At 36.1% G+C, this 60,948-nt stretch overlaps 2 protein-coding genes across 2 annotated transcripts; both read right to left on the minus strand.

The window, feature by feature from the left end:
* Positions 1–1,325: 1,325 nt before the first annotated feature.
* Positions 1,326–44,879, minus strand: LOC138326461 (glycine dehydrogenase (decarboxylating), mitochondrial-like). The gene is made up of 24 exons (XM_069272563.1): positions 44,542–44,879; positions 40,636–40,714; positions 37,343–37,478; positions 36,642–36,806; positions 36,042–36,119; positions 33,235–33,382; positions 31,971–32,167; positions 31,364–31,460; positions 28,264–28,369; positions 27,525–27,664; positions 26,945–27,025; positions 26,515–26,615; positions 26,167–26,293; positions 25,460–25,602; positions 23,692–23,767; positions 23,009–23,168; positions 21,581–21,606; positions 20,166–20,278; positions 10,106–10,365; positions 9,692–9,787; positions 8,871–8,978; positions 8,445–8,509; positions 8,064–8,144; positions 1,326–5,267 (listed from the first exon to the last, which is right to left on the minus strand). Exons 1-24 carry the CDS (start codon positions 44,764–44,766, stop codon positions 5,112–5,114), a joined length of 2,964 nt encoding a protein of 987 aa, XP_069128664.1. The 5' UTR covers positions 44,767–44,879; the 3' UTR covers positions 1,326–5,111.
* Positions 44,880–47,243: 2,364 nt separating this feature from the next.
* On the minus strand, positions 47,244–52,124 carry LOC138326337 (superoxide dismutase [Cu-Zn]-like). The gene is made up of 5 exons (XM_069272457.1): positions 51,877–52,124; positions 51,248–51,417; positions 50,265–50,449; positions 49,086–49,212; positions 47,244–48,347 (listed from the first exon to the last, which is right to left on the minus strand). Exons 1-5 carry the CDS (start codon positions 51,995–51,997, stop codon positions 48,090–48,092), a joined length of 861 nt encoding a protein of 286 aa, XP_069128558.1. The 5' UTR covers positions 51,998–52,124; the 3' UTR covers positions 47,244–48,089.
* Positions 52,125–60,948: the final 8,824 nt, after the last annotated feature.

Here is a 60,948-nt window from a genome sequence, read left to right on the forward strand (position 1 = left end):
TGTATGTTATATTTGTTTATGTTAATTTGAATTCTATAACGTTGTTTTAGAAACACCATCCATTGCCATTGTACACAGGATCAGCTTTCTGATATTTATTTCGTTTCTTTTCAAACTCCATTATCTGTTTGCGTTGCAAAATCGTTTGCAATAAGACTCCTTTATTGAATCATTCAAAAAAGTGTATGCAACTTTACGTAATATTCACTTTGAAATTACTAACTGTACATGTCTCATCTTTCTTTTACTTGCTATTAGACAATACATGTATGATGGCTGACATATATTTGAACGTTAACTAGCTTTGTGTGCTTCTCTCAGAATCTCTTGGATATTAAAAAGATGGAATTTGTAAGATTTTAGCATATCTGGCCATTATGGATGAAAATCGTGGTAGATTATTTTATATTTTGACATTGATAGTCTTTTAGCCATATATAAATGTAGGCCTCCTTATATTAGTGAAGACAAGCTGCGTGATTAATGATATCGTACAAGTTAAATTTCAGACCGACTTCAAGTAGGAAAATGTGCTGCAAATACCGTTTTTAGTGACTGGACCGATTGGGTTTGTAGGTTCGTGCAGCGTACCCGTAACAGCTTCCTATATATTCTTATAAAACGATTTTTCAAGAAACTGAATTTTCTGGTTAACTTTGATAACTGGATCAAAGATGTAGACATTTATCCAAGTAACGCATTATTTTTTCAAAGTAAATTATCTTGTCAAAGTAAAATTGCTGAGTGAATTTGCGACCCGAATTTTGGTTCTTTTCTTGCTGCAAATTTGCTGAATATCTTATATCATAATGCAATTTTTCTTTGCGCCCTCGGAAACCAGTGTCTAAACTCCACTACACTCCGTTATATCATACCACAACCTAGCGTATGCCGATTACGTAGAATACCGGATGGTTTTGGAGAGGTTGTTAAAATATTCTAGCTTATGATATAGTGCTGTTATTTAAATAAATGTCATGGTTTTTTATTAGCATTGTTGCCCTCCATCTTGCATGCACCTGTGTTCAGGTGTGAATATTATGACAGGGATAGTAGCCTCTGGAACACTTGAGGATGGGTTGACCTCAAAATATGAGTATTTCATTATATTACCCTTCATTGTTGCTGAAAGTGAATCATAAAAATCAGAGGGATGAAAATCAGTCACAAATTGTCCTACATTCAGTTATAACCAGAACAGGACCCACATAGGTCAATCAAAGATGGGTAACACTACACCCTCCTCCATTTAATGGCTGTCCACATCGCATGACATTTTCAAAAATTGAATGAAGTATAACATAGAAAACAATACAATATAAAAATGAAATGTCGGGCATTTATTGTCAGGGTAAACAATGAGGTTTATTGTCTCATCAAAAACAACAATTATAATAAAATCTATTGTGTTACAGTAACGAGGTCACCTACCTGAGCACAACAGGTATACCGTACACATATCATAGTTCATATTTCACCTGTAATATGAAAGCTACAATAACCAATGCTTACTATAAGCTCAACATTCACTCAAAGTCAATGATAATACTGCAGCTTATATAAATCATGCTCATAAGTATATTGCATTGTTTTAAACAAAAGTCTGTCCGATCCACAAGTTTTGATGAGGATATTTCAAGCAATCTTCAACCCAACCCTACGATTCAAGGTTATTTTATGTTTGGGGATATTCCCATATATACATTTAGCCCCACCCCAGGGGCACAGAGAGTGACATATTGTACATTCACATAAAACAATAAAGGAATATTTACAAACAACTCCCAGGGGCCTGATTAGGTGCTCAGAAAAATGTGGAGATAATAAAAATGAAAGTTAAACTATAGCATCACATACTGTCCTTGGTGATATCAAAAGGAAACACGAAAAATAAATATAAATCACATTACCAGATCAATGAAAAGAAGAATGATACGCAAACAAAATGAATAAAATTCAGATCAGATGAGAAAATAATCTTAAAAGCACTGATTAAAATCAGCTGTTGCATAAACGAAACATTTTTGCATTCACTGAATAGATAATATAAAGAAAACATAAAGATGATGTTGATGTACATATTTTAGCGGTTATTTAATTTTAGAGCTTTTCACACCAACAATTTTGCGCTAAAATATGATTGTACAAATCATATTTTCCGAAATCGTTTATACAGTCAGGTATTAAGGTTATTGTGTGAATTCATACTTGTGCTAAAATAAGTATGTTTACAGATCTTCAGTAATATATACATGCATTTAATACACGGGTGCATCAGCTATAAAAAAAAACAACATCAAAAAACAAAAAAAAAAACCACCTAACTAATATATTGGGGAAGGTTACCGGAATGTTAGGTTAATACTATGTGAGATAATGTATGTATGTCATTGTTTGTTAAGACAATGCACTGTAGCATAAATATTGTTTCCTGATGTCGGTACATATACATGCATAATATACCAATACTCTCCTGAAGAAAATATGGTACACAGTAAAAGAAATACTATTGTATCATCTAACAATAATACTGTATAATATAAATTGTTTATTGAAGACAATGAACTACAATAATGTACTATAAACCAACTTATGTTCATGTGTGATTTAAGTTCTCATATATTTCATTGACATAAAGAAATAGTTAAAAAAAAAATGGCATGAATATGTTTCAAATACAAGTAAAGCAGATCCATTACCATGAAAAAGTCCTTAAGTAAAACCGAATCACCATGAAAATAAATCAGTTTAAAGTAAAGTGCAGTGTATAAAAACTATTATTTCCTGAAAATAAAATGTTTAAGTATGTATTTCTAGAAAATGTTAGATCTTCGTATAAATACATTCTTTTTTGACATATGTATAAATTCTGGTTAAATGCTTTAATTTTCCTGAGAAAAATTCATTTTAGGTTAATTTCTAGTTTTTCTGTGAAAATAATGCACTTTCTGATAATCTCATTTGCTTCTTGGATATTTGAAATAATCATATGATTTCCAGAAAACAATGCATTATGTGGTTCATATTAAATACTGCTTTAAACTACTGTTTACTGAAAATAATACACAGCAATATTATAAATAATATTGTTTCCTGAAAATTCAAATGAACATTCATCTCAAAATATCAGTCATTTTACACATGCATTTAGTGCATGAAAATTGTATGGTAATCACTTACAATTTTTTAACATCACATACAAATCTATGATATGTTTTCTCTAATCTTCAATCTTAATTGTTACTTTTCATACCTCAGACAACTACAGTAGCACAGGTGATATATACACTATCGTTATCATAATTGTTAGTGTATATATCACCTTGGTTACCAAAGATTACTCAGGAACAATGACAAAAATATTAATAGATCAACACAAAAAACAAAAATTAAAAAATGACTTGTGTTGGCTATATCAGAACAATCTATACAAGGCCGTTTTCGGTTATTCGGTGTGACTGGTTGGACCTAGTATTCGTTTATTAATTAAAGACAGACCTGGTGATTTTATACTGTTTTCAGACGAGCCTTGGCAAAGCCCTCACAGGCCTGTATAAAAAACTGCAGGTCCGTCAGGATTTATACTTCAAATAATGACTTTAACCAACGGTCGAACCGATTGTTCCGAATAAACAAAAACGGCCCTAGTCTTTAAATGAAAGACATATATATTTAAGTGTTTTGTATTTCCTGCTTACAAAATTCCTCTGAAACATTAATTTTCTTCTTTTATAGCTACTTCACTAATACAATTGTATCATCTCTATCATTTTTTCTATTGTGTTATTGTGGGCATGCTTATGTGTCATTATTCTAACAAATCTTTCAATATATTAAAATAAAGTGATATATATATGATGTTCAGCAGCAGGCTAATTTCATCCTATTTAATAACACTATGTGAAAACTTACAATTCATTATGAGTTACATATAATCTATGTTTCCAATAGTAATACCTTCATTTCCTTCAGAACTTTATTAGATTTACTTCCACATAGCAGAACTAGCAGACAGTTCTGGAGTTTGCATAAAAGCTGCTCATGAACAACAAGAGTAAAGCTTAAGACTCCCTAAATAGCTGGCAGCTAAAATCCCAACATTCTACATGAAATCACATATGTAACAAATTACCTTTGGAAATATTAAATGTAAAGAGCTATAAATATTTTAGAGATCTCTAGACCACATGTAATGCCAGTAGTTTCTACAAAAGGTCTTATCCTTACTACATTACACATACTAGTTGAGTTTTGACAAGTGTTTTAGAAGTGTTACATATCTTATTAACAGCTTGCTAGGGTCTTTCCAGGAAGTACCAGGCCCCAATTTCTCAAAAGAAACATGCAGATTTAAGTTAAACTGAAGTTTTTCTCCTTTATAACTTGATATGTGAAATTTTTTTATGTAAGTTTCTATCTAGAAATCAGGGCCTGGTTAGGTCGGTAAAAAAATCAGGGCCTGGTTAGGTCGGTAAAAAAAATCAGGGCCTGGTTAGGTCGGTAAAAAAAAATCAGGAAAATCAACAGGATATCACAGTTTGTTCATTAATACCTATTTAATCAGGATTGAGTTATATATCGGTAAATTCCCAAGAATTGGTCTTTCTTTCATTAAATTTTTTTACTATGATGGTTTTGGTTAAAAAAATCAATAGGAACGAGTTCTATTAAGATTTTAAAAAGTTTTTACAATATTTGTTCAACTGTTTTTCACAGCATTTGTTTAATGTACATCGTCCAGACTTATCATATAGACGCATATTTTCGCAGGATACTTTCATGATATCGCAGAACATTACCATGATCATGAAAATAGATCACGAAATTTTAAGAAACAGTTGAATCATGTAAAAGCTTAAAGCCATATCGTGAAAATATGAAACCGCTAAATTTTGGTTTTCTCTTTTATAGATCAAATTGCAAAAAATTTGACCCACAAAAACAATGGGTTACACACATGTAAGACATTTTAAATAGGTGGATTTGTTTCCTCTTTAATATTTAATTCTCAGAGAGAAAACTGTCTAGGAAGGTCAATCTGTGTCTAACACACACCCCATATCATTACCAAGTTTCTTCAGTAGAGTTTCACAGTCGATAGTCTAACACATTCATGCCACAGACACTTTTTCTTTCTTTAGTTTGTCAACGTACGGAGATTCATAGCTAGACATAGGTGGACACGTACACACAAGGTTCTGATCACCAAATATATCGTCAATACGGCTTACTGTCGGCCAGAACTTGCTTTCTGGACGAATATATGGCTGGAAGAAAAAGAAAAAGATTCAATATTTAATATGATAATATGTATAAATATTTGTATAAAATGGATGATCCAATATCAAATCCTAACCTTTTCCAATAAATCATGCAATTTCAGAACAGCAATATTTACCGAAAATAGCAATTGAAATCTTAAGATCCTTATATATGCACAAATCTCTCCAACTGAATCTTTGCTTTTCCTGTTGGTTGTTTTACATCTGAAACCTAATAATGCCAAACTGGCTTGTTTGTTTTTGAATAAAAAGACAGAATTTACTTTTCATTTAAATTTTCTGACAAATGTTTCATTTCGGGTTTACTTCATCTTATTTTACATAGAATGAGAAGTCATTTATTTTTCTGTTATGTTGACTGAGTTACTAAACAAGAGGCCCATGGGCCTTAGTGGTCACCTGAGTTTGGATACAGAATGAAACAAAGACATATAGACACTATACATTGGCCCATCATACTTAGTCCTTAGGCCACACCAATTTGAAAAATAGTTCTTCTGGAATTTGGGGGAAAAAAAGTGGTGCGAGAGGGTGTTTGTTTGGTTTTTTTTTTTTTTTTTTAAATTTTCTTTTTCCAAAAAAAAATGGGGCAAGCAGTATCAAAAATGAGAATATGATGTATAAAAACATAAACACAAGGCCAAATCCATTATATTTGTGTTTTGTGTACATGCAGGTTGTAGCATTATAGATTTAAGAGTCAAAAGAAAATGTATAAATCACATTTTTGCCCTCTGTGCTATTGAATTGTCTGAAAGACTAAATTGGGGTCTGAAGAATGTTGTACAAGTTCATGTTCGAAGATCTAAAGATTTACAAATATTGAGAACCTGTAAAATTTTGCCACACCAAGTAGAACAAAAGCTGTGCATTTGTGTACATGAAAATAATTTTTTTAAATGTAAATTTTCAAGTATGCAAATGTAATAAGAATATTTAAGAGTTACACAAAATCAAATGTAAATATATTAAATATAAAAAATCACAGTGTAGATATAATCCTGACTAGTTATTTACAGACTTATCACACGCAAAACTGTTCATAAGGGCAAAGAACTTTCGATGCGCTTTGCCCGCCAAATATCGAAACTCTGTTCTGGTGACATGTACATAAGCGAAAGTAATCTACATATTGAGATCAATGACCTGCATGCATGAATGACTAAAAAAGTTTCGTACTTTCAGTTTAACCTGTTCTGGTTGTGCATTGCTCCAGTACTGCTATTCCCAGTAAATATATATTTAACTAATGCAAATGCATAACAGGAGTAATTAAAAAACTTTTTAAAATTATTTTTCAAATAATAACACTTTGAAAATTAAAAGCTATGGAATGCTGTCAAAATATCTACCAAGCGAAGATGAGCACAAGGAATCATGATATCACATCACATCAACAAATGGCACAAAATCATAGGATTAGCGTACGCGGCACTCCAGGCCTTGCATGGACACAGAGAAATCCGAATCTTAATCTTTGAGTTCATTTCTTTGAGTTAAAGCTAGACAAATATTTCATCATATACTGATATAGTTTAAAGTATGTCCTTTTATTTCTAAATTATGTCTTCTAGCTACATGAAATAAAATAAACAAGCAGAGCTGAGCGCTCTTCCCTTGCCATGCATGATTCATATCATTATGCATCATATTGATTTAATTACATTAATTCTTATTTTAGTTTCTGTGACCTTCCTTTCATCTTTGAAAACAAAACAATCAATACAACAGCATTCTAAAGTTGGAAGGAGATGAATTCTATGTATTGATGTTGTTGGCATGATATGAAGTCGAACTAAAAAAAATAAACATTGAATGTGATGTCAATAATCAGAAAAGAATATAGGTTCGTGATTTTAAGTATTGGATTATCTATGACGCATGTAATTTTACGTCGACTACATCAATCATTTTCGTCATTTGCGTTAATAGAATCTAACAAATCTTTAAACGTCCATTCACTCGGGCATTCTGTTACAGTACAGGTAATAACAACATCTCTGTCAAAAGTTCTCACAGTTGCAACCTTTAACTCCCGCCATATTTTCATTTGTTTTCTTTCTTAATCTGGTTCCCTTTTGCGCTTATACTTTCGTTTTCCAACCGGTTCAAGCGCTCTAGTGTTTAGGATTTCGGCGTATCTAAAGCACAAACCAGAAACGGGAGGGGAGAATTGGACTCTCGTTCTTCGGATTTTCGGCGACTGAAATAGGGGCAGTATTTTTTTTTTTTTTTTTTTTTTCTCTAACTTTTCCATTTTAGGGGCGGGAAATCCCGAAGAACTAGGTTTCAAATTGGTGTTGCCTTAAGCAAATAATGGTCATAAATGTGTTATATCAATATCAACTATAATAGATTGGACATCCTACTCAGGGAAAAATCCGAAATCCCAGGGCCATGAAATTCATAGTTTTTGTAAAGGGCCTTCAAAAAGACCTTTTAATCCATGAAGAGTATTTAGTTCCACCAAATCTGTGAATTCAGAAGGAGATTTTTGAAGTTCTAGCCTATTTGACCTCTTTTGGCCCCACCCCTCAGGCCCCTTGGGGCTAGGACCATATAATTCACACTTTTGGTTGACCTTTGGCTATGGAAGGTTTCTGCAAAATTTCAATAAATTTGCTTCAGTAGTTTGGGAGAGGAAGTTGAAAAAGTAAATTGTTTAATGCCATACGATGGACGATGCACGACGACGGATGAACGGCCATTAGAAAAGGTATCTTGAGACTTTGTCTCAGGTGACCTAAAAAAAGAGAGAAAAAATCCCACAGCTGAACCTACCAATGGGAAAGCAGCTACCTCCCTGGGATAGGGGAAGTCCCACTGGGTTGCCATGACAACTGCTTGGCTGTGTGGTGCATTCTGAATCAAAACAAGAAGCGATTAGAAATTTGAAAAAATCATTTTTTTTAATGAACCATACAGCACACCAAAATCAACTCTTTCAAATTCTGACAAAAAAATCAATTTCTGTAGACCCACACTCTTCAGAGCCAGTTTTATATTCTTGTATCTTAAATACACAAATGTCCTTTTTTGAAAATTGAAGATATTACCTAGAAATCTAAATCCATACTATCTGAGAACCTGGATGCATAACCATTAGACATACCATCAATACATTTCACCCGAATAAAATTATCATAAAACCGATTTTCTTACCTTTAATGGGTTATTTCGAGAATCGATCTTTCCTTCTTCAATCATCTGGATTTCTTTTCTGATTGCTATAAAATAAAGAAAAGGATTAGTTATAAGATAATGACTCAAAGTAGAAAGCAACTGTTTGATATAACATCAGATTTACTTGTATTTCACATATATTGTAAAGTCATTAAGTAAAAAGTCATCATTTCATTCAATTTGCACAGTGTACCTTGTCTATACTAATTGTCACCAGGACCAAAATATTTGGCCGGTATAAAAGGTTTCCGGATTATACTGGTTTAAATTACTATAAATTAAGAAGCAATATGTCATACAAGAATGTCAGAAAAATGGGGGATTCAAATTAGTAGAAAATGACCAGTTTTGAAAAGTAATGCTGTATGTTTATTTCATCAAATTGGTTATAAATTAATGAGTTACCAATTAAAGCATCACAGAATCTGTCTAGTTCTTCCTTGTCTTCAGACTCGGTCGGCTCTATCATGAGTGTACCGACAACAGGCCAGGACGTCGTGGGGGAGTGGAAACCTAAAAACAGAAATTATAGTTTACACAACAGAACAGATATTCATTCTTAACAGAATACAAGCAATCAAATCAACAATGAGAGAGCTTGACTACAGTAATAGCAGTAACAAGTCAGAATAACTGGAAAAACATCCTCTATACTCCATCGGGTACTATCACTGATGCTATATCCACCAGTGAACTTTCTCAAAGCAAAACTGAAGGCAACTGAAAACACAAATCTTTTTGTGTACATCAAAGGTATTGAATAATGGTACACTGTAGTTGACTGTATTGCTTAATAATCAGGCATCACTCTCTCTGCAATCTTAAAACAAAGTCTCTGCAGGCCTGCGATTGATCAGTTTTTTCTTTTATCCTGAACTGTCTCCAGTTTTACTATAGGCCAGGGGTGAATATAACTTCAGTGATAATAACCCCTGGAGTATTGCGGATGCATGAAAAGATAAGCCTTGTTATTTTTTAGGTCAAAAGGACTGAGGTAAAATAAACTTTATAGTTTTGGGGTTTTCATACTTCTGGCAGTGAACTCCATACATTATAAGATTGAATGGAACATAAACTTTTCCTATAGCTCAGTGACCAAACTTTGAAAAGACCAAGATGGAAATTTGCTTAAATTTTATCATCTTCTTGAATTGGAAACTACCAGTATCTTATAATCAATGATATCTTTATATTGTGAACCAATTGATGTAATTTTGGAAGCTTACCATAATCCTGTAGTCGTTTTGCTATGTCCATTACTTCAATATTAGCAGTCTTTTTGAACTCTCGACAATCCAGGATAAATTCGTGGGCAACAAGACCTGTCACACAAGACATATAAAGCATTACGAAGCATTTTTAAATCCCTGGCACATGGCAAAGTTAAATTAATTTATTAATGCAGGTGAAATAACTCCTTGTAATGTTACAAAAGAACCATGTAATTTGTACTACTTCTGTATCTGCTGTGTTTAACAGAAAATCATTAAAGATACAACAGATTCCAATGGCATTTGTTTTTAAATATTTCCATGCTATTATGTAGCCAACTCTTAGCTCTATAAATAAAGTTAATCAAATCATAAAGAAAAAAAAAATCATTATCTATAACTATACGGAAAAATTAAGCTGTCACTCACCATTTTCATTTTTATACAGCGTCTTGTAGTAGCCTTCCAGTCTGTTGCTCATGTAGTTAGCGTTAAGTATAGCTATCTCGGAGGCATGCCGCAGACCCTTTGCTCCCATCATCTTAATATAGGCCCAGGAGATTGGAAGGATGGCACTGGACCCAAATGGGGCAGCCGATACGACTCCAAATGACTTGGCTTCAGGACCCGTAGTACCGTACGGAGGAATCACAGGATGTGTAGGTAGGTAGGGTGCCAGGTGTTGCTTACTGCAGAAAAAAATAACAATTGTTTCATTTTGCATTACAGAAAAACAATAACCTATGCGTTGCCAACTATAGCATATATATGTAAACACTGAGGCTGGTTGTTGAATGGTTTCACAACATGACATGCTGGCTATTGCGTTTGCGGCGAAATAACACCTGTGGCAATACTGCTAAAGATTTCTTTGTTATAGAGACAAAATAAAAAATTTGTATATATGCATGTTGTAATTAATATACATCAAGCAGTGACTTGGTAACAGACCCCTTAACATCATCAGATATAACTTACACTCCGATGGGTTCCTCACATCATCAGGTATAACTTACACTCCGATGGGACCCTAACATCATCAGGTATAACTTACACTCCGATGGGACCCTAACATCATCAGGTATAACTTACACTCCGATGGGACCCTAACATCATCAGGTATAACTTACACTCCGATGGGACCCTAACATCATCAGGTATAACTTACACTCCGATGGGTTCCTAACATCATCAGGTATAACTTACACTCCGATGGGGACATCGATGGACAACCTAACATCATCATGATATAACTTACACTCCGATGGGACCCTAACATCATCAGATATAACTTACACTCCGATGGGACCCTAACATCATCAGATATAACTTACACTCCGATGGGACCCTAACATCATCAGATATAACTTACACTCCGATGGGACCCTAACATCATCATGGTATAACATACACTACACTCCATGGGACCCTAACATCATCAGTATAACTTACACTCCGATGGGACCCTAACATCATCAGATATAATACACTCCGATGGGACACTAACATCCGATGGACCCTAACATCATCAGATATAACTTACACTCCAGATGGGACCCTAACATCATCAGATATAACTTACACTCCGATGGGACCCTAACATCATCAGATATAACTTACACTCCGATGGGACCCTAACATCATCAGATATAACTTACACTCCGATGGGACCCTAACATCATCAGATATAACTTACACTCCGATGGGACCCTAACATCATCAGGTATAACTTACACTCCGATGGGACCCTAACATCATCAGATATAACTTACACTCCGATGGGACCCTAACATCATCAGATATAACTTACACTCCGATGGGACCCTAACATCATCAGATATAACTTACACTCCGATGGGACCCTAACATCATCAGATATAACTTACACTCCGATGGGACCCTAACATCATCAGGTATAACTTACACTCCCATGGGACCCTAACATCATCAGGTATAACTAACACTCCGATGGGACCCTAACATCATCAGATATAACTTACACTCCGATGGGACCCTAACATCATCAGGATATAACTTACACTCCGATGGGACCCTAACATCATCAGATATAACTTACACTCCGATGGGACCCTAACATCATCAGGTATAACTTACACTCCGATGGGACCCTAACATCATCAGATATAACTTACACTCCGATGGGACCCTAACATCATCACATATAACTTACACTCCGATGGGACCCTAACATCATCAGGTATAACTTACACTCCGATGGGACCCTAACATCATCAGATATAACTTACACTCCGATGGGACCCTAACATCATCAGGTATAACTTACACTCCGATGGGACCCTAACATCATCAGATATAACTTACACTCCGATGGGACCCTAACATCATCAGGTATAACTTACACTCCGATGGGACCCTAACATCATCAGATATAACTTACACTCCGATGGGACCCTAACATCATCAGGATATAACTTACACTCCGATGGGACCCTAACATCATCAGATATAACTTACACTCCGATGGGACCCTAACATCATCAGGTATAACTTACACTCCGATGGGACCCTAACATCATCAGATATAACTTACACTCCGATGGGACCCTAACATCATCAGATATAACTTACACTCCGATGGGACCCTAACATCATCAGGTATAACTTACACTCCGATGGGACCCTAACATCATCATATAACTTACACTCCGATGGGACCCTAACATCATCAGGTATAACTTACACTCCCGATGGGACCCTAACATCATCAGGTATAACTTACACTCCGATGGGACCCTAACATCATCAGGTATAACTTACACACTCCGATGGGACCCTAACATCATCAGATATAACTTACACTCCGATGGGACCCTAACATCATCAGGTATAACTTTACACTCCGATGGGACCCTAACATCATCAGATATAACTTACACTCCGATGGGACCCTAACATCATCAGATATAACTTACACTCCGATGGGACCCTAACATCATCAGATATAACTTACACTCCGATGGGACCCTAACATCATCAGATATAACTTACACTCCGATGGACCCTAACATCATCAGGTATAACTTACACTCCGATGGGACCCTAACATCATCAGATATAACTTACACTCCGATGGGACCCTAACATCATCAGATATAACTTACACTCCGATGGGACCCTAACATCATCAGATATAACTTACACTCCGATGGGACCCTAACATCATCAGATATAAACTACACACTCCGATGGGACCCTAACATCATCAGTATATAACTTACACTCCGATGGGACCCTAACATCATCAGATATAACTTACACTCCGATGGGACCCTAACATCATCAGATATAACTTACACTCCGATGGGACCCTAACATCATCAGATATAACTTACACTCCGATGGGACCCTAACATCATCAGGTATAACTTACACTCCGATGGGACCCTAACATCATCAGATATAACTTACACTCCGATGGGACCCTAACATCATCAGATATAACTTACACTCCGATGGGACCCTAACATCATCAGATATAACTTACACTCCGATGGGACCCTAACATCATCAGATATAACTTACACACTCCGATGGGACCCTAACATCATCAGGTATAACTTACACTGATGGGACCCTAACATCATCAGATATAACTACACTCGATGGGACCCTAACATCATCAGATATAAACTTACACTCCGATGGGACCCTAACATCATCAGATATAACTTACACTCCGATGGGACCCTAACATCATCAGATATAACTTACACTCCGATGGGACCCTAACATCATCAGATATAACTTACACTCCGATGGGACCCTAACATCATCAGATATAACTTACACTCCGATGGGACCCTAACATCATCAGATATAACTTACACTCCGATGGGACCCTAACATCATCAGATATAACTTACACTCCGATGGGACCCTAACATCATCAGATATAACTTACACTCCGATGGGACCCTAACATCATCAGATATATAACTTACACTCCGATGGGACCCTAACATCATCAGATATAACTTACACTCCGATGGGACCCTAACATCATCAGATATAACTTACACTCCGATGGGACCCTAACATCATCAGATATAACTTACACTCCGATGGGACCCTAACATCATCAGATATAACTTACACTCCGATGGGACCCTAACATCATCATCATATATAACTTACACTCCGATGGGACCCCTAACATCATCAGGTATAACTTACACTCCGATGGGACCCTAACATCATCAGATATAACTTACACTCCGATGGGACCCTAACATCATCAGATATAACTTACACTCCGATGGGACCCTAACATCATCAGATATAACTTACACTCCGATGGGACCCTAACATCATCAGATATAACTTACACTCCGATGGGACCATAACATCATCAGATATAACTTACACTCCGATGGGACCCTAACATCATCAGATATAACTAACACTCCGATGGGACCCTAACATCATCAGATATAACTTACACTCCGATGGGACCCTAACATCATCAGATATAACTTACACTCCGATGGGACCCTAACATCATCAGATATAACTTACACTCCGATGGGACCCTAACATCATCAGATATAACTTACACTCCGATGGGACCCTAACATCATCAGATATAACTTACACTCCGATGGGACCCTAACATCATCAGATATAACTTACACATCCGATGGGACCCTAACATCATCAGGTATAACTTACACCCGATGGGACCCTAACATAACATCATCAGATATAACTTACACTCCGATGGGACCCTAACATCATCAGGTATAACTTACACTCCTGATGGGACCCTAACATCTCATCAGATATAACTTACACTCGATGGGACCCTAACATCATCAGATATAACTTACACTCGATGGGACCCTAACATCATCAGATATAACTTACACTCCGATGGGACCCTAACATCATCAGATATAACTTACACTCCGATGGGACCCTAACATCATCAGATATAACTTACACTCCGATGGGACCCTAACATCATCAGGTATAACTTACACTCCGATGGGACCCTAACATCATCAGATATAACTTACACTCCGATGGGACCCTAACATCATCAGATATAACTTACACTCCGATGGGACCCTAACATCATCAGGATATAATCAGATATAACTTACACTCCGATGGGACCCTAACATCATCAGATATAACTTACACTCCGATGGGACCCTAACATCATCAGATATAACTTACACTCCGATGGGACCCTAACATCATCAGGTATAACTTACACTCCGATGGGACCCTAACATCATCAGATATAACTTACACTCCGATGGGACCCTAACATCATCAGGTATAACTTACACTCCGATGGGACCCTAACATCATCAGATATAACTTACACTCCGATGGGACCCTAACATCATCAGATATAACTTACACTCCGATGGGACCCATAACATCATCAGATATAACTTACACTCCGATGGGACCCTAACATCATCAGATATAACTTACACTCCGATGGGACCCTAACATCATCACATATAACTTACACTCCGATGGGACCCTAACATCATCAGATATAACTTACACTCCGATGGGACCCTAACATCATCAGATATAACTTACACTCCGATGGGACCCTAACATCATCAGTATAAATACACTCGATGGGAATATAATCTATATAACTTACACCGATGGGACCCTAACATCATCAGATATAACTTTACACTCCGATGGGACCCTAACATCATCAGATATAACTTACACTCCGATGGGACCCTAACATCATCAGATATAACTTACACTCCTGATGGGACCCTAACATCATCAGATTATAACTTACACTCCGATGGGACCCTAACATCATCAGATATAACTTACACTCCGATGGGACCCTAAACATCATCAGATATAACTAACACTCCGATGGGACCCTAACATCATCAGATATAACTTACACTCCGATGGGACATAACATCATCAGATATAACTTACACTCCGATGGGACCCTAACATCATCAGATATAACTTACACTCCGATGGGACCCTAACATCATCAGATATAACTTACACTCCCGATGGGACCCTAACATCATCAGATATAACTTACACTCCGATGGGACCCTAACATCATCAGGTATAACTTACACTCCGATGGGACCCTAACATCATCAGATATAACTTACACTCCGATGGGACCCTAACATCATCAGATATAACTTACACTCCGATGGGACCCTAACATCATCAGATATAACTTAACTTACACTACACCGATGGGACCCTAACATCATCAGATATAACTTACACTCCGATGGGACCCTAACATCATCAGATATAACTTACACTCCGATGGGACCCTAACATCATCAGATATAACTTACACTCCGATGGGACCCAACATCATCAGATATAACTTACACTCCGATGGGACCATAACATCATCAGATATAACTTACACTCCGATGGGACCCTAACATCATCAGGTATAAACTTACACTCCGATGGGACCCTAACATCATCAGGTATAACTTACACTCCGATGGGACCCTAACATCATCAGATATAACTTACACTCCGATGGGACCCTAACATCATCAGATATAACTTACACTCCGATGGGACCCTAACATCATCAGATATAACTTACACTCCGATGGGACCCTAACATCATCAGATATAACTTACACTCCGATGGGACCCTAACATCATCAGATATAACTTACACTCCGATGGGACCCTAACATCATCAGATATATGATAACTTACACTCCGATGGGACCCTAACATCATCAGATATAACTTACACTCCGATGGGACCCTAACATCATCAGATATAACTTACACTCCGATGGGACCCTAACATCATCAGATATAACTTACACTCCGATGGGACCCTAACATCATCAGATATAACTTACACTCCGATGGGACCCTAACATCATCAGATATAACTTACACTCCGATGGGACCCTAACATCATCAGATATAACTTACACTCCGATGGGACCCTAACCTAACATCATCAGATATAACTTACACTCCGATGGGACCCTAACATCATCAGATATAACTTACACTCCGATGGGACCCTAACATCATCAGATATAACTTACACTCTGATGGGACCCTAACATCATCAGATATAACTTACACTCCGATGGGACCCTAACATCATCAGATATAACTTACACTCCGATGGGACCCTAACATCATCAGATATAACTTACACTCCGATGGGACCCTAACATCATCAGATATAACTTACACTCTGATGGGACCCTAACATCATCAGATATAACTTACACTCTGATGGGACCCTAACATCATCAGATATAACTTACACTCCGATGGGACCCTAACATCATCAGGTATAACTTACACTCCGATGGGACCCTAACATCATCAGATATAACTTTACACTCCGATGGGACCCTAACATCATCAGATATAACTTACACTCCGATGGGACCCTAACATCATCAGATATAACTTACACTCCGATGGGACCCTAACATCATCAGATATAACTTACACTCCGATGGGACCCTAACATCATCAGATATAACTTACACTCCGATGGGACCCTAACATCATCAGATATAACTTACACTCCGATGGGACCATAACATCATCAGATATAACTTACACTCCGATGGGACCCTAACATCATCAGATATAACTTACACTCCGATGGGACCCTAACATCATCAGGTATAACTTACACTCCGATGGGACCCTAACATCATCAGATATAACTTACACTCCGATGGGACCCTAACATCATCAGATATAACTTACACTCCGATGGGACCCTAACATCATCAGATATAACTTACACTCCGATGGGACCCTAACATCATCAGATATAACTTACACTCCGATGGGACCCTAACATCATCAGATATAACTTACACTCCGATGGGACCCTAACATCATCAGATATAACTTACACTCCGATGGGACCCTAACATCATCAGATATAACTTACACTCCGATGGGACCCTAACATCATCAGATATAACTTACACTCCGATGGGACCCTAACATCATCAGATATAACTTACACTCCGATGGGACCCTAACATCATCTAGATATAACTTACACTCCGATGGGACCTAACATCATCAGATATAACTTACACTCCGATGGGACCCTAACATCATCAGATATAACTTACACTCCGATGGGACCCTAACATCATCAGATATAACTTACACTCCGATGGGACCCTAACATCATCAGATATAACTTACACTCCGATGGGACCCTAACATCATCAGATATAACTTACACTCCGATGGGACCATAACATCATCAGATATAACTTACACTCCGATGGGACCCTAACATCATCAGATATAACTTACACTCCGATGGGACCCTAACATCATCAGATATAACTTACACTCTGATGGGACCCTAACATCATCAGATATAACTTACACTCCGATGGGACCCTAACATCATCAGATATAACTTACACTCCGATGGGACCCTAACATCATCAGATATAACTTACACTCCGATGGGACCCTAAATCATCATAATTACACTCGATGAACCTAACATCATCAAGATATAACTACACTCGATGGGACCCTAACATCATCAGATATAACTTACACTCCGATGGGACCCTAACATCATCAGATATAACTTACACTCCGATGGACCCTAACATCATCAGATATAACTTACACTCCGATGGGACCCTAACATCATCAGATATAACTTACACTCCTGATGGGACCCTAACATCATCAGATATAACTAACACTCCGATGGGACCCCTAACATCATCAGGTATAACTTACACTCCGATGGGACCTAACCATAACACTTACATCAGACCCTATAACTTACACTCCGATGGACCCTAACATCATCATATATAACTTACACTCTGATGGGACCCTAACATCATCAGATATAACTAACACTCTGATGGGACCCTAACATCATCAGGATATAACTTACACTCCGATGGGACCCTAACATCATCAGATATAACTTACACTCCGATGGGACCCTAACATCATCAGATATAACTTACACGATGGGTGACCCTAACATCATCAGGTATATATATAACTAAGCACTCCGATGGGACCCTAACATCATCAGAGGTATAACTTACACTCCGATGGGACCCTAACATCATCAGGTATAACTTACACTCTGATGGGACCATAACATCATCAGATATAACTAACACTCCGATGGGACCATAACATCATCAGATATAACTAACACTCCGATGGGACCCTAACATCATCAGATATAACTTACACTCCGATGGGACCCTAACATCATCAGATATAACTTACACTCTGATGGGACCCTAACATCATCAGGTATAACTTACAACCTGATGGGACCCTAACATCTATCAGATATAACTAACACTCCGATGGGACCCTAACATCATCAGATATATACTTACAACTCCGAGTGGGACCCTATAACTATCATCAGGTATAACTTACACTCCGATGGGACCCTAACATCATCAGATATAACTTACACTCCGATGGGACACCTAACATCATCAATATATAACTTACACCTCCGATGGGACCCTAACAACATCAGATATAACTAACACTGCCGATGGGACCCTAACATCATCAGATATAACTTACAACTCCGATGCGGGGACCCTAACATCATCAGATATAACTAAATCACTCCGATGGGTTTTCCTAATACATCAGTTTCAGATATAACTTACACTCCGATGGGACCCTAACATCATCAGATATAAATAACTTACACTCCGATGGGACCCTTAACCTAACATCATCAGATTATAACTTACACTCCGATGAGGGACCCTAACATCATCAGATATAACTTACACTTCCGATGGGGACCCTAACATCATCAAATATAACTTACACTCATCCGATTGGGACCCACTAACATCATCAGGTATAATTACACTCCCGATGGGACCCTAACATCATCAGTATATAACTTACACTCCTGATGGGACCCTAAATCATCAGGTATAACTAACACTCCGATGGGACCCTAACATCATCAGAGTATAACATACTCAATCGATGGGGACCATAACATCATCAGGTATAACTTTACACTCCGATGGGACCCCTAACATAACATCAGGTATAACTAACACTCCGATGGGACCATAACATCATCAGGCTATAAACTTACACCTGATAGGACCCTAACATCATTAAATATCACTTCAATCGATGGGACCATAAACATCATCAGCGGTATACACTTACTCTCCTGATGGACCCTAACTTAAACCTCAGGGACCCATTCATCATTAAAACTAACACCCGATGGACCCTAACATCATCAGATATAACTAACACTCCGACGTGGGACCAGTTACCTAAACATCAGGTATAACTTACACTCCGATGGGACCCTAACATCATCATAGTATAACTTACACTCCGATGGGACCATAACATCATCAGGTATAACTTACACCCTGACAGGACCATAACATCATTAAATATAACTTACACCCCAATGGGACCCATGCCAGGTCCTCCCCCTCCGTGTGGTATACAGAACGTCTTGTGGAGATTTAAGTGAGATACATCTGAACCGTAATCTCCTGGACGACAGATTCCAACCTAAGACATAAACAAAGGTATAGATAATCAGTTAATAATATGTTCATAAAGTCATATTTCAATTACTTTACATATACAGTGTAACTTGTTTAAACTGGAGGCCACCATTAACCTGTAACAGCTATTGTTCATACAACAGTTGCTATGGTGACATCAATCTCCATACTGACATCATCAGTTTCTGTGTTCTATGTCAGTGTTTGATTTCTATTTCATCACCGTAAAAACTTGAGTAATAAGGTGCATATTTTTGTGCAAAAAAAAAATTTTTGAATGTTGGGAATGGGCAAAGTTACATTGATAGTAGAGGAGGTTTAAAAATCTTATGGGGAAAAAAAATGAATGTTGAGGTACCACGCTCTGTTTATGGTAGTCTTTTACTAATAAAAGATATTCATGATTGTAAAAAACAAAGCTCTCACCTACTACAGTGGATTATTTAAGGCTAATTAAGTGTTCAGTTATGGCAGTATTATAAGTTTACATGTATCTACAAGGAAGAAATGAAAGCATTTTTACATTATTTAAAAATGTACAAAATCAATGAATGATTTATTCTGCTAATATGATTTTGTTTCAGATATCCGTAATACATATAATTCGACTCATCCAAGGTTGGTCACACGATCGATGGGACATCATCACAAAATACGGTCCTCTAAAATACAGTGTAATAAATGCACGGCTAAAAGACATTTTAATTATAACTTTCAGGATTTTACCTCTTTATGTTCAAATAAAGTTAAACTTAACAATCTTAGTGACAAAGTGACTTTACACTCCGATCATGTAGGTATAATTAAACAATTAAATAACATTAATGGGACCAAAACAATTACTAAACTCCTTGATATACCCTAACATCATATAAACACAAGGTCGATGTGACCTAACATCATATCTTACACATGTCGATAATAACGGAACCAGTAAGGTGTGACACACATGGCATTCAAAAAAAATCTTCAAGGGACCTAAACACACCTGTTATAACTTACACATACATGGTTAAACATACTAATGTATTTGATGAAACATATACATCATCATATTTCTGTCACAAAATGATGATGGGGTATTCGGCGAATACTGTTCAAGCTAACATCATCCGGGGTTTTGTTGTCCTTGTGGGACTAACACGGTCTAACAATCCGATGGGACTGTAGATATAACTTCGATGAATAGGGGGTATTTTGAGATGAACCCGGGTTCGAGAGTTAGAGGGGTTTTCACTGTGGGACATAACATATTTGAAAGGTAAAAGTAACACCTCCGAAACCCTAACATCATGTTGGCACTTACACCGTCAGTCCAATAAACTAATAAACCTGTAACACCGTTAAATGGTGTACTAATATAACACAGATACTAATCTGTAAATAAACTTAAAAACATTCTCGTACACACATAAAACACAAACACATTAACATTGTTATAACTTAACTCCGAAATCTTTTATAAATTTAAAACATCAAAACTTACAACATGGGACCCTAACATCAAACTTACACATGGGACAATAACATCATCAGATACTTTTAACATTACTCAAATGTAACCATTAACACATTACATTAACATATACATGCTCCAAATATATACATCAAGCAAATTTTTGATGTTCCTTCAATTACCAGGAATAACAGAAAATAAAATGTTTCAACATTACATATAATACATGATGAAACAGCTAATTGTTTTATCCATTGCCATAATTTTAATTTTAAATATAATATCAAACATCATTAGTTTTAATGTGATGGGTGAATTACACAGTAATTACAGTTGCCATGGTTAATAGAAACCTGATAAACATTATGTAAAATGGACCTTGTCAAAGTTCCATTTAGTTGACGGGTAACTCTAACCATCAAAATAACTATGGGAACATAACATTGTGTTTTCATCTGAAGACTTCATAACATCATTAATATGAAATTTCAGGACTGAATTCAGGTCCATCCAAGGAATGTTTGGTATACAGAATAAATTGGAAATTTAAGATCCGTATCTGGACACAACATTAAACAAAGGTTAAAATAATTAAACAAATTAACAACATACTACATTGTGTACAAAAATGAATGGCACATTTTATGTAATCAACATTAACCTGTAACACACTAGTGACATCAATGAAATATACTACATCATAACTCTGTCAATGTCAACATTTATTACAGAAAACCAGTAATAAGTAATCATTTTTTTGTGCAAAAAAAAAATTTGAAGTTGGAATACAGGGAACAGAGGTTTTAACAAAGTCATTAAACACTTTTAATGAATAATGAGTAATCTGTTTATTAGTTCAAAATTAAAACATTAAAAACATCAAATAAACACAACATGGAAAACTTTAAATTTATACAAAACACATAGTATGGTAATTTCAAAATTAAATAAATGAAACACAAAACATTTTATATTTATTTAAAGTCAACATTGAATCAAAAACAATTTAATTCTGTAATAATAACAAACCTGAATCAACAAATACATTGTATTCAAATGGTGTCAAACCAACAGAGCCTAATTTAATATCCTTCCCAAATGTGTTTCACAGAACATAACCAGACTTAAGTCAGGAAAGTCTTAAAACTATACTTCAAATTAATCATTCTCTAAGTTTGAAACCTGAGTAGTAAGACATCCAATAGCATACAAATTATTTTTACCTTAAGGAATAAAAGGTGAAGTATCTATTATAACAGTTAAGTGCTCCAAATTTACAGAACCATCCCTGTACCACAGATTGTATATTTACCATAGCTTTGAGGTGCTCCATATTAACAGATCCATCTTTGTCGACATTAATGGGCTGGATCTTCATCCCCGCCATCTGGGCACTGGCCGGGTTAGTACCGTGAGCTGACACCGGAATTAGACAGACCTGGTACACAAAGGAAGTCATACATTGGTATCTCTGTCCAAGTGAAAGATTTTAGCTGATCAGCATGAAGCTTGGCAAGGACTGAACAGTAAAAATATCTCACAAGGACTGATTGCTTTTTGCACATTTGTTAAAGTTCAAATGTTAAAAATTATTTGCGAAGCCATCATTTTTATGGACCAGAATTGATGACATCATTGACAATGTATGCCATATGTATTGATGATGCCATTTAATGGTCTAGAGTATGTGTGTGTGTAAGATGTATATATAGAAAAGGAGATGCCAGTCGAGACAATAATAGCCAAGTACATAATAATTAATATCTTTACTGAAATGTTCATGGTCATAAATAAAAACCAAAATACCACATATCTGGTTATTTTGACAAATATTTTGATCGACATGAATATCCGGCTATACAATATAGTAAGTAAATAAGTGAATTATTACATTAATGTTGTGATTCAACAATCTATAGGAAGTTGCCATTACAATTTTTAGATGAGAAATGTGTACCTACCGTTCTCTGGGGCTCTCCTTTAGACTTGAGGTAGGCCATGATGGCCCTCAGTCCTGTATACTCTCCTTGGGCACCACTGTCAATAGTCAACAAAACACAATAGTCAACAAAACACAATAGTCAACAAAACACAATAGTCAACAAAACACAATAGTCAACAAAACACAAAACAACAAACAACAAAACACAAAAGTCAACAAAACACAAAAGTCAACAAAACACAAAAGTCAACAAAACACAAAAGTCAACAAAACACAAAAGTCAACAAAACACAAAGTCAACAAAACACAATAGTCAACAAAACACAAAAGTCAACAAAACACAAAAGTCAACAAAACACAAAAGTCAACAAAACACAAAAAGTCAACAAAACACAAAAGTCAACAAAACACAAAAGTCAACAAAACACAAAAGTCAACAAAACACACAAAAGTCAACAAAACACAATAGTCAACAAAACACAAAAGTCAACAAAACACAATAGTCAACAAAACACAAAAGTCAACAAAACACAAAAGTCAACAAAACACAAAAGTCAACAAAACACAAAAGTCAACAAAACACAATAGTCAACAAAACACAATAGTCAACAAAACACAAAAGTCAACAAAACACAATAGTCAACAAAACACAATAGTCAACAAAACACAATAGTCAACAAAACACAATAGTCAACAAAACACAAAAGTCAACAAAACACAATAGTCAACAAAACACAATAGTCAACAAAACACAATAGTCAACAAAACACAATAGTCAACAAAACACAATAGTCAACAAAAACACAATAGTCAACAAAACACAATAGTCAACAAAACACAATAGTCAACAAAACACAATAGTCAACAAAACACATAAGTCAACAAAACACAAAAGTCAACAAAACACAATAGTCAACAAAACACAATAGTCAACAAAACACAATAGTCAACAAAACACAATAGTCAACAAAACACAATAGTCAACAAAACACAATAGTCAACAAAACACAATAGTCAACAAAACACAATAGTCAACAAAACACAATAGTCAACAAAACACAAAAGTCAACAAAACACAATAGTCAACAAAACACAATAGTCAACAAAACACAATAGTCAACAAAACACAATAGTCAACAAAACACAATAGTCAACAAAACACAAAAGTCAACAAAACACAATAGTCAACAAAACACAATAGTCAACAAAACACAATAGTCAACAAAACACAATAGTCAACAAAACATATTAGTCAACAAAAAAACATTAGTCAACAAAACATACAATACATACAATTTGTACAATAACATGTTACATAGAATCAGTAAGTTCAGCGACAATCTAAATTGTCAATGACTTGTACATTTTATACCTTGGTAAAATTTGACATACAGAAAATCCATGTTTATTACAAAAAACACTTAGAGCGAATTCATGGTTGAAATTTTCATTCCATGTCAAGGTTCCTATAAGATATCTGTAATATGTATATAACAAACTATGTTTATAAAAAAAGTAATTTTGTTGGTGACCTGAGGTTTATTATAACTGTGTATTACTGTATGTCTACCATAATGTATGAGACAACCAAGGCCAACTCATGATCAATTTGTACTCTTCTAAGAGAATTTTTCATGGAAAAAGATCTTCCATCTTTATTCAACAGATGAAAAATCTTTCAGAAGGAGAAAGGGTACAGATTGGGTTAACAGAATTTATATTTTAGAAGTGAATGGACATCGATATAGGCTCAGCACATTCCATGCTTGTTCTGACATATTCCTTACCTGTTGGGCTGGAATGAAATTTTATCGTAACCAGTAATTTCACACAAGTCTCGCTCTAATTCCTCAAACATTTCCTTGTATCCTTCTGTCTGTGGTAGAGGTACAAACGGGTGGATGTTGGCAAACTCATTCCACGAACATGGCTGCAGGATTGAAAATATACTTTAATATAATGGAACAATTTATAGATATTGAGATCTTAAATGGGAGAATCAACTTGAAATCTATTGAGCTATAAATGTAGTAGTTTGTTGGTATTTTGCTACAAGAGAGTAAAACACAATTGAAACTGGCTTTTATCAAACTTGTTTAACTCAAGGACTCGTTCAATTTAAAGTGTTGTGTTGGTCTAAGCCAAACATTACACTATTATACTGTATAACATAGATAATCATGGGTACTTTCTGTCATGGCTTCAACTTTAAATTCAATCTGTAGGTTGAAATATTTATGGTAAGCTGATGTCACAGTGCTAAGAATAATGTACAAAACAAACTTCCACTTTTTTTATATTGTAGTTTAAAAAGAACCTCCAAAACAACACACATTTCTGTCATTGGTATACAGTATTAACCAATTAACTCAAATACATGTACATATGTACTCAGATTACTTTGATCATTGCCTTGCCAACTTTGAGTTATCAATGATTGGCTGTATGTCTTTTTGAGAGCATCTCCATAGTGACAGATTAAGTAGTTACTTACCATCATTTCTGTGGTGCTGTTGAGCTTCATTGTACAGGAACCAAGCGGGATCATCGAGTGAACTAATGACAGATCCTTGTTTTCTAAGTACTTCATGTATCGTACAATGTTTGTCTCAGACTGGTATCTGTAGGAAGAAACGACGTAAATATTACCCTTGTCTCAATTGACTCTGTTCCTAAGTAAGAAAATAAAACTTTTAAATAAGAAGCTCTATGCCGATTTCATCAGACAATTATCCATACAAGATCATGATGATAATTAACGTTTTAAACAGTAACTTTTTTGCTCAGACATCTTTGTTAATCTCCTCCAGACATCTTTAGACATAACACACAAACGACCTACCTGTTGAATACTGGATGTTGTAGAAAGGTACTGGTTCTCCTATATGGGGAATTCCTTATACTGGTGGCTGGTTCTGGTCCAAGCTCTTCAGCCAGAGATTCCTTTATAAACAGAGGTACATTTATAAATATTCATGTAACATTTATGATGTTAAATAACAAAACAATATCTATTATTGATGTAATAGTAATTATTATTAAGTTTTATCTGAATGTAGATTCTTGGGAGATTAGAGGACAATTCTTAGGAGAAGGGAAAGTGTTTGAATAATTGACGAAATTCAAAATGTGAAAAATTTACGCATGGTGCATGGCAGATGACGACGGATAAAACATAATAACTATGGGTTATCCTGACCTAAATAAGTAATCCTATACAGTAGCCCATTACACAGCTGTTACTTTGTGATTCTACATCACGTGTAACTTACCGCCGACTCCCTACAACCAACTATCTCCAGTAGGTCCTTCAGGTCTGTCCTCTCCACGGTCTCATCTAGGGACACACCGACCTGGGAAGGGAAAAATTATCTAGGATCTTAAATGAGTGTTTATTTCATATGAAAGTTTATAGAACAAGTCTCAGGAGTTTTAAAAGTCTTAGAAAAATTAAAACTTTTAGATGATGAAAGTCACTCTAGATTATATAACACATGTGACATATCCAAAATATTACATGAACAAAATCACTGGAAATCTGGATATACCGGGTTATCAAGCTGTTTGCTTTTCTCTGCAACATCCATATTTTACAGTTTTATAATATCAGGATAATATTTGTTGATGTTATATTCTAAGTAGGATTCTACCACTACTTAGGGAATGAACCCTACAGCGCTTCTTTATATATTGATTCTGCATTGCAGTCACTTCCATCATCATGGCCTTGTACATTTATCTTTTCAAATCTAGCTACATTGTATATGAATGTCTGAAGGATCTGACTGAGAATGCAAATTTAGTCTTCCTTTAATAGTTTACATTATAACATATATACAGACAATGACTTACATGTCCGTCTCCATAATAACGTAGATTTATCTTTTTTACACTAGCTCTATGAAGAATCTCAGCCTGACCATTCTTTGGCATGAATCGTAGCGTATCAAAACACATCTCAGTCCGAAGGTTGTGTCCGGCTTTCTTGATTCCTTAAAAGATACCAAATAAGCCTTGATTTAGTTTCTTTGCTCCATGAGCATGCTGTTTGATATTTCGTTTGAATACAGCTGTTACATATATTAACTGCCTTAACTAATTACTTATCAAACTACTTGTTCTATCAATTATTCCAGAAATACGATCAGTAATGCCTCTAGTAATATCTAACAGTACTTAACTGTATGATTGAGCTAAAAACTTCTCCATTACATATATGACAGGACAAGCTGATGTTATTAATTCATGTCTGGAACACATTTGTTGTAAGAGTGCATTTTCATCTCTTTTCTGATATTACAGAATTATCTGCCCTTACAAGAAGCTAGGGTTACTTCATATTTATGTGAACAAAATGACTTATTTGCAGAGAAAAAAAAATCTGAATATGACAATCAGTGCCAGCTTTCAAGGGCAGATAACTCTGTGATATGTAAAGATGAAATATACTTTTCTCAAGTTTTTCTATGCATAATCATGAAAATTCTATAGAACTTGAAAATTCTATAGAACTTCAATAATTTAAAACCTACATACGGTAATTAGAATGTGTGATATTGTCCACTTTAGCTGTAACATATGATGACCATACCTTCAGCGAGTATTAGTGTAGCGTGATGGACACGTTTACCGATGTGTGTCAGTCCATCAGGGCCATGGTATATAGCATACATGGCAGACATGTTGGCTAGTAGGGCCTGCAAATATCAATAGGACAAAACTGTGGTCAAAATTATGAAAAAAGTTGGAGCTATAATACTAATCTGAATAACTGATGGTCAACGTTAAGGCAAATATAAATTCAAAGAAGACAAATCAGGACAAGATAATTTATGCAAATAAGCAAATTATTGAAATAACCAATATGCAGATAAAAGGTCCATTGAGTCAAATTTGCAAATTCTGCTTTACATCCATAGCTTGTCCTCATGTCATTATATTCACATTTGGACGATAACTATTACTATGCTGTGTATATCAACTTGTCATAGTCATTCTTAAGGTCCTGTGTGTAACAATTTGTCATAGTCATTCTTAAGGTCCTGTGTGTAACAACTTGTCATAGTCATTCTTAAGGTCCTGTGTGTAACAACTTGTCATAGTCATTCTTAAGGTCCTGTGTGTAACAACTTGTCATAGTCATTCTTAAGGTCCTGTGTGTAACAACTTGTCATAGTCATTCTTAAGGTCCTGTGTGTAACAACTTGTCATAGTCATTCTTAAAGTCCTGTGTGCAACAACTTGTCATAGTCATTCTTAAGGTCCTGTGTGTAACAACTTGTCATAGTCATTGTTAAGGTCCTGTGTGTAACAACTTGTCATAGTCATTCTTAAGGTCCTGTGTGTAACAACTTGTCATAGTCATTCTTAAGGTCCTGTGTGTAACAACTTGTCATAGTCATTCTTAAGGTCCTGTGTGTAACAACTTGTCATAGTCATTCTTAAGGTCCTGTGTGTAACAACTTGTTGTCATAGTCATTCTTCATAGGTCCTGTGTGTAACAACTTGTCATAGTCATTCTTAAGGTCCTGTGTGTAACAACTTGTCATAGTCATTCTTAAGGTCCTGTGTGTAACAACTTGTCATAGTCATTCTTAAGGTCCTGTGTGTAACAACTTGTCATAGTCATTCTTAAGGTCCTGTGTGTAACAACTTGTCATAGTCATTCTTAAGGTCCTGTGTGTAACAACTTGTCATAGTCATTCTTAAGGTCCTGTGTGTAACAACTTGTCATAGTCATTCTTAAGGTCCTGTGTGTAACAACTTGTCATAGTCATTCTTAAGGTCCTGTGTGTAACAACTTGTCATAGTCATTCTTAAGGTCCTGTGTGTAACAACTTGTCATAGTCATTCTTAAGGTCCTGTGTGTAACAACTTGTCATAGTCATTCTTAAGGTCCTGTGTGTAACAACTTGTCATAGTCATTCTTAAGGTCCTGTGTGTAACAACTTGTCATAGTCATTCTTAAGGTCCTGTGTGTAACAACTTGTCATAGTCATTCTTAAGGTCCTGTGTGTAACAACTTGTCATAGTCATTCTTAAGGTCCTGTGTGTAACAACTTGTCATAGTCATTCTTAAGGTCCTGTGTGTAACAACTTGTCATAGTCATTCTTAAGGTCCTGTGTGTAACAACTTGTCATAGTCATTCTTAAGGTCCTGTGTGTAACAACTTGTCATAGTCATTCTTAAGGTCCTGTGTGTAACAACTTGTCATAGTCATTCTTAAGGTCCTGTGTGTAACAACTTGTCATAGTCATTCTTAAGGTCCTGTGTGTAACAAACAACTTAAGGTCCTGTGTGAACAATAGTCATTCTTAAGGTCCTGTGTGTAACAACTTGTCATAGTCATTCTTAAGGTCCTGTGTGTAACAACTTGTCATAGTCATTCTTAAGGTCCTGTGTGTAACAACTTGTCATAGTCATTCTTAGGTCCTGTGTGTAACAACTTATTCTTAAGGTCCTGTGTGTAACAACTTGTCATAGTAACAACTTGTCATAGTCATTCTTAAGGTCCTGTGTGTAACAACTTGTCATAGTCATTCTTAAGGTCCTGTGTGTAACAACTTGTCATAGTCATTCTTAAGGTCCTGTGTGTAACAACTTGTCATAGTCATTTCTTAAGGTCCTGTGTGTAACAACTTGTAGTCATTCTTAAGTCATAGTCCTAAGGTGTGTGGTAACAACTGTCATAGTCATTCTTAAGGTCCTTCAATGTGTAACAACTTGTCATAGTCATTCTTAAGGTCCTGTGTGTAACAACTTGTCATAGTCATTCTTAAGGTCCTGTGTGTAACAACTTGTCATAGTCATTCTTAAGGTCCTGTGTGTAACAACTTGTCATAGTCATTCTTAAGGTCCTGTGTGTAACAACTTGTCATAGTCATTCTTAAGGTCCTGTGTGTAACAACTTGTCATAGTCATTCTTAAGGTCCTGTGTGTAACAACTTGTCATAGTCATTCTTAAGGTCCTGTGTGTAACAACTTGTCATAGTCATTCTTAAGGTCCTGTGTGTAACAACTTGTCATAGTCATTCTTAAGGTCCTGTGTGTAACAACTTGTCATAGTCATTCTTAAGGTCCTGTGTGTAACAACTTGTCATTAGTCATTCTTAGGTCCTGTGTGTAACAACTTGTCATAGTCATTCTTAAGGTCCTGTGTGTAACAACTTGTCATAGTCATTCTTAAGGTCCTGTGTGTAACAACTTGTCATAGTCATTCTTAAGGTCCTGTGTGTAACAACTTGTCATAGTCATTCTTAAGGTCCTGTGTGTAACAACTTGTCATAGTCATTCTTAAGGTCCTGTGTGTAACAACTTGTCATAGTCATTCTTAAGGTCCTGTGTGTAACAACTTGTCATAGTCATTCTTAAGGTCCTGTGTGTAACAACTTGTCATAGTCATTCTTAAGGTCCTGTGTGTAACAACTTGTCATAGTCATTCTTAAGGTCCTGTGTGTAACAACTTGTCATAGTCATTCTTAAGGTCCTGTGTGTAACAACTTGTGAACAAGATAAGACAGAGTAGTTTGTTTGGTTCCATGATGTATATCAAAAGAAATTGACTGATTAAATCACAGTTCAATGTATGGACGTGTCGACTAGTTAATAAACTTCCACAGAAGATAGAAAGTATGACAGTGATTTTATACAATAAGTATCAAGGATGCAATAATACATGTAGGTGAATTACCTGAGCTGTACATATATTACTGGTAGCTTTATCTCGTCGAATGTGCTGTTCTCTTGTCTGAAGGGCTAGTCGGTAGGCGTCATTTCCATTGGCATCTCTTTACACACAAAAAGTATGATTCATCAGAAAAAATTTCTTTCAGGGATATACATTATCAACGTGACTTTAAAGCATTTCAAAAATTCAAAGTTGAAACCGAGGGGAAGCCAAATTGAATGTTTATGAAATTTGAAAAAGATCGTGAAAATTGTATTAAAGGTATATTGAAAGCAGGCATTAGCCCTTACCTGACCACATTTATTGCCAATTAGGTAACTACCAAAAACTAACTGCTAAGTATAACACTGTAAAAACTTTTATTTATCTAACAATTAATTTATGAAACCCAATTCTTCAAAGTCATTATCCACTTATGTTGACTTGAATACATGAAAGTATGATAACCATGTAAGTTTCTCTATTTGATTTCTTTTGTTAATTGATTAATGGCTTACTCTATGTAATAATATTGTGAAATGTAAGCCCAAATTTCTGCCTATTTTTTTCAATTTTTAACTTCCCTGGGCACTTATTGGGTCAAATACAGTACCATTATCTATCATCTTACCTGGTAACTCCTATCATCCTACCAGGCATGAGTCTCATGAACCTATTACGTGTGGAGAAGAACCCGGCATGTGGTCCCCCATACCCCATAGGGATACCCATCCTCTGACTGGAGCCGACAGCAATGTCCACACCGAACTCTCCGGGAGGTCTAAGGATTGTCAGGGCGAGCAAGTCTGTAGCACACACGACCAGGGTCTAGAAAAGTTTACAAAATTACCAATTACAATGTAACTCAAATTACCAGGGTCTAAGAAATTTACAAAACAACACAAATCAACTAAAACTTGAGAAAGTTAAAAGTTTACACTATTTTCGTGGCAACTTAACTTCGTGTTTTTATATACGATTTAAGGATTGTTAGATTGCATTTATTGGATATATAAATGCAATCTCGGTGGCAGATAAATAGAATGGCGCCCGTTATGCAGTCTAACAATCCTTTAATTGTTATATTTACATTTTACTTTCTAGTTCAAAGTAAAACATAATTTAAATGCAAGTGAACATTTGAATTTCCCGCTTCAGCCATTTAACTTCAACAGCCAAGTTCAATGTGATAAAATATAGTCTCTATAAAAATTGAAAAGATAACAAAATGTCAATGTTTTCAATAGCTATTTAATTTACTTTCAATTATGCAGACATTTTAAATATTTTTTATAAGTTTCATAACCAAACTGGTTCATTCAACTACAATGTCAATTTTCCTGCACAGACTAACATTGTATCAGCAAACAAGACTCACATCCATTTATGTAGATATTACTACACCAAGTCTAGGCTGCATTTATTGGCTCATAATGCAGATCACGATTATCATTAGAGTAAATTGAGTCGCTGTGGCAAAATGTAAATATATAATTATGTGTTTGCAGAGATTAAATTTTGTGATCTAGACTTTTGGAGTTTTACTTTATCTGTACAATGTATCTCTAAAAGTTTCGAGTCAATTTAGTTTTATGATCTCTTATTGTCCGTAAAATCCGCAAACTTTGAAGGCATGCAAAAGTCAGCTGATTGACAGTATTGACCATGTTTTCTCTTGGTTTTTTCCCCTTAATGCTTTTGTCTTAAATCAAACACTAAACTCTTAAGGCCTTTACCATTTCTTATAGAGATCCAGGGGAATACATGAAGTTTGAGAAATATCCATGCAAGAAATTTTATGAGAAACTATTTTTCCTGTCACATATCACTAAAAAATCAAATTATAAAGCTGAAATAGTCTATGCTAATTAAGACAATGAGACAATGATATTTACCCCATTTGCGTGTGCTTTCACCACTAATTCCGTATGATCAAACACACTGCCGTCAGTATCAGGGTACTGGATTAACACACCACAAACATCACGATTGGATAGGTCCATATCATTCCAGTCGACTCTCTTCACCTCGATACCAAGAGAACTGAAACACGAACATCGACAAAGCATTTATCGCACACTGACATTCACTTATCCAGGTAGAGGATTTACACATACAACCTTTTTCAAAATTTCCTATAAAGAATAATTTTTTCTAACTTAATAGTTTACCCTCACTTTTATTTAGAAACTATTGTTTTTACATATATCATTTGTTAACCAATTCACAAACTCTTTCAATAAAGAAATTAAGAAAATTTAGCTCTTTCTTATACTAACTTATTATATAATTGAATTAATTTTAGAACTTGGCATTAAATCTGAAGGCCAACATGGTCATAACTATTTATGGAACATATATGAGTTGTATAAATTTATAAATTAAGATAAACAAGGACATAGTCATTCAGATCTCCCTCCAATGGAGATATCAAAGCTGAAGTAAGCTTGATTGTGGAGACTTATGTGTATGAAAAACAAGAGGCCCAGAGGGCCTGTATCGCTCACCTGGTTTGTAATGCCAAGTAATGTTCTGAATACAGGTTCATTGTTTCTTTTCTGAAGGAATTTTAATATAAACCTCTAAATCCCCTATTGGGCCCCACCTCTCCTGCCCCCAGGGCGTCAGAGCCAAAATTTATACAAGTTCTGTTCCCCTTCCCCCATGGATGTTTGTGGCCAAATTTGGTTACATTCCATTCAGAACTCTACGACTAGTAGCGATTTAAACAATTTACCTCTATTTCCCCTATTGGGCCCCGCCCCTCTTGTCCCCTGGGGGTCAGAGCCAAAATTTATACAAGTTCTGTTCCCCTTCCCCCAAGAATGTTTGTGGCTAAATTTGGTTACATTCCATTCAGAACTCTATGACTAGTAGCGATTTAAAGGATTTACCTCTATTTCCCCTATTGGGCCCCGCCCCTCCTGCCCCCAGGGGACCAGAGCCAAAATTTATACAAGGTCTGTTCCCCTTTCCCCAAGGATGTTTGTGGCTAAATTTGGTTACATTCCATTCAGAACTCTATGACTAGTAGCGATTTAAAGGATTGATCTCTATTTCCCCTATTGGGCCCCGCCCCTCCTGCCCCTGGGGGATCAGAGCCAAAATTTATACAAGTTCTGTTACCCTTCCCCCAAGGATGTTTGTGGCTAATTTTGAATACAATCCATGCAAAACTCTAAGACAAGTAGTGATTTATAGAATTTACCTCTATTTCCCCTATTGGGCCCTGCCCCTCCTGCCCCCGGGGGGTCAGAGCCAAAATTTATACAAGTTCTGTTCCCCTTCCCCCAAGGATGTTTGTGGCCAAATTTGGTTACAATCCATGTAGAACTGTATGACAAGTAGCGATTTAAAGGATTTACCTCTATTTCCCCTATTGGGCCAGGTGAGCTAAAAACAGGAAAAATGAAGTTGAGCTAAAGAAAGATGGAGTATAATTCAAGTAGAGCGGGGCTGCAATTGTTGAATCAGGTATACAGCCTTGACATTTATATTAGACTATATACACAAAGATGAGTTGAGTTTTGCAAAGTAACATTTACCATTTACCATGATATTTTCAGCAATGTTTCCATGGTAACGGAAAAAGTGCAAAAAATGAAAGCCTAAAAATAGCAAAAGGTACTACTAAACCATAAAAAGAATGTGTCTATGAAGTTTCGTGGAAATATCTCTGCTGGTTTTAGAGTTGTGCTCCGGAAACGATTCTTACACAAAAATCTGCCATTTTCAGCAATTTTTCCATGGTTACAAAAAAAAAGTACAAAAAGTGAAAACCTTAAAATAGCAAAAGGCACTACTAGACCATAAGACTAATGTGCCTATGGAGTTCCGTGCATATATCTCAACCGGTTTTCCAGTTATGCTGCGGAAACGAACCTGGTACAAAAACATAATATTTTCAGCAATGTTTCCATGGTTACGAAAAAAATGCAAAAAATGAAAACCTAAAAATAGCAAAAGGCACTACTAGACCATAAGACCAATGTGTCTATGAAGTTTCATGGAAATATCTCTGCTGGTTTTAGAGTTGTGCTCCGGAAACGATTCTTACACAAAAATCTGCCATTTTCAGCAATGTTTCCATGGTTACAGAAAAAAGTACAAAAAGTGAACACCTTGAAATAGCAAAAGGCACTACTAGACCATAAGACCAATGTGTCTCTGAAGTTTCGTGGAAATATCTCTTCTGATTTTAGAGTTATGCTCCGGAAAGGAACCTGATACAAAAATATGATATTTTCAGCAATGTTTCCATGGTTACGAAAAAAATGCAAAAAATGAAAACCTAAAAATAGCAAAAGGCACTACTAGACCATAAGACCAATGTGTGTATGAAGTTTCGTGGAAATATCTCTACCGGTTTTAGAGCTATGCTCCAGAAACCATTCGTACGGACGGATGGACAGACGGACGGACTGACGCAACCCATTTGTATATCCCCCGCCAACTTCGTTGGGCGGGGGATAAAAAAGATGATCCAGCCTGCTTTTTCAGAATTTCCTAAAACCTAAGCTATAGAATTTCATATAGTATGAAGTATTTCTCTTAATATGTACTTGGTCTTAGCCTTCAGCCAACAATACCCACTTTTGTTCCCCAATCATAACAGGATGTATTTTCAAAGTATACTTTTGATATTACAAATTAAGTAGAAATTCAGCTTTGCATGTGGTCGAAATGATCCATGTTGACTCACCTTGCTCTAGTTTCTACAACTCCTATTGTCTGTGGGTGACATTTTCTGTCTATGTAAAATTTTCGGCGTTTGTTATGTCTACAAAAAGAAAGAAATTATAGCAATTTCATGCATACGATATGTCATTCTATTGGTTTCCTTAGAAATTTTTACCTCTATTACAATTAAATGTAATGTTAATAAATTATCCTGAATTAACTCAACATTTGGTAAAACTATTTAAGATAAAAGGAAATATAATGTCTGTTAACATTAGTAATTTTAAGTTAGAAAGCAGTTGCATCAATTGCTTAACAATTGAGTAATGATTCATAAACTAAATTATCTGTAATTTCATGAGATCATCAAGCAAGGTTGATGGATTTATTGTATCAAGATGCTAGCTATTCCATCTTTGAACATTAGACTTACCTCCCTTGCAAGTAGGTATACATTATGACAGTAATTTTTGAGGTTGTTTTCTCTTTACAAAAAGTATGATGTTACGCTTGCGAACACATGACTAAATAATCAATACCTACCTACAAGGGCAGATAACTTTGTAATATACAAATACAAAATTGTTAACCAATTTTAGAGTTTATTTATACCAAGTAATACCTGTAACAGAGACCCATAGCCTCAGCTGCGGCCGTAGCCTCGTCCAGTAGAGAGGCGTTGGCCACGGGCAGACGGGTCATGTCACAAACCATGGTCTGGTAGTTAAGGAGACATTCCAGTCGGCCCTGGGCCAGCTCCGCCTGGTACGGCGTGTACTGTGTTGTCCTGAGACAAAGTAAACAAACATGTATAGCACTGTCTTACCTGAAATGTACATAAAGTAGGTCACAGTGACTCAGTTGCAACTAAATATCATTCAAAACAGTTTCCAGTAGTGCAGAAAACAGCTTCAAATATACCTAATTAAATTTAAGTTTGGACCTTGACCTTTGTTCTGAAAATTTTCATTTGATTTCTTGAATATTAATTCCACTTTTTTTTCTAATAAATACCACAACAAAATATCCTTTGTTAAAATGCAATATGCTAGATATCTTTAAAATATTCTTCAGACTCTTAACTTTTTTAATTTTTTACTCTTTTACCTGATACCATGACCTTTGAGACAAATTGTTTCAGTAACAAAATATTTGCTTTACAATTCTAGGCTCGTGGTATCTACATCTACCAGGTAGTTACATATTTAATATCAGAGTATTGTTTTCGATTTCTAGATGTAAATTGTATAATATAAATGCTCCACAGGTAGATAAACAGTGACAATTGTAGGGCATCTGTAATTCAATACCCTAATTACATACCATCCTGGGTTCTCAAACATGTTCCTGAGAATGGTGTGAGGTGTGTATGTGTTGTAATATCCAATTCCGATGTAACTTCTCCAGACATCATTTTTACCAGCAATGTGGTACAGCCTCTCAATTAGCTCCAATTCACCTATAAATAGTAACAAACAGAGAAATCAATGATATAACTTTCATTTTCACACACAAACCAATGATGTAACTTTTATTTTCACACACAAACAAATGATGTAACTTTCGTTTTCACACACAAACCAATGATGTGACTTTATTTTCACACACAAACCAATGATGTAGCTTTTATTTTCACACACAAACAAATGATGTAGCTTTCATTTTCACACACACGCCAATGATGTAAAAACTTTTATTTTCACACACACGCCAATGATGTAACTCTTATTTTCACACACAAACCGATAATATAACTCTTATTTTCAAATACAAACCCATGATATAGCTTTCATTTTCACATATAAACCAATGCTGTAACTTTTATTTTTCACACACAAACCGATGATGTAGCTTTCATTTTCACACACAAACAAATGATGTAACTTTTATTTTCACACACAAACCAATGATGTGACTTTATTTTCACACCCAAAAACCTATGATGTAGCTTTCAGTTTCACACACAAACCAATGATGTAGCTTTTATTTTCACACACAAACAAATGATGTAGCTTTCATTTCCACACACAAGCCAAAGATGTAACGTTTATTTTCACACATAAACCGATAATGTAACTCTTATTTTCACACACAAACCGATAATATAACTCTTATTTTCACACACAAACCGATAATATAACTCTTATTTTCACACACAAACCCATGATATAGCTTTCATTTTCACATACAAACCGATGATGTAGCTTTCATTCTCACACACAAACCAATGATGTAACTTTTATTTTCACACACAAACCAATGATGTAGCTTTCATTTTCACATACAAGCCGATGATGTAGCTTTCATTTTCGCATACAAACCGATGATGTAACTTTTATTTTCATGCACAAACCGATGATGTAGCTTTCATTTTCACACACAAACCAATGATGTAACAATCAATTCCTAATCTCTAAGGCAGATTATGGCATAACATGTAAATTAAGATAAAATATGTAAATTATACATTCAATTCAATATTTCCTGTATTTCATCTTAAACTGCAGAACTCTATCTCAAAACTGATTTTATTCTATATTTTTCATAAATTAAACTGAAATATATAATACCATATGGCACAAGTTGAAAATTAAAATATTCTCTCACTTTAAACTTCAGAACCAGATGTAGATATTACATATATTGTATTTCTAATTAAGTTTAAAACCATCGATCAATTTTGTAGATATGATGACTTGCAAACAATCTATACCTGTACATGTACAATGTTAAGAATAAGGGTATGTTTTAAACTGGAAAATTCCCCTTTCTTTGAAGTTTGAAATATGTTGTTTTTAATAAAACAAATTCTTTATTAAAGCAAATATTATTCACATGAAACTGGAAAAAATACAGCAAATTTTCTCGGGTGAAGTGGCCTTATATATATATATATATATTATAAGCACAACGGATGTAGGTACCTCTCCTAAGTTGAGTTTTAAACCTATTCACCCATATAAAGACACATTTGAATGTTAACTCTTCTAAGACTGGAATGTTCCATTATGAAATTTTAGGGGTACTGATTAATTAAAGAGACGTGCATCTTTAACTTATATACAACACTGAGTCATACACATAGGTGTGTTTCATAACCGACTTTTAATGGGTAGATCCACAAAATGACTCATTAAGATCTCCGTCAGGTAACAGAAATATCCAATGTTCTTTAGTAGCCTTGATTATTTTCTGTGCATCTTTTTTTCCTTGATAGTTGATAGAAACATTATGAATTATGCAGTGATTGAAGTTTCCTGACTGATGTTTATATAATGTTTGTACATGTTACACATAAAATCTTTACTGAAGAATTATTTCATTTCAGCTAATTATATGGATTATGAAATCAGTTAAAAGAAGATATTACTTATGACAATAAAATATCAAGAAATATACCATGTAAGCATAAACTTCTAGTTACATGTATCAACAAGAAGAGGCATAAAACACTCATTAATTCTTATTATTTAGACATTTTAAGTGGTTAGATCATCGATAACAAAATGTATGTCGTTTTATTTCCAAAAATAGATTTGACAATAAAAGCAAAATTACAATACAGTGCAATACTAAAACAAATGTCAAGGTAAGCTACATATGAACATGATAAACAGATTATTCTTTACACGCATGTGTTACCAACAAGTATTGTTTATGATTTTATGAATAATTCATGAATAATTTAAAATTTAGTGTACATATTTAAACTGTTAATGATACTCAGCAGTAGTACTTTGGAAGGTTGGGGGGGGGGGGGAGGGGGATAGACAGAATTTTGACATTGGCCTTTTTTCATAGTAGCCCCCTACTCTTCAAAAAATTTCTTAATATTTCTTTGTTAATGGGACCTTGAAATCAGCCCAAATCTTAAAAAAGTGCTCCCTACAATACTTGTGTATTAATTGTAAGATATCCAATATAAACCAAACAACTACAAAATGTTCATGTATGTCTATTGTTTTATATATAGTTTTCATGAATATAACTTTTAATTAAGATGAATTGTTTAACCACTATAGGCAGATTTAGCCTTGAGTACAGGCGGTGAGGTAATACAGATATATGGACATATATTTTAGTACTGTAACAGCCCTATTGGGTACACATGAACAGATTTTATTTGTATAGACAACATGCATATTTGGTCTGTCACCCTTGAAATTTCATAATGCACCATATGCATTATACCCTTATTATAAAGTAGAATCCAAAGGTTTTTTTGGGGGATAGATATCGCCATGATCAAGTTAAAAACTTTTTATAACAATAAACTCAAAAGGTAGTTATATTATTATGAATAATAATATAAAAAAGGTTTAAAGCCTATTATTATTATCCTTGAAAAAATTCAAAACAAAATTTATATTTACATTGTTTATAAATAAAATAACCTGCCAATTCCAGGTTCAGAAATAATTGTGTCTAAAAACAGCCTACTTGATAATTTGCACAAACGTTGGTCACTTTTACCAACTCTTATCACAGACTCAAAACTATATTTTGGGGCCAAACAAAGGTCAAGTTTAAGATAAATGATCCAAGGCCACACACACACATATTTCTGCACTGTGTCTCGAGTGTCCAGTAGGGTGTCCGAGCGGGCAGTGACTGACCTAATTGTGGATCCAGTTGTAACGGCCTGTCCATTAAAATGTTCCCTGGTACCGCCTGGTTAATCAGGTCATTGACGTCCTAAAAAAATTAATGAATTTAACATAAATACAATTGTATGTTTGAACACTTTTTCAAAATCTTACTACCGCATTTTTCCTCAGTGAAATTGATTTTGAATAAATTAGCACTACGATTAATCCCTATATGCAATATTAATCACAATTACCAAGTGAGATGGTTATTTTAAAGACATGCAATATCTAAACATTTATAGTTTACAATATATTTGCAGCATATTTAATATTTAAAAGTCATGTCAGTTAAACTTATTGCTATTTATTTTAGATTATCTGATAATCTTTAAAAGGACTTTGATCATTATAATTTGATTATGTCATAAAAATAACTCATTACAGTCATGATGCACATGATAAACTACAACCTTTGAACCTTTTTTATATATATAGGTAAATATATAGTCAATGTCTATGTGACCTAGTTTTTTTTTTACCTAACAACTTAATATGCATGCCTGTATATATAAATATACTAATTAGACCCAACAATGGCACCTACAAATTCAAGCAAATAAGGGCCGCTTAAAAGATCAGTAAGGAAACCTACATATGTACAGCTAATACATTTAATTTGAACTTTGAAGTAAGTTGAATTGAATCCTAAAAGATAGGGAGGGTGCTTATAGGGATGGAGATTGGGTGGATTACGGTATGTTGATACTACACAGGTTTGTAATGCTCATCTTTCACCTAGACAGCCGAGGTTCGGTTCCTGGCATGGATGTGAAAAGGTCAGAAGTCACCTGTCTGAACACGTGGGTTTTCTCGGGGCACTCTGGTTTCCTCCTACACTAAGATCCCTCGCGCTCTTACATCCGAATCATCAAGAGTGATTTACATAACTTGTGTGACTTGTTTCTCAATCGATGTCAAATCAATTAAGTTTTTGTTATATTGATTAACAGTGAATACTATGTCCGAATCCGCCAGCTTAAAGTCAGTGCAAACATCAGAATATGTCATCTCTTTAATAAGCATATTTCGCCCCAGATGGCTATGAGTACCAATGTCACATTCATATCACAATGATCCTATATTATGTAACAGTGGGGTGAACTTTAGAACTTTGGAATCCATGACTTCCTCGTATAATGATCAATCTAAAATGCTACTCCAAACAATAAACTGTGAATATAAGCCCTAAATGAACTGAATGGAGGCTTAAATTGTACTAATCAGCACCCCACTCATTGAGTAGAACATTTAAAGTATTGTATATATCTGTTCTCATGAAATAAATAGAAATATTCAAACTATATATTGTACAATATATATAATTAACAATTAAAGTGATATTGTTGGTCCATTGAGATTGGTTATAACCACATTTACTGTAATATATGTCACTGTCCATGCACATGAGTAAGAGAGGGTGTTAACTTCAGTAATTATGGTAAATAATTAAATAATTATCTGATCATGAGTGTACATACATGTGTGTATACAGGTTATGTGAATCTTTGTGTTACAGGTTTAGCCAATTCACACCACAATTCACACGCTGCATGGCTTCATCTCCGATGTTTGTCTGATCTAGGGCCTATACCCTGTATGTTGGGGTTGATGATGTTTGTCTGATCTAGGGCCTATACCCTGTATGTTGGGGTTGATACATGGCTCCATCTCCAATGTTTGTCTGATCTAGGGCCTATCCCCTGTATGTTGGGGTTGATGATGTTTGTCTGATCTAGGGCCTATACCCTGTACCTGTATGTTGGGTTGATGTTTGTCTGATCTAGGGCCTATACCCTGTATGTTGGGGTTGATGATGTTTGTCTGATCTAGGGCCTATACCCTGTATGTATGGGTTGATGATGTTTGTCTGATCTAGGGCCTATACCCTGTATGTTGGGGTTGATGATGTTTGTCTGATCTAGGGCCTATACCCTGTATGTTGGGGTTGATGATGGGGCTATCTGTATGTGGGGTGATGATGTTTGTCTGATCTGCCATCCGTAGTTGGGGTTGATGGGCCTATAGGGCCTATACCCTGTATGTTGGGGTTTGACTGATACATGGCTCCATCTCCAATGTTTGTCTGATCTAGGGCCTATACCCTGTATGTTGGGGTTGATGATGTTTGTCTGATCTAGGGCCTATACCCTGTATGTTGGGGTTGATGATGTTTGTCTGATCTAGGGCCTATACCCTGTATGTTGGGGTTGATGTTTGTCTGATCTAGGGCCTATACCCTGTATGTTGGGTTGATGATGTTTGTTGATCTAGGGCCTATACCCTGTATGTTGGTTTTTTGTCTGATCTAGGGCCTATACCCTGTATGTTGGGGTTGAAATAGGGATTAGTGCCCCATATTCCTAATTGAAAATGGTCATATTTTTCCCATACTGATGACTGAATTTCCCAATTAAATCATAGTTCAGATTTATAGTTATGTGTAAATCAATTGTGATAAAATGAACGATTCCAACGTATACACATGACTTCCTTTGAGGAAAATCCGAATAATAGTTTCACACATATATATACATACAAACATATTTATAATTGATGCTCCCAATTTTCATTAACTTAGTATGTCAAATTCCTGATTCAAAAATTAATCAATACTAGAAATATTACAATTCATAGTATGTAGGTTTTTAATTAATGTAATATATATTTGATTGAATTATTTGTTTGTTTGATTAATTAACGTCCTATTAACAGCTATGGTCATGTATTTGTAACACTTTGACTGGGGTTTGAACCTGCAGCTGGCACCTGAGCATCCCTGATAGTCCAGGTGTTACTATTACTGACATTTCATATTCACCCCTGGACTATCTCATTTTAGTTAAGTAAAACTGGACAGAGTCTACACCGGTAACTTAATCCTTTGATGGCATTAAAGAAAATGGGTAATAGTACACATGTGATTTGACTATGTTGTTTTGAAGTTGGGTGTCGCTCTCTCTGGAATCATTAAATGAAGTCTCTGCAGGCCTGTGGTTGGTCAGTTTTACTTATGAGTTAGTCCAGGGGTGGATAGAACAGCAGTGATAGTAACCCCTGGAGTATCGAGGATGGGACTTAAGGTGCAAATTAATCAGTAATAAGACAAAAGTCCTAGATCAAATCCATGTAATGCAAATTTAAGGGTTCTGATATTGATGTTAATTACAGGTACATGCATCTGATATTATTGATTTTATGATTAAAAGATGCAGTCATGAAAGAAAGGGTGGCTATACAGTTTATTAGCCAAGATAGTTGATAATATTCCTCATGAATCATGACGATTAACTACGTGTATATATATTTTAATCATTTCCTTCATACTTGATAATTAGTCAACTGATTTTTGAAAAAAGATATATTCACATATATGACATAATGATGTTGTATACTTCAGTCTTTTATAAAACCAAAAGCATAAGAAAATGCTGACTATATCATATTAGAAGATAATGAGGTCAGATATAATACCCAATGTTCTTGAAGGAGATAAAGATTTGAACTTAATTGTTGCTATATTAGGAGGAAGATAATTCTAGTGGAAGGAATAAAGATTGTTTTCGAGTGAGGCTTTACAGAAGAATTTGGACAGTACATGTGTAAATGCAAGTTTTCAAAATAAACTTTATATAGGTCTATATTCTCGAAATAACAGTAAGTCTTGATTTTTCTTATTTAACCAATCCCTTACTAATTTGCAGACTTTGGTAAATTATATGACTTACATAACTATAAGAGGGGTGGTGGACCAAGTTCATACAACAACAAACTTGGGCGAATTGACCCAGTCCCAAAAGATAGGCAGGCCGATTGTAAATAAACTTGTATCGAGCTAAACTGGGAATAATCGAGATGGTTGGAAGTTATAAAAACCTTAAGTTCGAGGAAATCCAGCATCGCTCTCTTCTCGGCATCGCCAGGACCAATATGTCGCTCTGAGAAATCGTCATGTTTTGGATGAAGTGTGTCGATGGTTGAACTATGGCGTACAACTTGCAGGGATCGGGCAGCACCAGTCAGATTTTCGGTTCCATATCTGGGCCAAACATTTTTGATTACGCTCCTAGACAAGACACAGAACCTCTGTGCCTTATACATTGTCCTATGTGGTAAATTTCACACAGAAATATCCCGAAAAGACACCCTGCGGGTATCACGAACTCGGTGTCCTTGTGAGTTTCCTCAGCTGTGTTGTTTTGAAGAGTTGAGGAGCGCTCAGTGAATGGAAGGTGAAGGTCGTTGCGATCAACCAATCAAAACTCATGTAAGTGGCCAAAGCCCATTTTTGGCTTCATTGAGGTGTATGATATAAATGCATATTCTGATATAAAAAGTTAAGATATATTTATAAAAGATTTGAAAGTTGAAACATACATGCAACAGAAACATATGTTCCTGCATGCAGTAACTACGGAAGCGTATAAGGCTCACGTACGAAAATATTTTTCAGGATAACGAAAATGTTTTCCTATTTGGCGGCCGCCAAATAATTATCTGGCGGCCGCCATTTAGTTATTTGATGGCCGCCACTTAATTTATCTGGCGGCCGCCACTTAATTATCTGGCGGCCGCCCGATAAGTATATGCCAGAATTTTAAGTGGCGATCGCCATATAATTATTTGGCGACCACCAGATACATGTACTTATGGCCGCCAAATAATAAAACATTTTCGCTATCCTTAAAAAATATTGTCGGACGTGAGCCTAATACGCTTCCGTAAGTAACCCTGTAATTAGGTTTGATTTTACATGTAACAAGTTGCATGTATATATAATACTTGCCTATATGTACATGTAAGAATATATATATATATATGTACCCGACATACTTCATGATTTACTTTCCGGCCAAGACAACATAATTACGTGTATCTGTCTAGACGTCTTTTGACCTAGACTATTACTGCTATTGTATAAGCCTATCATAATAATTTGCTGTTTCACAACCAATGTAGACCTATTAAAGACCATACAGACAACAGTACTAGTGTTCCCAGCTGCAGATGCTGGCATTACACACATGCATGTAGATTACATTATTTCAATTCCTTCTGGTTTTATTTGAGGATTTTCTTTTACTGTCTTTAAATTTCAATTTTATGCATACTCTGATCTCAATCTGATTGACTCTGAAATGTCATCGGGTTTACTTTTCTTGGAGGATTGCTTGAAGACAGTAGAATCTACATGTAACAATGCACAGGGACCTGGCATGATTTTTTCCACACCAGTATGTACATATATATTAATTTGGCTTTCGTGAAAAATGGACTTTTTTAAAACCATGATTATTTTTAAATAAAAGGCCTCTTTACACCAGTGACGGATATTTTACCGTAAAGAGAAATGATTTATCTTTCCAGTGAGTGCCGTCTTTGCATATTACAGAGTTAGCTCCCTTGCAGGTAGGAATCGATTGTTACGTAATTATTTTGTGCGTGCAGTTCACGTCATTTTCTCCGAAAAGCATGACGTTACGCTCACAAACACATGACGTCACAATCAATACCTACCCGCAAGTGCAGATAACTCTGTAATATGCAAATTCGGGGCAATTTATTAAAAAATCACGGTTTTAAAAAAGTAGTTCCGATTTTCTCTACCGTCGAGTTCATACTTGATACTATAATAAATATAGAGGTTACACAACGAGTGGTTGTTGAATATTGAATTTATTCCACACGAGAGAATTATTTTTTAAAGTTACAAAAGACACGAGCTTTAGCGAGTATCTTTTGTAACTTTTAAAAAATAGCTTCCGAGTGTGGAATAAATTCAACATTCAACAACCGCGAGTAGTGTGACCTTTTCTACCACTATCATATTCGTTTTCGTCGATAGAAATACGGCGGGGATACGGTAACGCGAATTATCGAAATATGCAAATAAGGTGTAGTAATATTTTCATCAGCAAAAAGACACTAATTAGTATTCAAAAGTCATCGTTTTATAAAGAATCCATCGATTCAGGTATTTTGACACAACGACCTCGACACATACGCTTTCCAACAGCAGCGTTGGACGTCAAGCGGCGATCACAACATAGAATGACGTCATTTGCTTATTGATGACGTCGACAATGATGACGTTGCACTGAGAAACAAGTAGTTCCGTCAAAGTTCACCGTGTCAGCCAATCAGAATACGTACAGAGTTTATACCACGTGTGGTTAATCAACAGCTGCAGTGTTTATTATTAAATGCCCCGAAATAATAACACCGCCTATTGTGGTAGGTCTAATGAAATAAAATTCCCGACTTGAAAGAATTGACATTTTCTTCTATTTGACTCAAATGCTCACTTTTGTTTTCTATAAAAAAAAAAATCATACTCTAGTATGAAAAGATTTATTTTAGTGGCCTATTTGAACATTACGCACGTGTCTGTTACCATAATGTACTGCGTCAATACAGTTACAATACACACTTGTCTTAGTGTCTTATAAAAACATGTCTTACAAATAGGACATAACATACTATGACATTTTGTGCCCAATACTTTATATCGTGACACGCGTCTTGCTGTATACATTTAGGCCCTACATCATGAAATCATTAAAAATGAAACGAAATCCTCTTTTTTATATGTTTTATTATGTTAATGATACAAAACAAGTCTATTCCATTCTGATTATAAATGATAAATATTAACAAAACTATCTCGGTTTCAAAATGGTCAAATGCTACATTTTAACTAAATAAGTAAAAACTTTACCTGGCGATTAAAGCGTCAGTTTATACACGTGCTCCACATATTATGCAACGACACGAGTATTGTTAAAAGGGTGTCCTATGAGGTAATACGTCATGATTCAGGCGAAGAGGAGCATCAGAAGTAACATGAGAAACGCAGTAAACGGGACATGTTTTTGTTCACTACAGAAATATTATAAATACTTAAATACACAACATGACTAAATGAGTCGTCATTGTGACGACTGTTCAGATAATATTGCAGATATACGGATATGAGGACACTGATGTCACAGGCTACCATCTCAGAAACCGTACCCGTGGTTTAGTATTTTGATAATTAATACCACGTGGTACATCACGATTATTCTATACAAAAAATGACGATGCAGCATATGTTCTAGAAACCAATTCACTTTCCGTTCCACTAGCTTCTAATTCTGCGCCCAGGAACACACCGATATGACACGACAATAGATCTGTGTATTGACAGATATCCAGCATCTGTATCATGGCTCCACATTAGCTTTACGTCTATGTAGCTGTATCGCACTATTTTAAAGCTGCATTGTCTACAATGAATTCAGATTTTATCTCAGTAATCTAAAAAATCTGTATATCATATATATTTTTACATGTCAATACAATTATTAGCTACGACGCCATTGTCTCATAGCCATTGTCACGAACCATATCTGTGCCATAAATTGTTAAAAATGGCAACATTTCTATCCAGCGAAATTGGTACTAGAGAATCCGTTCCCTTGGAACTGTCCACCTGGCTGTTGGAAACCGTTGTTTTGGAAATTCTGATTGGCTCCTTGGTTTGGGTTGAAGGTATTTGCATTGCGCGCGATAAAAGGATTGTTCCAATTGGTCGAATCTGACCAAGCGATGACACAACAGGCCAATGGGGCTCCAGAATTTCCGGTCTGCAAGCTCATGGAATTTCCACCTCTTCCGAGATCATCTCTACCTTCGTGCAGCTGAAATACAAAAGTAAGTTTAGCACGTGTGTTTATATACTATACAAAATACGAATAATTTTTTGACCCAAATTCCGTTTATGGTTATGGAATCAATTCATAAAGTTAGATCTGTGGCATGCTAGTCCGCTAAACCTGCCTATATTATTAGGGTTTTTTTATATAAAAATACTAATAATATATAGGCAGGTTTAGCGGCTAGGGCATGCAAATTCGCAATGGCGGAAAGCACGTGTCCTTATATAAACCACGTGGACCTATTTGGCTGACAAACTTAGGATGAGTGAAATACAAGTTGAAAGAAATATATGTAAATTGTGGATATCAATAAAATTCTTTTGGCTTGAATAACTGTTTAATTGTTAAAGGACAAAAACTAGATGACCATGCATTGTCTTATATAGAAAGGCTCAAATGTCCTGAACCAAAACAATGACAAGGTATGTCTTAATTAGAAATTGTCATATAAATCGGAGAATTTTCCTCAAAATTAAATAAACGTTTAATCTTTATCAGCTAGAGGTAAATCAATTAAGTACGGCGCGCTTGACTCAATGAGGTGGGGCCGGTAGGACCGGATTGTTACCGGAAGTAAATTTGTGATATAACGCCTGAAGGAACAACAATTTTATCATCGACGTATCTGTTGATCGATACAAGATGTAATCTATCACCAAGCAAATTTATAACTGTCAAGGTATTTATATTTCATATTGTACCCCCTGCGGTGTAACTTACCACCACAGCCCGCCCGAGCACGCCCGTGTCACCGAGGAGGTTCATCAGAGGGAATACCAGGTCCGAATCGATCACCCCGGCGTTAGACTGACGGAGGTTCCCCATGTCACCCTCGTGAGCGTTTCCTCTGTAAATAAAAACATATTAAAAAATAAGTAACATAGTTAAAAACTTGGTTTGGCAAATGGACCACCTCGCGCTGCCAAATGATTGCAAACGTGGTTGAAATTAGATTAGGAAAGTTTTTGTGCTGTCTAATTCATGCCAATTGGGGCGGCGACACTTTCGTGAAAGGAGAATTATGGTCACTAATTCCGGGTACACAGTTGGTAGGCGCGGTTCCAGAATATCCTAAAAATGTTTTTAAAATGAAAATAATAGGGCTATTATTTCTATAAAGGATTTTGAACTAAGAAAATTGCTTGCAAAACTGCGAAGTAGCAACCACAGTTTAGAAATTGAGGCAGGTACAATGTAGGGCTAAAAATCCCCCGTCCTCTGCGGTTATGCAAATTTTGTCATGACATTGAGGATGAAATCCACTTCATTCCGTTAACTCTGCAGTGAGAACAATTTTCTTTATAGACGTAAAGATGTAATTAACTATTATCTAACAGATCTTGAAAATTTGATACGACACTTGTTTTCTATAATGAAGGCTTCGACATGATTTAGGCCTCTTTGTTAAAAAGTCATTTGAACTGAGGAAAGCTGGCTTGATAAATGTTGAAGTTGTTGTTTTAATCTACTTGTGTTATGTATGTTTTGCTATCGATCCTTTTTATATGGATGTAAGAAAGCAATAAAGTTAAATTGTAAATTGAATTATTTTTATATTAAAACCATCTTTTATGATCTGGGACCACGTCTCCCCACTATGTCCGAGTACAAAGTATATTTGTTTAAGATTTTTATGTGTAAAATTCTACTTCCGGGATTTTTACCCTTCTGCGTAACATTTCGGACAATCTGAACGGAAACATGCTATTGTCTAGGAACAGTGATGGAGACTGTCAACGTATTTATTATATCAATCGAATGTTATGCCTAATCTCTCAGCATTAGGCTCCAAAATCAGACTAGCAAATTAAATGCAAAAAGAGTTGTTTAACAGTCATTTTTTATTTTAGCCATTTTAAATAATATTTATTAGGTTTTTTTTTTTAAATTTTGACTTACGTTCCAAGGTTGTTTGGTGATCCGTGGAAAGAAAACGTATCCGAGTCGAAGTGCGGACCGGTAGCGTAGCAACCGCGTCCGATGTCTCCATACTCGTGGATGTGGATTCCGTGCTCCGTATCGCTCATCAGACTCGGGGGTAAGCCTACAACCTGGACTCGAACTCGGGTAGGACCTCCGGTTCTCTGTCAGAAACAGAGACATACACAGTTAGAACACAATATTTCCTTTACTTATGTGTGTTTTTCTAACCTTAGTAGATATTCTATAACGTATTTCTTATCCGAATAGATTACTTTTATGTCTTTTTTACGCTCTATTAACAGCTAGGGTCATTAATGGACGTGCCAGGTTTGTTGGTGGGGGAAAACCGGAGTATCCGAAGAAACCATACCTCACCATTTTTCTTGGCCCCTTAGGGGGTCCTTTTCGACAGGTTTTACCCTTTCCTTTTTGTGTTTTCACATATACAGATGATTGGAAATGGTTCCTTTACATAACGATAACTGATGCATCGTTGCTTTGCGCATGCGTCATATTATGGAGTAATACCGACTAACCTGTCAGTCACCATGTTCATGATGGAGTGAAAATCCTTGCATATCATCGTCGTGAAAACTTATACACGACGAGCTACCATTTTTATGCCTGGATTTGCTAAAGAAAAGGCTAACCAACAATTTCAGTTTTAATTGAGAACCGTGGGGGTGTCACATGAGTATAAAAAACACAGGGACCTGGCACGAAAATTTTTAACCAATAGTACTATAATATATATATATGTATACTTTTAGTTTAAAAAATCGTGCCAGGTCCCTGTGATAAAAACTGAGAAAAATTGTGAAATTACAAATTACATAAATTAGACATAAATTAGAGATTTATTTTTAATCAAATTAAGATGTATCCGGTATCGAAAGTTAGTAACACCATATATATGTAACACAACAAGACAACTCGGACTAAGATATATATATACTTACCCCTTGTTGAAAGTCAACTCGTCCTCGGATATTTGAGCCCGACTCGTTGAAGTAACATGTTCCATACACAAATAAGTCGGCTCCCGCCACAATTCTGTTTGGTTGAAAACCTGGAGGCTGTCGGCCTTGGACTGCTCCAATTTCCTCCATCGGTCCAACCGGTACTGGTTCTACATAGACATTGCACAATCATTAGAAATTGTTTTCCGTCATTCCGTAATATTAGAAAGTATAGCTTGACTATCCCCCCCCTTTATTTTAACGTGTTTTTTTCATTATTGTGTCTAAGTGCAGATATTCCTCAACTACTGAATACACCTTATACATTGTTGTCGTACATGCCATATGCCCTACCCTGATTCCCTTAGGATGTTTAAGCTCAAACAATAACGATTTCAAAGATTCTTATTATAGGACATCAATATCAAAATCTCCGCACGCACTTCGGTGTTTTTGAAATGTAAGCTTTTTTTTAATCAGCTATCGAAAATCATATGAATTATGATAATGTTTTTTAATTAAAAGATGACATTGAATTATAGATTGTCAAAAAACATATTCCAATAACGGTGAGCATTATGTTTTAGTTACCGATATTAGTTTTTTTGTTTTGTTGTTGGTTTACTTACGGAAACCCCCTTGACCGGGAAGTCGAGGTCCAGGATTTATGTTAGGTCCAACGAAAGGTGGCTGGAACTGACCAACGGTCAGCTGAACCACAGCCAAACACGTACACAGAGTGAACAACATTATTGGATCTCAGAACTTCCAAGAAAGAATTGGTACCACTCTCCAATATTAGAAATGTCTTTGGACGTTTTCGACTGTCGATTACCGTACTGATGTGTGGCTGCCGGAGTTGAGATATAAGTATTGGCGACTTGTTGTGATATAACGGAAGTCATATACGTACGAAACTGACACAGCTTTGACAGCTATGACGGATCGGGTGGTCTACCGACATCTCATGCAGATTCCTGACCAATGATAATACTATATCCTTTCAAATATCGTGACGTCATGCGTTCCCCGAGGCACGACCGGGTAGAAATGTTTATATCGCTACGTCATTTCATTCACATGGTACGGAACTCGTAAATGGGAGTTTTTCTTGTAAATATTACACGTTTACTACAGAACCATCATTTGTTTTCCTGTTTGATATACTTTCTCTGATTTCGGGAATACCCTTTATGGGTCTCAGGTTGTTTTATGACTTACCTGTTTGATGTACTTTCTCTGATTTCGGGAGTACCCTTTATGGGTCTCAGGTTGTTTTATGACTTTCCTGTTTGATATACTTTCTCTGATTTCGGGAGTACCCTTTATGGGTCTCAGGTTGTTTTATGACTTTCCTGTTTGATATACTTTCTCTGATTTCGGGAGTACCCTTTATGGGTCTCAGGTTGTTTTATGACTTTCCTGTTTGATATACTTTCTCTGATTTCGGGAGTACCCTTTATGGGTCTCAGGTTTTTTTAGGACTTTCCTGTTTGATATACTTTCTCTTTATGGGTCTCAGGTTGTTTTATGACTTTCCTGTTTGATGTACTTTCTCTGATTTCGGGAGTACCCTTTATGGGTCTCAGGTTGTTTTATGACTTTCCTGTTTGATATACTTTCTCTAATTTCGGGAGTACCCTTTATGGGTCTCAGGTTGTTTTATGACTTTCCTGTTTGATATACTTTCTCTGATTTCGGGAGTACCCTTTATGGGTCTCAGGTTGTTTTATGACTTTTCTGTTTGATATACTTTCTCTGATTTCGGGAGTACCCTTTATGGGTCTCAGGTTGTTTTATGACTTTCCTGTTTGATATACTTTCTCTTTATGGGTCTCAGGTTGTTTTATGACTTTCCTGTTTGATATACTTTCTCTAATTTCGGGAGTACCCTTTATGGATCTCAGGTTGTTTTATGACTTTGCTGTTTGATATACTTTCTCTGATTTCGGGAGTACCCTTTATGGGTCTCAGGTTGTTTTATGACTTTCCTGTTTGATGTACTTTCTCTGATTTCGGGAGTACCCTTTATTGATCTCAGGTTGTTTTATGACTTTCCTGTTTGATATACTTTCTCTGATTTCGGGAGTACCCTTTATGGATCTCAGGTTGTTTTATGACTTTCCTGTTTGATATACTTTCTCTGATTTCGGGAGTATCCTTAATCGGTCTCAGGTTGTTTTATGACTTTCCTGTTTGATATACTTTCTCTGATTTCGGGAGTCTCAGTATCCTTAATCGGTCTCAGGTTGTTTTATGACTTTCCTGTTTGATATACTTTCTCTGATTTCGGGAGTCTCAGGTTGTTTTATGACTTTCCTCTTTGATATACTTTCTCTGATTTCGGGAGTCTCAGGTTGTTTAATGACTTTCCTGTTTGATATACTTTCTCTGATTTCGGGAGTACCCTTTATGAGTCTCAGGTTGTTTTAGGACTTTCCTGTTTGATATACTTTCTCTGATTTCGGGAGTACCCTTTATGGGTCTCAGGTTGTTTTAGGACTTTCCTGTTTGATATACTTTCTCTGATTTCGGGAGTACCCTTTATGGGTCTCAGGTTGTTTTAGGACTTTCCTGTTTGATATACTTTCTCTGATTTCGGGAGTACCCTTTATGGGTCTCAGGTTGTTTTAGGACTTTCCTGTTTGATATACTTTCTCTGATTTCGGGAGTACCCTTTATGGGTCTCAGGTTGTTTTATGACTTTCCTGTTTGATATACTTTCTCTGATTTCGGGAGTACCCTTTATGGGTCTCAGGTTGTTTTAGGACTTTCCTGTTTGATATACTTTCTCTGATTTCGGGAGTACCCTTTATGGGTCTCAGGTTGTTTTATGACTTTCCTGTTTGATATACTTTCTCTGATTTCGGGAGTACCCTTTATGGGTCTCAGGTTGTTTTATGACTTTCCTGTTTGATATACTTTCTCTGATTTCGGGAGTACCCTTTATGGGTCTCAGGTTGTTTTATGGACTTTCCTGTTTGATGATATACTTTCTCTGATTTCGGGAGTACCCTTTATGGGTCTCAGGTTGTTTTATGACTTTCCTGTTTGATATACTTTCTCTGATTTCGGGAGTACCCTTTATGGGTCTCAGGTTGTTTTATGACTTTCCTGTTTGATATACTTTCTCTGATTTCGGGAGTACCTTATGGTCTCAGGTTGTTTTATGACTTTCCTGTTTGATATACTTTCTCTGATTTCGGGAGTACCCTTTATGGTCTCAGGTTGTTTTATGACTTTCCTGTTTGATATACTTTCTCTGATTTCGGGAGTACCCTTTATGGGTCTCAGGTTGTTTTAGGACTTTCCTGTTTGATATACTTTCTCTGATTTCGGGAGTACCCTTTATGGGTCTCAGGTTGTTTTAGGACTTTCCTGTTTGATATACTTTCTCTGATTTCGGGAGTACCCTTTATGGGTCTCAGGTTGTTTTATGACTTTCCTGTTTGATATACTTTCTCTGATTTCGGGAGTACCCTTTATGGGTCTCAGGTTGTTTTAGGACTTTCCTGTTTGATATACTTTCTCTGATTTCGGGAGTACCCTTTATGGGTCTCAGGTTGTTTTATGACTTTCCTGTTTGATATACTTTCTCTGATTTCGGGAGTACCCTTTATGGGTCTCAGGTTGTTTTAGGACTTTCCTGTTTGATACACTTTCTCTGATTTCGGGAGTACCCTTTATGGGTCTCAGGTTGTTTTATGACTTTCCTGTTTGATATACTTTCTCTGATTTCGGGAGTACCCTTTATGGGTCTCAGGTTGTTTTAGGACTTTCCTGTTTGATATACTTTCTCTGATTTCGGGAGTACCCTTTATGGGTCTCAGGTTGTTTTAGGACTTTCCTGTTTGATACACTTTCTCTGATTTCGGGAGTACCCTTTATGGGTCTCAGGTTGTTTTAGGACTTTCCTGTTTGATATACTTTCTCTGATTTCGGGAGTACCCTTTATGGGTCTCAGGTTGTTTTAGTGGACTTTCCTGTTTGATATACTTTCTCTGATTTCGGGAGTACCCTTTATGGGTCTCAGGTTGTTTTATGACTTTCCTGTTTGATATACTTTCTCTGATTTCGGGAGTACCCTTTATGGGTCTCAGGTTGTTTTATGACTTTCCTGTTTGATATACTTTCTCTGATTTCGGGAGTACCCTTTATGGGTCTCAGGTTGTTTTATGACTTTCCTGTTTGATATACTTTCTCTGATTTCGGGAGTACCCTTTATGGGTCTCAGGTTGTTTTAGGACTTTCCTGTTTGATATACTTTCTCTGATTTCGGGAGTACCCTTTATGGGTCTCAGGTTGTTTTAGGACTTTCCTGTTTGATATACTTTCTCTGATTTCGGGAGTACCCTTTATGGGTCTCAGGTTGTTTTATGACTTTCCTGTTTGATATACTTTCTCTGATTTCGGGAGTACCCTTTATGGGTCTCAGGTTGTTTTAGGACTTTCCTGTTTGATATACTTTCTCTGATTTCGGGAGTACCCTTTATGGGTCTCAGGTTGTTTTATGACTTTCCTGTTTGATTACTTTCTCTGATTTCGGGAGTACCCTTTATGGTCTCAGGTTGTTTTTGACTTTCCTGTTTGATATACTTTCTCGGGAGTACCCTTATGGTCTCAGGTTGTTTTATGACTTTCCTGTTTGATATACTTTCTCTGATTTCGGGTCTCAGGTTGTTTATGACTTTCCTTTTGATATACTTTCTCTGATTTCGGGAGTCTCAGGTTGTTTTATGACTTTCCTGTTTGATATACTTTCTCTGATTTCGGGAGTACCCTTTATGGGTCTCAGGTTGTTTTAGGACTTTCCTGTTTGATATACTTTCTCTGATTTCGGGAGTACCCTTTATGGGTCTCAGGTTGTTTTATGACTTTCCTGTTTGATATACTTTCTCTGATTTCGGGAGTACCCTTTATGGGTCTCAGGTTGTTTTATGACTTTCCTGTTTGATATACTTTCTCTGATTTCGGGAGTACCCTTTATGGGTCTCAGGTTGTTTTATGACTTTCCTGTTTGATATATACTTTCTCTGATTTCGGGAGTACCCTTTATGGGTCTCAGGTTGTTTTTATGACTTTCCTGTTTGATATACTTTCTCTGATTTCGGGAGTACCCTTTATGGGTCTCAGGTTGTTTTATGACTTTCCTGTTTGATATACTTTCTCTGATTTCGGGAGTACCCTTTATGGGTCTCAGGTTGTTTTATGACTTTCCTGTTTGATATACTTTCTCTGATTTCGGGAGTACCCTTTATGGGTCTCAGGTTGTTTTATGACTTTCCTGTTTGATATACTTTCTCTGATTTCGGGAGTACCCTTTATGGGTCTCAGGTTGTTTTTAGACTTTCCTGTTTGATATACTTTCTCTGATTTCTCGTTGGGACTTTCCTGTTTGATATACTTTCTCTGATTTCGGGAGTACCCTTTATGGGTCTCAGGTTGTTTTAGGACTTTCCTGTTTGATATACTTTCTCTGATTTCGGGAGTACCCTTTATGGGTCTCAGGTTGTTTTATGACTTTCCTGTTTGATATACTTTCTCTGATTTCGGGAGTACCCTTTATGGGTCTCAGGTTGTTTTATGACTTTCCTGTTTGATATACTTTCTCTGATTTCGGGAGTACCCTTTATGGGTCTCAGGTTGTTTTATGACTTTCCTGTTTGATATACTTTCTCTGATTTCGGGAGTACCCTTTATGGGTCTCAGGTTGTTTTAGGACTTTCCTGTTTGATATACTTTCTCTGATTTCGGGAGTACCCTTTATGGGTCTCAGGTTGTTTTATGACTTTCCTGTTTGATATACTTTCTCTGATTTCGGAGATACTTACACCTCTGATTTCGGGAGTACCCTTTATGGGTCTCAGGTTGTTTTATGACTTTCCTGTTTGATGTACTTTCTCTTGATTTCGGGAGTACCCTTTATGGGTCTCAGGTTGTTTTATGACTTTCCTGTTTGATATACTTTCTCTGATTTTCCTCAGGTTGTTTTAGACTTTCCTGTTTGATACCCTTTATATGGGTCTCAGGTTGTTTTATGACTTTCCTGTTTGATATATACTTTCTCTGATTTCGGGAGTACCCTTTATGGGTCTCAGGTTGTTTTATGACTTTCCTGTTTGATATACTTTCTCTGATTTCGGGAGTACCCTTTATGGGTCTCAGGTTGTTTTATGACTTTCCTGTTTGATATACTTTCTCTGATTTCGGGAGTACCCTTTATGGGTCTCAGGTTGTTTTATGACTTTCCTGTTTGATATACTTTCTCTGATTTCGGGAGTACCCTTTATGGGTCTCAGGTTGTTTTATGACTTTCCTGTTTGATATACTTTCTCTGATTTCGGGAGTACCCTTTATGGGTCTCAGGTTGTTTTATGACTTTCCTGTTTGATATACTTTCTCTGATTTCGGGAGTACCCTTTATGGGTCTCAGGTTGTTTTATGACTTTCCTGTTTGATATACTTTCTCTGATTTCGGGAGTACCCTTTATGGGTCTCAGGTTGTTTTATGACTTTCCTGTTTGATATACTTTCTCTGATTTCGGGAGTACCCTTTATGGGTCTCAGGTTGTTTTAGGACTTTCCTGTTTGATATACTTTCTCTGATTCGGATACTTATGGGTCTCAGGTTGTTTTAGACTTTCTGTTTGATAACTTTCCTGATTTCGGGAGTACCCTTTATGGGTCTCAGGTTGTTTTATGACTTTCCTGTTTGATATACTTTCTCTGATTTCGGGAGTACCCTTTATGGGTCTCAGGTTGTTTTATGACTTTCCTGTTTGATATACTTTCTCTGATTTCGGGAGTACCCTTTATGGGTCTCAGGTTGTTTTAGGACTTTCCTGTTTGATATACTTTCTCTGATTTCGGGAGTACCCTTTAGGGTCTCAGGTTGTTTTATGACTTTCCTGTTTGATATACTTTCTCTGATTTCGGGAGTACCCTTTATGGGTCTCAGGTTGTTTTATGACTTTCCTGTTTGATATACTTTCTCTGATTTCGGGAGTACCCTTTATGGGTCTCAGGTTGTTTTAGGACTTTCCTGTTTGATATACTTTCTCTGATTTCGGGAGTACCCTTTATGGTCTCAGGTTGTTTTATGACTTTCCTGTTTGATATACTTTCTCTGATTTCGGGAGTCTCAGGTTGTTTTATGACTTTCCTGTTTGATATACTTTCTCTGATTTCGGGAGTACCTTTATGGGTCTCAGGTTGTTTTATGACTTTCCTGTTTGATATACTTTCTCTGATTTCGGGAGTACCCTTTATGGGTCTCAGGTTGTTTTATGACTTTCCTGTTTGATATACTTTCTCTGATTTCGGGAGTACCCTTTATGGGTCTCAGGTTGTTTTATGACTTTCCTGTTTGATATACTTTCTCTGATTTCGGGAGTACCCTTTATGGGTCTCAGGTTGTTTTTAGGACTTTCCTGTTTGATATACTTTCTCTGATTTCGGGAGTACCCTTTATGGGTCTCAGGTTGTTTTATGACTTTCCTGTTTGATATACTTTCTCTGATTTCGGGAGTACCCTTTATGGGTCTCAGGTTGTTTTATGACTTTCCTGTTTGATATACTTTCTCTGATTTCGGGAGTACCCTTTATGGGTCTCAGGTTGTTTTATGACTTTCCTGTTTGATATACTTTCTCTGATTTCGGGAGTCCTTTATGGGTCTTCAGGTTGTTTTATGACTTTCCTGTTTGATATACTTTCTCTGATTTCGGGAGTACCTTTTTCGGACTTTCCTGTTTGATATACTTTCTCTGATTTCGGTACCCTTTATGGGTCTCAGGTTGTTTTATGACTTTCCTGTTTGATATACTTTCTTGATTTCGGGAGTACCTTATGGGTCTCAGGTTGTTTTATGACTTTCCTGTTTGATATACTTTCTCTGATTTCGGGAGTACCCTTTATGGGTCTCAGGTTGTTTTATGACTTTCCTGTTTGATATACTTTCTCTGATTTCGGGGGGTCTCAGGTTGTTTTATGACTTTCCTGTTTGATATACTTTCTCTGATTTCGGGAGTCTCAGGTTGTTTTATGACTTTCCTGTTTGATATACTTTCTCTGATTTCGGGAGTACCTTTATGGGTCTCAGGTTGTTTTATGACTTTCCTGTTTGATATACTTTCTCTGATTTCGGGAGTACCCTTTATGGGTCTCAGGTTGTTTTATGACTTTCCTGTTTGATATACTTTCTCTGATTTGGATCGGGAGTACCCTTTATTTCGGGGTCTCAGGTTGTTTTATGACTTTCCTGTTTGATATACTTTCTCTGATTTCGGGAGTACCCTTTATGGGTCTCAGGTTGTTTTATGACTTTCCTGTTTGATATACTTTCTCTGATTTCGGGAGTACCCTTTATGGGTCTCAGGTTGTTTTATGACTTTCCTGTTTGATATACTTTCTCTGATTTCGGGAGTACCCTTTATGGGTCTCAGGTTGTTTTATGACTTTCCTGTTTGATATACTTTCTCTGATTTCGGGAGTACCCTTTATGGGTCTCAGGTTGTTTTATGACTTTCCTGTTTGATATACTTTCTCTGATTTCGGGAGTACCTTTATGGTGTTTGATATACTTTCTCTGATTTCGGGAGTACCCTTTATGGGTCTCAGGTTGTTTTATGACTTTCCTGTTTGATATACTTTCTCTAATTTCGGGAGTACCCTTTATGGGTCTCAGGTTGTTTTAGGACTTTCCTGTTTGATATACTTTATCTGATTTCAGGAGTACCCTTTATGGGTGTCAGGTTGTTTTAGGTCTTTATTTGTCAAATTTTCATAGTTTTACAAGTTTAGCTGACCATTATGTAAATCTTAATATGGTAAAATGTGAAAACAATACGATAATGATATTCAGCTAAATTCACTGTACCCTACTAAATATATCATACGTGTAAAGTGAAAGCTATAGATAAAGTGCATTTCGGGTAGATAAAATGCTTAGCGGTCGTTGATAACATGACTTGCGTTATGTCATATGCACTGTACTTGCATTTCATAAGTTAAAACAATTGAAACAAACTGGTAACTTAACAATTTTGTATGCAATCTCAGTTGCCCTTTATCGATCCCAGGTGCAAATCACACGATGGTAGTCGCCATCCAGTTTCATATTATTATTTTTCAAATTTTGACCAATCTACAAGATAACCGACCACCTACTGCTCTGATGCTTTCTGTCGTTGGTGGGGTGGACATTGTCATGAAGTGAGGTCAACAACAGACAGCAACACAGGAAAGGCGCTTGTTTCTCAATACCAGTAATCACTCAAACTTTTGGAAAAAATTGTCATAGAAGTTAAAGATGCTCCACCGCTGACAAATGGTATTTTTTCACTATCAAAAATATGAGCAGACGATTTAGTATTTTTCTTCAGTCAAAAAAGTTACTTACTTTACACCATTACCACCATTGAAAAGTTTAAGCTTCTAATTTTACTTTAAGTTAAAAATATAAAAAGTAATTAATTGCATCCCGAAAAAAATTCCATGTCACTATATCCTATATGGAATGAAATACTGATTGCTTATGCACCAAAGGCAAAATAAATTATTTTATTACATTTTTTGTGCTAATTAGACATACATACACACGATTAAACACCAATTACTGTTCAAGTGATGAATATCATTTATGCTCTGTCGGCGGTGGAGCATCTTTAAGTCAACATATTTACGTTTATTGTATACATATAAA

The sequence above is a fragment of the Argopecten irradians genome, chromosome 6, assembly GCF_041381155.1.
Source record: "Argopecten irradians isolate NY chromosome 6, Ai_NY, whole genome shotgun sequence".
Classification (NCBI taxonomy): Eukaryota; Metazoa; Mollusca; class Bivalvia; order Pectinida; family Pectinidae; genus Argopecten; species Argopecten irradians.

Excerpts from the sequence above, each read along its gene's own strand:
- LOC138326337 (XM_069272457.1), bottom strand. The coding sequence starts at position 51,997 with ATGTTGTTCACTCTGTGTACGTGTTTGGCTGTGGTTCAGCTGACCGTT. Across the intron at positions 51,418-51,876 it reads TCCCGGTCAAGGGGGTTTCC|AACCAGTACCGGTTGGACCG; the intron begins GTAAGTAAACCA and ends ATGTCTATGTAG. Across the intron at positions 48,348-49,085 it reads TGCTCGGGCGGGCTGTGGTG|CTGCACGAAGGTAGAGATGA; the intron begins GTAAGTTACACC and ends TTTGTATTTCAG.
- LOC138326461 (XM_069272563.1), bottom strand. The coding sequence starts at position 44,766 with ATGTATAAGGCACAGAGGTTCTGTGTCTTGTCTAGGAGCGTAATCAAA. Across the intron at positions 10,366-20,165 it reads GGCATGGGTCCCATTGGGGT|TAAGCAACACCTGGCACCCT; the intron begins GTAAGTTATATT and ends TTTTTTCTGCAG. Across the intron at positions 8,979-9,691 it reads AAAACGACTACAGGATTATG|GTTTCCACTCCCCCACGACG; the intron begins GTAAGCTTCCAA and ends TTCTGTTTTTAG.